General features: G+C 34.8%; 4 protein-coding genes across 7 annotated transcripts; 2 read left to right on the top strand and 2 right to left on the bottom strand.

Moving 5' to 3' along the window:
• The first annotated feature begins 19,096 nt into the window (after positions 1–19,096).
• On the top strand, positions 19,097–21,549 carry LOC140884131 (xyloglucan galactosyltransferase MUR3). Its single transcript, XM_073290805.1, has 2 exons — positions 19,097–19,452; positions 19,628–21,549. Exons 1-2 carry the CDS (start codon positions 19,403–19,405, stop codon positions 21,363–21,365), a joined length of 1,788 nt encoding a protein of 595 aa, XP_073146906.1. The 5' UTR covers positions 19,097–19,402; the 3' UTR covers positions 21,366–21,549.
• A 5,262-nt stretch (positions 21,550–26,811) lies between these two features.
• Positions 26,812–27,869, top strand: LOC140877275 (uncharacterized). The gene is made up of 3 exons (XM_073280816.1): positions 26,812–27,132; positions 27,230–27,331; positions 27,432–27,869. Exons 1-3 carry the CDS (start codon positions 26,812–26,814, stop codon positions 27,816–27,818), a joined length of 810 nt encoding a protein of 269 aa, XP_073136917.1. The 3' UTR covers positions 27,819–27,869.
• A 14,602-nt stretch (positions 27,870–42,471) lies between these two features.
• Positions 42,472–51,653, bottom strand: LOC140881092 (pre-mRNA-processing factor 39-1). 4 transcript variants are annotated; one of them, XM_073286117.1, is made up of 15 exons: positions 51,487–51,653; positions 50,523–50,635; positions 50,238–50,444; positions 48,963–49,066; positions 48,430–48,659; positions 47,780–47,947; positions 46,888–47,227; positions 46,253–46,396; positions 45,553–45,705; positions 45,353–45,469; positions 45,021–45,101; positions 44,698–44,847; positions 44,018–44,305; positions 42,956–43,060; positions 42,472–42,608 (listed from the first exon to the last, which is right to left on the bottom strand). In XM_073286117.1, the coding sequence occupies exons 2-15, from the start codon at positions 50,617–50,619 to the stop codon at positions 42,516–42,518; spliced, it is 2,277 nt and encodes a 758-aa protein (XP_073142218.1). In that variant the 5' UTR covers positions 50,620–50,635; positions 51,487–51,653; the 3' UTR covers positions 42,472–42,515. The 4 variants fall into 4 exon arrangements, with proteins under 4 accessions (XP_073142218.1, XP_073142219.1, XP_073142217.1 ...); XM_073286118.1 differs by having other exon boundaries at positions 50,530–50,635; XM_073286116.1 differs by having other exon boundaries at positions 50,238–50,635.
• Positions 51,654–60,343: 8,690 nt separating this feature from the next.
• Positions 60,344–62,617, bottom strand: LOC140883893 (plasmodesmata-located protein 2-like). The gene is made up of 3 exons (XM_073290510.1): positions 61,716–62,617; positions 60,892–61,030; positions 60,344–60,649 (listed from the first exon to the last, which is right to left on the bottom strand). The coding sequence occupies exons 1-2, from the start codon at positions 62,452–62,454 to the stop codon at positions 60,894–60,896; spliced, it is 876 nt and encodes a 291-aa protein (XP_073146611.1). The 5' UTR covers positions 62,455–62,617; the 3' UTR covers positions 60,344–60,649; positions 60,892–60,893.
• Between the last annotated feature and the right edge of the window lie 9,472 nt (positions 62,618–72,089).

Genomic DNA, 72,089 nt, shown 5'->3' with positions numbered 1-72,089 from the left:
GAGATAATTTGTTTGAGAGGATGATTGGTGAGTACAATTATTGGATGAGAGTGAAAGTAAGGACGTAATTTTCTCGCTGCAATTACCAAAGCCAGTGCCAGTTTCTCGATCTTTGTATATCTTAATTCTGCTCCGTGTAAAGTTAGACTGATATAATAAACTGGTTTGTGCTCACGTCCTACTTCAGAAACCAATACTGCACTTACCGCCTCCGCAGATATTGCCAGATAAATTAACAGGGTGTCACCTTCGTTTGGTTTTACCAACAACGGCGGAGAGGTCAGATGTACTTTCAACTCGTCAAATGCTTGCTGACACTCTTCTGTCCATTGAAAACCTTTCCCACTCCTTAACATTTTGAAAAATGGTAAACCCTTGTCTGCAGATCTTGAGATAAATCGGTTGAGGGCGGCCAAACGTCCTGTCAACTCTTGGATGCCTTTTACACTCTTCGGAGGATTCATGTTTAAAATTGCTTTGATTTTTTCCGGGTTGGCCTCTATTCCTCGTTCTGACACCATATAACCGAGAAATTTGCCTCCTCGTACACCAAAAGTGCATTTATCCGGATTAAGTTTCATCCTGTATTTTCTGAGTATACTGAAACATTCCTCAAGATCTTCCAAATGATTAGATGCTTGAATACTCTTGACGAGCATGTCATCTATATAAACTTCCATGTTTCGCCCGATCAAGTGTTCGAACATGGTATTTACCAGACGCTGATAGGTAGCTCCAGCATTTTTCAAACCAAACGGCATTACATCATAACAATAAATTCCCCTATCGGTGATGAAACTTGCTTTTTCCTGGTCCTCTGTCTGGCGCTAGGCCGATCTGATTGTATCCTTGATATGCATCAAGAAAAGTGAGCAGCTCGCATCCTGCTGTCGAATCGACTAACAAGTCAATTCGAGGGAGTGGAAATGGATCTTTGGGGCATGCTTTGTTGAGATCAGTGAAATCTATACACAAACGCCACTTTCCTCCAGGTTTTGGTACTAAAACCACATTTGCAAGCCAATCTGGGTATGAAACTGGCCTGATGTACTTTGCCACTAAGAGTTTCTCCACTTCCGCGGCTATATGCCGATTTTTCTCTGGACCAAATGCTCTTTTCTTTTGCTTCACCGGTCTCATTTTCGGATCAACATGGAGGTGATGAAGCGCATATTCATGAGGTATTCCTGGCAGATGCTCATCACCCCAAGAAAACACGTCCAAATTGCGCCCAAGAAAATTTTTCAACTTCTCTTCCAGTTCAGGAGGTAATTCGGTCCCGATCTTTAGGGTTTTCTTGGGATCAGTTGGAATGATTGCCACATGTTTCAGAGTTTCGGTTGCTGTTATTCTCTCTTTGCTCTCAGCTTCTTCATCCACCAAATGTATTCCATTTTCACGCAAAAGTTTTCCGGGTTTTGATGGTTTTTCCTCACTAGAGACTTGTCTTTTCCGATTTTCTGACGAACCCCGCAGAGTCACTACATGACACTCTCTAGCTAGACGATGATCACCAAGGGCTTCTCCTACTCCTCCCGGAGTCGGAAACTTCAGCTTCATATGATATGTCGATCCGATGGCTTGGAATATATTGAGACTTGGTCGTCCCAATATCACATTGTACGCAGATGAAGCTTTTACCACAAGGAATTTCACCATTTTAGTAGACCGCTTGGGGTAAGAACCCAAGGATAGAGGAAGCGTTACCTCTCCCAAAGCTTCAACTATTTCTCCGGAAAATCCGACTAGTGGAGTGTTGACTGGAGTTAACTGTGCATTACTAATACCCAACTTTACGAATGCATTATGAAAAATTATGTCAGCCGAACTTCCAGAATCCACTAGAATTTTCTTTACCCAAAAATTGGAGATTGTGGCTGAGATGATTAAAGCATCATTATGGGTACCCCGAGGGTTCTCCAGATCTTTGTCACTGAATGATAATCCATCTTGGATGGTTTCAACTTCACATATTGACAAGGATGTGGGGCTGGATAAATTGTTGGTTCCTTTTGCTGCTCGCAGAAGAGCTTTTCTTGCATTGTTCGAGTCGCCACAAGCAGGCCCCCCAGTGATTACGGCGATTACCCCTCCCGAGGGCAAATTTTCATCCGCTCGTTCATGCTGTTTCCCAATTCCGTCATGGCGCTTTTGGTAGTCATGTTTTTGTTGTTCGTCCTGACGCCTGTCATCTCGTTTTTCACCGCGGGACTTGTCCACGAAATTTCCCAAATGTCCGCGCTTTATGAGTTTTTCAATTTCTGCTCGCAAACTGAAGCAATCTTCTGTAGTATGGCCTTTATCTTTATGAAAATGACAATACTTTTCCGAACGTAGGCGCTTTGGGTTATTCTGCATTGGGCGAGGGGGACGCAACAATCCTTATTTTTCAGCCACTACCAGTATATCGGTCAGACGTGCATTGAGGGGTGTATTCTGGAGACGGGGGCTCTGTGCTGTTCGCTTCTCGTCTCGCTTTCTAATATCTGATTTATCTTCTTCTCTCTTTCTTTTATTCAGGTAGTGTGGTTCAATAGATTCTTCAACCCGAATGTATTTCTCAGCTCTTTCCAGTAATTCCTCTAGGTTTTTGGGCGGCCTTCCCGCTATTGATTCCTTGAACTTCCGATGACGCAAGTTTTGCTGCATTATTCCGGCTAACAAATCATGGTTCACATGTGAGACTTCGTGCACCGCATGAGTAAATCGCCGAACATAGTCCCTCAGACATTCTCCTTCTTTTTGAATGACTGTGAACAAATATGCTGCTGTTTTTGGGTATTTTTTGTTAATTGAGAATTGCTGGATGAAGCAGTCAGTAAGTTGCTCCAAATTGGCAATAGATCCGGAGGGTAACTTGTTGAACCATGTGAGCGCTCTTCCTGATAATGTTGTTCGGAAAATTTTGCAGTATGCAGCATCTGTGATATCATACAAATCCGCTTTCGCGTAGAATTTGTCAATATGGTCTTGGGGGTCACTCGTTCCATCGAACTCAGGTAAGCTGGGGATTTTGACTCCCTTTGGTAATGCTTCAGATAATATGTCATCAGTGAAGGGGCTTCGGCGTGACGGCAAAATTGCGGAAATATTCTCTCCAGTTACATGTGTGCGAGATCCATCCTTCCGAGCTGGATTAGTGATCTTGTTTTCGCCAGAAATGTCATGAACTGTGTGAACACTTGCTTCGCCGTCTTTCTGAGTAGTATTTTTCTTGGTCCCCCCTTGATCTTTATCATTCACTTTAGATTTATCTTTATTTGGGTCTCCGTTATTAGGATCAAGAGATGACGAGCCTTCAGTCTGAGCCTTTTTCTTGCTGCTTTTGCGCTTGCGAGTTTCTAGGTACTGAGCAACTGCATCTTTTGCTGCGAGTGCGGCTGTGTTTTCCATTAGCGCGGTCAAGTCTTCACGGGTGAGAGTAATACTCTGCGGTGCGTTTCCATTGTTAATATTTCCTTGAGACATTTTTGAAGTAATATGTGTTCTCAATGACGTAATGAACAGTTTCCCACGGACGGCGCCAAGCTGATGTAGCCAAAAATCACTTGTATGTGACACGTTGCTTCCGCAAAGTCCGGAGTATCAGTAAGTCCTTGTATGTTCCCGATGGAGATCTTCAGTGGGTTGTTTCTACGTCACAAAACAAAGTCAGAGGAGCCGGGAGGGTTCCCGGCGAAGGCACTCCGACGCTCAAGTCAGTTATTACTCAAGGAATAATAATCGAGAGTAGAGCGATCTATTGCTTAAGAAAGTGTGTACCTTAATAATGAAGTGACTTGAGCTATTTATAGATATTCGGAGAGTTTCACGGGCTTAAGCCTCTTATGGGCCTTTGTAGAATTCAGGGCCTGCTTGAATTAAATATATATAATATTTAAATAAGCTTTGGCCTTAAAAATATTCGGAGTGGACCTTCATGATTGGGCTCAGGCCCAGTTGAATTTTTAGGTGTAACCTATCACTTACTAAATAAAATATGTACATATATGCCCATACATATATGCACAGAATAAAAAGATTTAAGAATAAATAAATAAATAAATAACTCAAATAAAAATGCATTCCTTAATAAAATAAATATCTGAGTCAAATATTGAATTCAAATACTGCATAAATAAAATGATTAAAGTTTGCATGCACTAAAAGTATTTAAATAAAATATTTCAAACCCAACCACTGAAAAATACTTAAAAATGTGTAACATGCTGACATATTCAAAAACATGCAACGTGACTCAGACATCTAACACGGTCACGGGGATCACTGCCAGTCTGCTCATACGTCCTCGCCTCCGGTGGGTACTACATCCTCCTCTACGAACTCACCTGCACCATACCAGTGTAGTGAGCCTAGAGGCCCAACATGCTAACATAACAAGGGTTCAAAATAATTTAAATCAATTTACTACTAATACATAACATATACATGAATGAGCATGCTTAAAAAAATATCATAACATATCATAACTTAAATTAACTTAAATAACATAATACATAAATATTGTTGAGCAAATTATTTTCTAACATCGCATGGTTGTATCCGTAGTGTAACCTTAAATCATACATTAAATACTGATCAACGTGGAAACCAACGTACGTGGCGGTGACGAATCACCTCTTAAATTGGCAGTAAACTGCCCTTCAATAGTTCACATATGGGGACGAATCCCCCTTAAATTGTCACACTACTTCAACTTCCAACATAAAATATTTTCTTATTGCTCAACGTTAAACATTAAATCATACATAAAATTATTTCATGAATGCATGTACTTAAATAGAATGTGTGTCCTTCATATATATTTAATTTAATTTCATACTAACATATAAATATAAAAATAATCTTCAATGCATAAAAATAATTAAATATATATTCAGGATACATGCAATTTCTCATGGATTGTACTGGACTGCTGGCCCTAACACTCAAGCCCATTTACTTAAATCTGGCCCATTGGGCCCAAAAACCCAAAGACTGGCCCAATAATTTCCATGGGCCCTAAAGCCCATAAAATTATTGGACTCACTTAATTAAATTAATTAAGCCCAAATAATAAACTTAAGTGAAGCCCATTAATTAAATTAATCTAATTAACCCAATTAAACCCTTAAATTCATTAATTAACTTAAAAATAAAATATCCGAGCCCAACTAACTTAATCCGGACCCGGACCCGGACCCTAATAACACGACCCACGACCTACTGACTTGACCCGGAAGCCCCCTGGAACCCTAGCCCGAACCCCCTATTCCCGATTCTGTTGCGGTCGTGAGCAGCAGCCGCTCCTTGGCTGCTGCCGGCCTGCTCCGGCCACCCCTGGCCGGAGCGCCGCCGCCCAGACGTAGCCCACGTCTGGGCGGTCCGAACCTGACCCTAGCCCTGACCCCATGCAGCCCACGCACAGAGCCCAGCACCCCCTTCCCGAGAACCCTAATCTGCACCTTCCTCGGCCGAACTGTTCTACCAAGGTTCTAGGCTCGTTTGGCTCGAGCCACTCGAGCCATTCCAGCCTAGACCTCTTCTACACCACCTACTGGACCTGACCAGCAGCTAGTACCGATCCAAGAGTGATAAAAACGTGAGATGAATGAACCACGAATACACAAGCTTCAACTCACAAAATCAATCATTTTTCTGAAAATTATTTGAAAGAATCTGATGCATACACACCCACACTATTACCCACTGATATAGTATGAAATTTTTGAGAAAGAAATATGCCTTGCACCGTAGTTTGAAGAGAAAGGAGTGCGTAGAACGATTCCGGGACGACGGGGCGATGACAACCGACTTGGAAGCTTCAAAATCGAGCTATGGTGTTCTTGGAGGTGTCTCGGTCGATGAGGATGATGAATAGTAGGGAGGGAGGCGGCTGATGGGAAATTAACGTGGGGTTTGGGTAGATTAGTTTTAGGTTTAAGTTTTTAATTAAAATAGGTTTTAGGATAATAAAAATATTAATAAGGATATTAAATTTAAAATATATAACTTAAAAAACTCTAAATAACAACTAAAATCTGAAAATAAATTTAAAAATCCCGAAATACATAATTAAGGGAATTTTAAAAATAATTAAAAGTCACTATTTTGGCTTATTTTGAATAAAAACGGACTCCTAAAATTATATAAAATTAAATACTAAAAATATTGGGGAAATAAAACTCAAAATAATATTTTTGGGCTCTAAAAAGACTCATAAAATAATTTGGATAAAAAGTTGTCATCTCGTCCGTCCACGGTCCCGTCTACGCGATCAAAACAATTAAATACTAAAAATCATAAAAATCACTAATTATGGGTTAAATGCTTAAAAATAAATTAAATCATGCACAAATAATTCACATAATTATTTAACCCATAAATTTAAAATTTAAATAATTAAATTCCCTAATTATGCATGCAGATTTACGTCGTCCTCGAAATTAAAGTACTTACCCGAACAACTCCGGGTAGCGAGTCCTCATGTCTGCCTCGGTCTCCCAAGTAGCTTCCTCCTCTGAGTGATTTAGTCACTGGACTCTGACCATCGGTATGACCCGCGTCCTAAGCCTCCGCTCCTCCCTAGCCAAGATCCGCACTGGCCTCTCCTCATAAACTAGATCTGGTGGCAACTGCAAGGGCTCGAAATCCAACACATGCGACGGGTTAGAGACATATCTCCGAAGCATGGATACATGGAAAACGTTGTGCACTGCCGCTAGCCCTGGTGGTAGAGCTAAACGGTAGGCCAACGTGCCAACTCTCTCCAAGATCTCGAATGACCCTATATACCTCGGATTAAGCTTGCCTCTCCGGTCAAAACGCACTACTCCCTTCATAGGTGACACCTTCAGGAATACGTGATCACCTACAGCGAACTCCAAATCTCGTCGTCTGGCATCTGCATAACTCTTCTGACGACTCTGAGCAGTCCTCATCCGATCTCGAATCTGAGTCACAATGTCAGCTGTCTGCTGCACAATCTCAGGACCCAGTAAAATCCGCTCACCAACCTCATCCCAATGCACAGGAGATCTGCATCTCCTCCCATACAATGCTGCATAAGGAGCCATACCTATAGACGACTGAAAACTGTTGTTATAGGTAAACTCCACTAATGGCAGTCTAGTCTCCCAAGAGCCCCGAAAATCAATGACACAAGCCCTCAGGAGATCCTCGAGAACCTGGATCACTCTCTCAGACTGACCATCTGTCTGGGGATGAAATGCTATGCTGAACAAAATCCTAGTCCCCAATGCTGTGTGCAGACTCTTCCAAAACGCAGATGTGAATCTCGGATCTCTGTCTGACACAATCGACACTGGTATGCCATGCAGTCTAACAATCTTCTTGATGTAAAGCTCTGCATACCGTGTCAATGAGTAGGTAGTCCTCACCGGCAAGAAATGAGCTGACTTGGTGAGTCTATCCACAATCACCCAAATCGCTGTGCAACCTCTGGCACTCCTCGGTAAGCCAACCACAAAGTCCATCGTAATATTCTCCCATTTCCATTCCGGAATAGGAAGAGGTCTAAGAAGTCCTGCTGGACGCTGATGCTCTGCCTTGACTTGCTGACAAGTCAAGCACTCTGACACCACTCTCCCGATGTCACTCTTCATCCCGGGCCACCAATACAATAGCTGCAAATCTTTGTACATCTTCGTACTTCCAGGGTGAATGGAGTACGGAGATGTGTGAGCCTCTGCTAAAATCTCAGCTCTCAACTGATCGACGTTCGGTACCCACATCCTACCACGGTACTAAACGATACCATCCACCACTGTATACAAGAGGTTACCCTAGCCTCATCTCTCTGTCTCCATCGCTGCAACTCCTCATCAGTAGACTGTCCATCCCTAATCCGATCTCGCAGAACTGGCTGCACCGTCAATACTGACAAGCTTGGTGCATGACCACTCGGATAACACTCCAAGTCAAATCTCTGAATCTCGCTCTGCAGTGGTAACTGTACGATCAAATATGAGATCACTGACGACTTTCGACTCAAAGCATCTGCTACTACATTAGCTTTACCCGGATGATAGCTAATGTCACAGTCATAATCTTTCACCAACTCCAACCATCGGCGCTGTCTCATGTTCAACTCCTTCTGTGTGAAGAAGTACTTGAGACTCTTGTGGTCTGTGAAAATCTTGCACTTCTCGCCATACAGATAGTGCCTCCAGATTTTCAAAGCGAAAACCACTGCCGCTAACTCCAAGTCATGCGTCGGGTAATTCTGCTCATGAACCTTCAGTTGCCTCGACGCATACGCAATAACCTTGCCACACTGCATAAGTACTGCGCCTAAACCCAGCTTAGACGCGTCGGTGTACACCACTAACTCCTCATGTGGTACTGTCACCTCTAACACTGGTGCAGTAGTGAGTGCTTCCTTCAGCTGATCGAAGCTCCTCTCACAGTCCGAACTCCAGATAAACTTCGCATTCTTCTTGGTTAAGGAAGTCAAGGGTACTGCAATAGAGGAAAAACCCTTGATGAACTTCCTATAATACCCTGCCAAACCCAAAAAACTGCGAATCTCCGAAGCATTCTTCGGAATACCCCAATTCTGCACTGCCTCAACCTTCGACTGATCAACTGCAATCCCATCTCTCGAAATAATGTGGCCAAGAAATGCCACCTGCTCGAGCCAAAACTCGCACTTGCTGAACTTGGCATACAAACGATGCTCCCTCAAAGTCTGCAAGGCTGTCTGAAGATGCTGTCTATGCTCCTCAATGCTCCTAGAATAGATCAAGATATCATCAATGAAGACTATGATGAACTGATCTAGATACGGCTGAAAGACTCGGTTCATGAGATCCATGAAAACCGCTGGAGCATTGGTCATCCCAAATGGCATCACTAAGAACTCGTAATGCCCATATCGTGTCCTGAAAGCAGTCTTGGACACATCTGCATCTCTAACACGCAACTGATGATAACCAGATCGCAGGTCAATCTTGGAGAACACTGAAGCTCCCTGCAACTGGTCAAATAAATCCTCTATCCTCGGCAGTGGATACTTGTTCTTCACTGTGACCCTGTTGAGCTCTCGGTAATCGATGCACAGTCTCATACTGCCATCCTTCTTCTTCACAAATAACACCAGAGCTCCCCACGGAGAAAAGCTAGGACGAACAAAGCCTTTCTCTAACAACTCCTGAATCTGCTCCTTCAACTCTTTCATCTCGGTAGGAGCAAGTCTGTACGGTGCCTTAGAGATAGGCACGGTGTCTGGCACCAAGTCGATGCTGAACTCCACATCTCTCACTGGTGGAATTCCTGCAACATCCTCCGGAAAGACATCCGGAAAATCACGAACCACCTCTATCTCTGATAATGATCTGCTAGATGGCGCTGAAGTCGTGACGATACTCGCTAGAAACCCCTGGCAACCCCGTCTCAACAACTTCCTCGCCTGAATAAGAGATATCACCTGAGGAATATCACTGCTCTGAGATGCATGAAAAGTGAACGGGTCGCCTACTGTAGGTCTCACTGACACTGATCTCCGACGAAAATCAATCGAAGCTCCATTGACTGTCAACTAGTCCATACCCAAAATCAAATCGAATCCACTCAATGGCAAAACCACCACATCTGCTCGAATGCAGTGTCCCTGCAGCTCCAACTCCAGTCCTCGAATAACCTTTGAGGTAGAAATAATCTGCCCTGACGGCATAGTAACATCATACCCACTGTCAATACTCTCAGGTGTGATGCCTACCCGCCTGATAAACTCCAGGGAGATAAACGAATGCGTAGCCCCTGAATCTAGCAACGCAAACGTGGAGTTGCCTCCAACTAGAATTCTCCCCGCACGCAGAAAATTCCCAACAATTTCATACCACTACCAAATTTTCCCCAACGAGTCACTACTAAATCTTAATTCTAATCACAAGTAAAACATGCTTCCTATTCTAACATGCAGTTAAATAACCCAAATAACAACAATTCCAAAATAAAGACGAAATTTTAACCAAAGGAAAATTATTAAAATGTTAGGGGTAAGATATACCGGTGATCAAGGAGGTGTATGGATCTACCTCCTCGGCCTGCATGACGAACACTCTACCAGCAGTGTTCTTCTTCCTCGGGCAGTTAGCTATCTGATGCCCTGGCTCCCTACAGTGATAGCAAACCCCTGCTCCCAACAAACACGGTCCCGAATGCATCTTCTGACACTTCGGGCAAGTAGGAAAACCTATGGCATTAGGGGCCCCGCCCCTCTGCTGTTGTGGCCTCTGCTGCTGCTGCCTCTGCTGCGGATTCGGGCCCTTAGCCGGCCCTGTAAACTGCTTCTTCGCAGGAGGCTGCGAAGATGGTCGCTGATACCCAGCCTGAAACTGCCTCTTCCCTGCTGCTCTCGCTGCATCTCTCTCCTACCCTCCTCTGATCTCAGTGCTCTACTAACTGCCGCCTCATATGTAGCGACATCCATCATACGTACGTCGTGCTTAATATCCGCTCTCAGTCCCTCCACAAACTGTCTCATCTTCTCCGGTGGACTGTCTGCAATCAGAGGCACAAATTGACAGCCCCGCTCGAACTGGCTCACGTACTCCACAACAGACCTGTCCCCCTGCCGGAGACTCATAAACTCCCGGATCATGCGACTCCTCACATCCTCCGTGAAATACTTGGCGTAGAAGACACGCCTGAACTCCGCCCAAGACAGTGTAGGAAGGTGAACTCCCCTGGCAACACCCTCCCACCATAGGGCTGCATCTCCTCTCAGCATGTAAGTCGCACAGTTCACCCTGTCGGCGTCTGTGATCCCCATAGAAGCAAAGATGGACTCCAGAGAGCGAATCCACCCCTCAGCCACCAAAGGATCGGTGGTACCAAGGAACTCCTTCGGTCCCTTCTTCTGGAACCTCTCAGCAACGTCCTCCTCATGGGACAGCCTAGGACGAGTAGCCTGCTGCTCTAACAGAGCAGTAATTCCTGCCATCATATTCGCATTGGCCTGCTCCAATGCTGCTAGAGGGTTCTGCGGAGGTGGAGGTGGAGGTGGAGATCCCCCACGTCTGTTCATCGGTCTGGGAGGCATTCTGCACCACCACATATTTCTTTACGTAAATCGCCATGCATAACTAAGTGGTTTAAAAGTAATGCTAACTTAAATCCAAAGAATTAAATCATACTATAAACACTTAAAACTTACAGACCGGTAGCGTGGATTTCTGAGCTCACATAGCAGTAATGACCCCTCCAAGGACCGTGCTCTGATACAAACTGTAACGACCCTAACTCTATAATTAATAAATAAATATGCGGAAATATTTTTTTTTTATACTTACTAAATAAAATATGTACATATATGCCCATACATATATGCACAGAATAAAAAGATTTAAGAATAAATAAATAAATAAATAACTCAAATAAAAATGCATTCCTTAATAAAATAAATATTTGAGTCAAATATTGAATTAAAATACTGCATAAATAAAATGATTAAAGTTTGCATGCACTGAAAGTATTTAAATAAAATATTTCAAACCCAACCACTGAAAAATACTTAAAAATGTGTAACATGCTAACATATTCAAAAACATGCAACATGACTCAGACATCTAACACGGTCACGGGGATCACTGCCAGTCTGCTCATACGTCCTCGCCTCCGGTGGGTACTACATCCTCCTCTACGAACTCACCTGCACCATACCAGTGTAGTGAGCCTAGAGGCCCAACATGCTAACATAACAAGGGTTCAAAATAATTTAAATCAATTTACTACTAATACATAACATATACATGAATGAGCATGCTTAAAAAAATATCATAACAAATCATAACTTAAATTAACTTAAATAACATAATACATAAATATTGTTGAGCAAATTATTTTCTAACATCGCATGGTTGTATCCGTAGTGTAATCTTAAATCATACATTAAATACTGATCAGCGTGGAAACCAACGTACGTGGCGGTGACGAATCACCTCTTAAATTGGCAGTAAACTGCCCTTCAATAGTTCACATATGGGGACGAATCCCCCTTAAATTGTCACACTACTTCAACTTCCAACATAAAATATTTTCTTATTACTCAACCTTAAACATTAAATCATACATAAAATTATTTCATGAATGCATGTACTTAAATAGAATGTGTGTCCTTCATATATATTTAATTTAATTTCATACTAACATATAAATATAAAAATAATCTTCAATGCATAAAAATAATTAAATATATATTCAGGACACATGCAATTTCTCATGGATTGTACTGGACTGCTGGTTCTAACACTCAAGCCCATTTACTTAAATCTGGCCCATTGGGCCCAAAAACCCAAAGACTGGCCCAATAATTTCCATGGGCCCTAAAGCCCATAAAATTATTGGACTCACTTAATTAAATTAATTAAGCCCAAATAATAAACTTAAGTGAAGCCCATTAATTAAATTAATCTAATTAACCCAATTAAACCCTTAAATTCATTAATTAACTTAAAAATAAAATACCCGAACCCAACTAACTTAACCCGGACCCGGACCCTAATAACACGACCCACGACCCACTGACTTGACCCGGACCACTGAACCCGACCCGGAAGCCCCCTGGAACCCTAGCCCGAACCCCCTATTCCCGATTCTGTTGCGGCCGTGAGCAGCAGCCGCTCCTTGGCTGCCGCCGGCCTGCTCCGGCCACCCCTGGCCGGAGCGCCGCCGCCCAGACGTAGCCCACGTCTGGGCGGTCCGAACCTGACCCTAGCCCTGACCCCATGCAGCCCACGCACAGAGCCAAGCACCCCCTTCCCGAGAACCCTAATCTGCACCTTCCTCGGCCGAACTCTTCTACCAAGGTTCTAGGCTCGTTTGGCTCGAGCCACTCGAGTCATTCTAGCCTAGACCTCTTCTACACCACCTACTGGACCTGACCAGCAGCTAGTACCGATCCAAGAGTGATAAAAACGTGAGATGAAGAAACCACGAATACACAAGCTTCAACCCACAAAATCAATCATTTTTCTGAAAATTATTTGAAAGAATCTGATGCATACACACCCACACTATTACCCACTGATATAGTATGAAATTTTTGAGAAAGAAACATGACTTGCACCGTAGTTTGAAGAGAAAGGAGTGCGTAGAACGATTTCGGGACGACGGGGCGATGACAACCGACTTGGAAGCTTCAAAATCGAGCTATGGTGTTCTTGGAGGTGTCTCGGTCGATGAGGATGATGAATAGTAGGGAGGGAGGCGGCTGATGGGAAATTAACGTGGGGTTTGGGTAGATTAGTTTTAGGTTTAAGTTTTTAATTAAAATAGGTTTTAGGATAATAAAAATATTAATAAGGATATTAAATTTAAAATATATAACTTAAAAAACTCTAACTAACAACTAAAATCTGATAATAAATTTAAAAATCCCGAAATACATAATTAAGGGAATTTTAAAAATAATTAAAAGTCACTATTTTGGCTTATTTTGAATAAAAACGGACTCCTAAAATTATATAAAATTAAATACTAAAAATATTGGGGAAATAAAACTAAAAATAATATTTTTGGGCTCTAAAAAGACTCATAAAATAATTTGGATAGAAAGTTGTCATCTCCTCCGTCCACGGTCCCGTCTACGCGATCAAAACAATTAAATACTAAAAATCATAAAAATCACTAATTATGGGTTAAATGCTTAAAAATAAATTAAATCATGCACAAATAATTCACATAATTATTTAACCCATAAATCTAAAATTTAAATAATTAAATTCCCTAATTATGCATGCAGATTTACGTATTTAAAAATACCGGATGTTACATATGTTAATCAGTGATTCAAGATATTTTTTTTTATCATGCATACATGTTCATGTACGTATATATATTAGTATGATTATCAGATTATGTGATGCATTATTTTAACCCTTGTTATAAAGATTTAGACATGTTGAGCCTCTAGGCTCATTACACTTATATGGTGCAGGTGAGCATGATGATCTTTTTGTAGCTCCTACTGGTGGTGAGGACGTATGAGCAAGCCGGCAGTGGACCCCGTGACTGTCGCCATGAGAATTTATCATGCTTAGAATTATTTTATTTTAGGATTTTAAAACACGCTTCATATTTTCAGTTTTCAGTGGTTGAGAGAAATATTTTTATTATGATTATTTCCGTATACATGATTTATGGATTTTTACTTAGATAATATTATTATTTTTGCATGAATTCAGATTTTTATTGGTTAAATGTTTATTATTTATTTAAGCTTTTGTTTAAGAATTTTATTTATTAGTATTATTTTTAATATTTATACATATATGTATGGGCATATATGTATAGTATTATTTTTTTTAAAAAAAAAATTCCGCATTTTATTAGTTCGAGTCTTTTTACCGTGTGAGTGAGGAAATAAGCACGCTGAAAAGACTCGTCTTGATACAGTGGGGCGCAAATGGTATCAAAGCCGACCTCTATTAGTACGGTATGGTTCGGGGACGAACAAAGCGGAAGCTGGTGGGCATGTGATGCCTGGGGCTGAAGAGGCAGGGAGTGATCGCCGATGCCAAGAGGTTTCACGGATAATGAGCGGCTCCTAGGCTTCTAGGCGGAGGTAGACATGAACGAACCGATCCTATCGGAATGAGAGGGATTCTGAGACTGTGTAGGTATGTGAATGCAGAGTTAGGAGAGCTTAAAAAATTTCATATGAATTACTCATATAAAAAAGGTGCATATTCTTTTCGGGAGCTCATCATATAAAAACTCCAAAGTTAAGCGTGTTTGACTTATGGAAATTTTAGGATGGGTGACCCCCTGGAAAGTTTTCCAGTGTGAGTGTGAGTGAGGACATAAGCACGCTGGAAAGACTTGTCTTGATACATTGGGATGTTACAGTCTTGATACATTGGGACGTTACAGTTACTAATACACGTGTACCTATAATTTTATCTTTTTATCATATCTAAACTATTTAGTACTCAAATATCATATATTAGTATCATATTTTCAATGTTTTGTAATGATTTTTCCTTGTAAAAAAACATGTGAGCCCTGGGAGTGCAACAACATTTTTGTGTGAATCAGAGAGTTCAAACATACTTTTTTCTTACAGGAACTGAATGCAAAAATATGTTTGGGTTGGGGATTTAAAGAAAACTTGCACTTATATTTTTTTACATAAAAAGTAATACAATATCATGAGTGACCTAATTAATTAGAAGATCCGTCTCACAAAAATTTTTGTGTTTACTCTTAATACGAATCTGGTCGATCCATATCACATGAGGCAAACTCACAAATTATTCATAAAAACTATTGTGAGACGATCACATAAGTCGATTTTGTAAGACTGTTCACTTATTTGGGTCACATATAAAAAAACCATTGTTTTTATGCCAAAAATATTACTTTTTTGTTGTAAATATGTGCAGAGTTGACCATTCTCACGGATAAAAATCAATAGACATTCTCACAGATAAAGATCTATGGGACCGTTTCACAATACTCAAAATTATTTAGCGTTTGGATGAGTTCCTAAGCTCCATATATGACTAGCCTGTCACACAGGGCTTTTCTAGTATGGTTTACCTGGCTAACGTAGGCTATTACGTTAGTTCGGGGGTTTACCCAGTGCACACCGAAAGATAGCGGCTGCGGGTTCCCACGCCATTAAAAAAAAACTTAGAAGCTCTGTAAACACAACTTATAAATATATTGTTTCGGAGCTTATAAGTCTTCAAATTTATTTGGCAACAATTTGGTCAAACATATTATAAGCGGTTAAAATAAGGTGTTTGATAGTTTATTACTTTTTAAAAAATATTTTTAATATTTTACTTTTCCAGAATGTTCTTCACCCAATAAAAATTAAATATTTTTTTTTAAAAATTCAAATCACATCGATTTTTCTAAATTAAAATAGAATAGTTTTATTTTTTAAATAAAGTTTATGAAAAATTCTAAACTATTTCAAATAATCTTCATAGTACATATCATATAATTAAGATAATAAAAAGATCTTATAATGTCTAATACATCGATCTCTTTAATTTGTTTAAAATAAATTTATTGAAATACTTTAATAGCTTATTTATAAAATAAGTCTTGAGAGCTTATAAGTTTTTAAACTAGCTTATAAGTTGTTTAATAAGTTTAACTGTAGATTTCAACCCTTTAAAAAAGAATTTCAGGGGGAAAACAGTTAAATATATATATCTAAAGTTTAGTTTCTATTTTATTTTTTTTAAAGACAGATTTGTATTACAATTATTTATATTAGTTATGTAATTTATTGAATCATGTCTCGAGTACGTTTTAGTCAAATATCGAAAGTCCTACGCTTTTATGTTTGCGTGATTTGACACAAACATTTAAGTTTACTAATTACGGATTGGATTTACGTCGGGGTTTCTCATAATTCACGAATTTCAAATAACGTTTCAATATGATTTTATCTATTTTCGATAAGAGTATCTCATATGAGACGATCATTTGTTACAGACATTTAAGTTTACTAATTAGTAATTACGGATTGGATTTACGTCGGGGTTTTTCATAATTCACGGATTTTAAATAACGTTTCAATATGATTTTATCTATTTCGATAAAGTATCTCATATGAGACGATCATTTGTTAGGGGTCAACTATGTCCATATTTTTTAATAAAATGTAATATTTTTGACATAAAAAATTAACGTTGATAACACAAATAAGATATTCGTTTTATATAATTAACCAGTGATCCCGTTTCAGGAGTTTTTGTGTTTCGATAAAAATAATGTAACAATATGGGAAAACTCCCTTTTTAAATAAATAATATTTTTTTTTTTCAAAAACAAAACTCTTGTGAGACGATTTCACGAGTCGATTTTGTGAGAGAGGTCTTCTATTTGGCCCGGCCCATTAAAAATATTATTTTTATATCAAAAATATTACTTTTCATTGTAAATATAGGATCGGGTCGACCCGTCTCCTATGATATCTCTTTGTTAAAAGAAAATTGTGTAGCATATATATTTGCCACTAAACTTAAACTAGTATAATTTTTTTGAGAACGATATATGTTCTTTTTTTATAATTTCAAACACAATTTTATGTTTTATTTTTGGAGTGAGAGGATAGTTTTTATTATAATTAGATCTTGAACCTTATATTTTGTTCCAAATTTTTGATTTTGATGTCAGAGTTTATATATATGTTTCAAAAATTTTGAAGACTTTTTGAAAATATTTTTTCAAAAGCTCATATAAGACGTACGGTCTCAAGAGTCAATTTTAAAATAGAGATTATAATATACAATCTGATTTGATTCATGAAAAAATACTACCTTTTATGATACGAGTATTACTTTTCATTGTTACATAGGACTCGGATCGACATATCTCACAAATATAAATCTTTGAAACCGTCTCATAAAATATTTACTCTCGTTAAAATATATAGTTGTAAAGTAATATACAAAATATTCTTTTTATATATAAAATGATCAACAGAAAAAACTCTTTCGAGTCATGGTCTCAAAAGTTCAGATATCTTATTTGATCCGATCTATGAAAAGTATTACATTTTATTACAAAATTATTATTATTTACTTTATATATAGATCAAATTGATATGTATTATGAATATAAATCAATGAGACTGTCTCACCCTAAAATTATTTTTTCGCGAGTTACTTCACAACTTGTTTAGTTATTCATTGTATCTATGTTATTGCCTTGATTATTTATTCCCGATTAAATATTTTTGATATTAGTTTTAAATATTCAATCTTTGAAATAGTCTTTTATATACTCATTTTAATTTGAAAGATGATGAGTAAATCTCTTATGATACGGTTTCACATATATATATATATATATATGACGGATCGATCTCATGATTTTATATATATAATGAAAAATAGTACTTTTTACATAAATAATAATAATATTTTTCATCCGTATAACAAATTGACATGTATGTGAAACTGCTTCATAGAAATTTTTTGTGTGTAACTGAAATTACATTCATTGAAATGAGAAACATGTATATAATTTGATAGCTTAATTAAAGTTTAGAGGCAAAATAAATGTTACTAACTAAAACGTCCATATATAGTATGAAATATACAAAGTATTAATAAATATGTGGATAATATTTTTTAGTTTTATGGTGTAATATATGCGTGTGTCACTACAATAACTTGTGATAAATATATAATTAGCAAAAAAGTTACTCGATTTTGAGAGGAAAAAATAATGATAAATGTACAACTAATATATCGTACAACGATATTTACAATAATTATGTCGTGATATTTTGTTATTATATCATGAGATTTTTTGATATTATATCGTGATATTTGCATTCAATTTATTATGAGATTTGACAAATTAAATTTTTGTATTGAATTTTATATGGTAAATCGTTATATATATAACATTACTCCAAAAAAAAAAAAACATCAGAATTCAAAGTAATTTAATAATTGATTGCCATTAGGCGCATTACTCACACTGTTAATTCAAGTCTGACCATCAGAAAAATGAGAGGTGAGATTATGCATTAGGGATAATACTCAAATCATAAATATGATTATTTATATCTTAACACATGTGTGTCACTAATGTTATAATTGGAGGTAAGAATGAGATCATGCATTAAGGATAATATTCAAATCATGAATTTGATTATTTATATGTGTATAACTAATGTTATAAGACTGATGTGACAAATTATTGAGCAACTAAATCTACCATAAGGGAAATATCCTTAGAGTATGTTGATTTTAAAAACAGGCGTTTATCCCAAAGAACATCTAAAGATAAAAATTTATCAATATATGTGGGGTTCAGTACTATTTTTTTCGATAGATATCACATATATTGATAAATTTTCACCTATAGATGCACTATTAAAACAATAACTGTATAAATAGGATGAAATTTTTCGCAATAACCTCACGGTAGGATCTCATTGAGTGACAAATACACGACAAATACAAGATGTATCCTCCTGTCTCCACATGGTCGCTTCTTATTTGTTAATACCAAATGGCCAATACACCAAGTCCCGGTGCACGTACACCAAAACCAACTATATTACGCTGATTATGTTTCCATTTTTACTCAAACAATGATAATAAATACGGAGGAAGATCTTGAACGACAGTTTAGTTTTGTAGAAAATTTTCATTATCGTCAAATTCCTCTGTGTATTTTCTTCTCACAAGTTTAGTCACTGACTATGAGTTTCAAAGTTCTAATCTTTTCAATTATTGTTCAGTTTCTTGTTTCTGTTAAATGACATCGAGTTTCCGGTTCTTTTTTCTTTATCATAATAACAATTTTCCGTTTCTCAAAATCAGCATGATATCAAGCTATTTCGGGGTTTCGCTCGATCGAAATTTTCGCGTGACGATTTCATCATTCGTGGAGCCGTTTTCTTGGATATTCGATTCTTGAAATGAATTTCCTTGTATCGTTGAAATTTGTCTCAGAATCTGGATTTCTGAGGTATGGTTAGTGTTTTGTGGGTGATTGATGATGAATGAACGTAAAAGTTCTGGGTTTTTCTTGATACTTTTTTTTCTTTATCGATGAGTTGTTTCAGTAATATAATCGAGTGAAAAGTTGGTATTGTAGTTCTATGAATTGATGATTTTGTTTGCTTTTGTTGTCTGATACGAAGTTGTCTTGAGGCTTCATTATACCAAATGGAGAAGGGGCAAGCCAAGAATCAACGCTCACGCCTTCGTTTATTGGCTTTGGTCTCATGTCTCTGTTGGCTATGTTTGTTTTATGTTCATTTTATAGTTCTTGGAGGTACAAGTGTTGATGATACTAAGTTTGATTCCAACTCTGCTCCCCTTAATGCCATATCGATCAAGAATCACCCTAGTCGCCCCGTCTCCGTGAAACAAGTTATTCGGACTGAGAAGGAAGGAATTGTTGATGATGTACCGAAAAGTGTGATCCCAAATGAGGTGAGATTTGGCAATACTCGATGGTTCACTTCAAAGAAAGGACCGGTGAAAACGAAAGATAGGACTCATTCTAAGACGGTGGATTATCCGTTTTTGAGCGCATTGAGGACGGTGGAGAACAAGAGTGACCCTTGTGGAGGAAAGTATATTTATGTTCATGATCTTCCTTCAATGTTCAATGAGAACATGGTCAAAGAATGCAAGAGTCTTAGTCTCTGGACCGACATGTGCAAGTTCATTACAAATTTCGGTCTCGGACCGCCATTAGAGAATGTTGAAGGGGTTTTCTCGGATACCGGATGGTATGCAACGAATCAGTTTGCTCTAGATTTGATCTTTAGTAACCGGATGAAGCGATACAAGTGCTTGACGAACGACTCGTCTCTAGCTGCTGCAATTTTCGTGCCTTTCTATGCAGGATTCGATGTTTCAAGATACCTTTGGGGGCCTAACGTAACGACTCGTGATGCCGCATCATTAGCTCTGTTTGAGTGGCTGGTGAAGAGGCCAGAGTGGCAGATCATGGGAGGAAGGGATCATTTTCTTGTCGCGGGTAGGATAACATGGGATTTTAGGAGGTTAACCGATCAACATTCGGATTGGGGTAACAAGCTTCTGCACTTACCGCCAGCCAAGAACATGTCGATTCTTGTGGTGGAATCGAGCCCCTGGCATATGAATGATTATGGAATCCCATATCCCACATATTTCCATCCTGAAAAAGATTCTGATCTGTCCATTTGGCTGGATAGAATGAGGAAACAAGAAAGGAAACACCTCTTCTGCTTCGCGGGCGCTCCTCGGCCAGGAAACCAGAAATCTATCCGTGGCCAGATCATACAACAATGCAAAAACTCGAATTTGTGCGAACTTTTGGAATGTGGACTTGGGGAGAGCAAGTGCCATTCGCCTAGTCGAGTTATGCAAATGTTTCAGAGCTCTCATTTCTGCCTCCAGCCTCAAGGTGATTCTTTCACAAGAAGATCAGCATTTGATTCCATGTTGGCTGGTTGTATACCTGTCTTTTTCCATCCAGCGTCTGCATATACTCAATATACATGGCATTTGCCGAAGAACTATACAAAATACTCGGTTTTTATACCCGAGGACGATTTCCGGATCAAGAATATTAGCTTAGAGGAGAGGTTGAGTCAAATTTCTGCCGAGCAAGTGAAGGAAATGAGGGATATGGTCATTAATCTAATCCCTCAGCTGATATATGCAGATCCTCGATCAGATTCAAATGCATTCAAAGACGCGTTTGATGTCGCGGTTGAAGCTATCATCAAGAAAGTTACAAAGTTGAGGAGGGACATAGTTGAGGGGCAGGATTATGGTCATTTTATTGAGGAACTTAGCTGGAAGTATGCTTTGTTGGACAAAGATCAAGCTGAGAAGCCTCATGAATGGGATCCTTTTTTCTCAAACACCAAAGAAATATAGTGAAGTTCCCTTCGAACAAGCGCGAATTCGACTATGGAAGAGCAGAGAATGTAGTTCTTGTTGCTTTGCTCAAGATGTTGTGGATGCTGTTAATGTATGAAAACTAGTATATGTCAATCTATAGGTATTCTTGAATCCCATTATTATTACATCATGGACTGTTAATATGATGATAGAGGTTGTGAATTTAAAATATTACCTGTCAACTCACTTTTGAGTATTTTCTAAAATTTGTTTTTAATGCCTATTATATAATACCATGGTGCGATATTGAGAAGAATCTTAGATTCGGGTTGGGTTTGTCGGATCGATCTGCCGTAACACATAATTTAAGTGTCTATTAATTGGTGTTTATCATTTCCAACGTTATAAAGATTAAAATTATTCTTAATCTACTTTTAAAATGATACTATAGTTATCTGTTTTAACAAAATTGAACAAGGGTTCACATTATTTATCAATAGAGATTTATCACATCTGATATTATAACAAGAAATTTTTTAAGCGCTAATAGTTCAATTTTAATAAATTAGTCCATTACTAAAGTCCACAAAAATTAGAAGTCAAGCTCGTTAGGGTCCAAGCGCAGAAAAAGAGCTCATTTGCTTCATATTCATCAAGAGGTCTATAAATCTCATTTCGATAGGCAGGCTCTAATTTTGTGCGAATTATTCTATGCTACATCTATAATACTTTTCCTCGTATGATGTGGTCAAATATCAACCATTGGATTATCAAGACATATGTCAATTTTCATAAAAATATATGGGTCTCACGTGATCTAATAGTATTGAAATAGGGGGAGAAACACTCCCGATGCAGCATAGACTAACCCATTTTGGGCTTACAAGTATTTTTTATTCGGTTGGTAGCGCGGACTTGAGTGTTGCAGGTTTTTGCAGAGCACTCTGCACTTCAATGGGTCGAGAGTCTATAAAGTTCGTTCATGACATAGGTAACAATTCACTACTTTACTTTTGAGTTCATGGGAGCGACGACTACAGACTTAGTATCAATACTCTGTCAATCCCTTGAATTTTTATAATTTAGGTAAATGTTTTGTTGCATCAACTACATTAAAAAAATCAGATATGATTTTTTTTTTATTTAAAAAAGATATAACATAACTTAAGTAATAGATTCAATATTTTGTGTTTATTTTTCGGAAAATGTACAATGACTAATAATATTGAAAGATAAAATTTATATATTTAGTATTATTTTAAGACGAGATGGATATTACTTTCCGGCTAAATCATGTAAGATTTTATTAAGAGGGTGTTTGACAGAGCTTTTAAGCTCTTGAAAACAACTTATAAGTTGTTTCAGAACTTATGAACTCTTTAAATTTGTTTGGTAATTATTTTTTAAATTTTGACAGCTTATACGTTGTTTTTAAAACAGTAGGATCATTCTTAATTTTTTCAAAAAATATTTTATTTTGATATTTTTTTACTTATTCATATTATTCGTATATATTTTATTAAATACTCACAATGTCATCTGCCCATTTTTTTGTATATAATTCATCATTTTCTTCTTATTTTTTTAATAAATTACTTTTATTTTTAACATTATTTAACATTTATAATAAATTTTAAAATATTTTTGTATATATATTACTATTTACATTACTTTCATAGTATTATACCTTTTTTTGATAATTATCTTATAATATCAAACACATAAATATATTTAAGTTGTTTAAAATAAGTTCGTTCAAACAATTTTAACAACTTATTTTTAAAATAAGATCTGACAAATTATAAACTTCTAAAGAGGTTATAAGTTTTTAGAGCTTCTAAGATGTTTTTAATAAGTTTAGTCAAATGCCTTTTTACGATAAATTGTTTTTGAATGTATTAAAAAATACTCATCACTCTCACGGATCAATTTGAGATGAATTTTCGATCCGACTCGTAAGTGGTATTAATTTTTATATTTAAAGTATTATTTTTTCAAGTGAAAATATGATTTTTTCGGAGTTTTGTTATTAAGAAATATTATTTAATATGTGTTGCTTTTAGTTAAAGATATTTGGTCTAATGAAAAGTATTATTTTTATGTTAAAATATTATTTTCATTGTATAGTATAATTTTTTTTTACTTACGTAATGAAAAATATTGTGTGATATATACTGATTTGAGTTAAAATGATTATTTTTTTATGGCAAAAGTATATGTAATTTGAGTTGATTTGATTAAAAAATATTAATTTTTATTTAATAGTATTACTTTTCATTGCGAATATGAAGCGGATCAATCCATCTCACGAATATATATATATACACACACGCACACACGAGATTGTTGCACACAAGACCTGCACATTTTTAGTAATGTGGATGGTAATCAAAGCCAGGTAGTATAAAATTTTAAAAATGGTAATAATATAATATGTTTTAGAAGATAATGATCATTTGAATAAAACTGTAATGATTACAATACGATTTGTGGAGATATATATACATTAAAGAAAATGATTGAAAAAGTGGCGATTATTGCATTCATATTGCTGATTTATTGTGAATGATATATAAAATAAGACCAGAAATCTCTCGTAAGAGAAATAAAACCTTTTTTTAAAAAAAAAATTGGGTGTGATGTTTGTATTTTATTTTAAAATACATAAATAAATAAAAACTGAAATGATTGTATAACTTTAATAAAATACAACATTAATGTAGTTTGAATGTATCACATTATCTCACACAACATTCATAAAAAAATTTCAAGCAAATCTTAAACAGATTTTAAATATATTACATAAGAATAAGTCAAGATCTTGATTGCTAAATAGCAAATTTTTGTTCTTTTGCTCTAGTCTAGATTTACTCTAGTAATATTATAGTGTACCAACACTACAAAACAACAGGAGGTATTGCTACCGTTTTGAAAAAAACCGTCGCAAAATGGGTTGATTAAATATATATTTAAATAATACGACGGTTTTTTATAAACCGTAACAATAAATTACAACGGTTTATATAAAATCGTTGCAAAGAGTGACGGTTATTAAAACGGTCGCATTATTGTGCTTTGTGTTGCATGTTTCAATAATTGTGCGTTGCGTGATCCAATAATTGAGATATATTTTATGTTGCAACGGTTTATAAAAAACCGTCATAAAATCCTCTATATTACGACCTCCAACCTTCCTTCTTCTTTGCCCCAGATTGAGAAATTTCTTCGTTTTATATATATAATCCCGCTCCAACCTTCCTTCTTCTCTGCCACAGATTGAGAAGTTTGTTTTCGCGAGGTATCAGGTACGTAATTCCCACCCGAATATATTAGCTTCCTTCGTCTTTTATGATTCCTGTAATTAAATTGTCATTAAATAACATTTTATCTTATGTGTAAGTAAGAAAATAAATTTACTACACCAACTAAGTTGTTGCCCATAATCTGAATTACTAATTTTTTGTATTTTGTAAACTTTACGAAAATTATGTAAGCATTATTGTGTACTGTGTGCGTGTGTGTAGTGACTTTGAGTATTTAAAATATTCAGTTTACGTGTACTTACCTGCGTTATTTAAGCATATTTATTGTGTAGTTACGGCGTTATTTTGTGAAATGGAGTAACTAAAAACTGTTATTCTACTAGTATTATTTAATACATGGATACCAACGTTGGTTCGAGCTCCGGTTATGTTCCTCCCACACTGCCGGATCATCGTATACTTATTTAGTTATTTGGCCTGAATATGGAGAATAAGTTTATATTAATTATTTCACTACACACAATATTAATGTATATAAAGTTGATTGTCTGAATCTGAAAAATTTTCTACATAATTAAATGTTACGACATTAAATGCAGTTTTATTCCAAACAAAAACGGTGTTACCTTCATTAAGAAAACATTCAAGGAGCAAATATGTGAATCTGGCCACTCGTGGAAGTACGTGAGCATCGCGCAGCGCAGGGGCGGATCTACCATAGGACCCGTGGGGCCACGGTCCCCCCGAAAAGTTAAAAAATTTTTAGTACTATATATTTAATATTTATGAGTTTAGTATATATAATATAGGCCCTATAAAAATAAAAGAAAGTTCATGCAGCTTAGCGGCCGAAGCTTTCTCCTGTTTATTTTCTAGCCGAAGCTGTCTCCTGTTCATTTTCTAACAGGGTTCGATTCTACATGCTCTCATCTGAATTTTATTTTTTCCCGGGTCATTCTCTCTTCTGTTTCCTTTTTTCTTTTTTTATTTTTTCTTGTCTTTCTTTTCATTCTTCATCTCTCATTTTCTCTCTTTAAAAAAAAAACTATTTTTCTCCTCTCTCACGTCACACAGATATAATTTTTTCTTTTTATCCCCCTTCTTAATTTGTTCTTATTATTCCCCCTTCTTCTTTAACTAAATTATTATTATTTTTTGATTAATAATAAATTATTTATTTCCTAAAAATTTTAAAATTTATTTTCTAAAATTATATAAAATAAAATGACATTATAATAACAAATAAAATGAAAGAAGATACCATGTTAATCGAAAAAACAACTCCAAATATCTAAAATATTTGTATATTTATTGATTATTGATATATTTAAAATTTATCATCTAAAATTACACACACACACTCTCTATCTCTTTGTTTCATAGATAATCACTTTTTTTTGTTTTTTTTTTCCTAAAACATATAAACTTGTACAATAATTAATTATATTTTTCCACTTTTTATTTAAAATTAATATGCTCATATTTAATTGAGATTTTTATTAAATATATATTATTTTCAATAATTGTTTTTACACCATATAAGTATCCATTAAATAAGATAATATTGGAAAGTTATTTACCAGTTAAAATTTTCAAAAAAAACAATTGTTAATATGTGTGAAAAAGAAGTATATATATGAGACGAATTGAGTATAAAATAAAATGATATATAAATATATATATATATATATATTTAAAATAATTAAATAACATATTTGAAATAAATAAAAGAGAATGAGAAACAATAGAGATCGATATAGGAGTTTGTTTTGAGAGTGATTGTTTTTGTGATTACAGTTTCAAGTTCTACAGCAATTATAGAAAAAAAGTCATTATCAATCATGGATATTAACAAATTTAGGTTTCATAGCAAAATGAAGGATAATTTTCTCTTGGATGCATTGATGATATGTATTGAAATTGATTGCTAATTAAAAATATTTGTATTGATACTATCATAAAAAAATTTCAAAAATTCTAATGAACGTCGAATTCTTTTAATCTACAAATATTTTGTTCAAAACATACATTTGATGTAACTGATACGTTAATTTTTTTTTTTGAATCTTGTGTTTAGTTTGAGACGGCCCCCCAAGACCGAAATCCTGGATCCACCCCTGGCGCATCGTACGTGATATTGGGAGCAATTTGTAGCATGTTGTTTTACGGATACTATAATATTTTATTGTTTGTTATTTTTTCTATACTATGCATTGTTAATGTGTTTCTTATCTACTCTAAATAAGTGCAGAGGCAGTACATATGGGAAGAGCAGTACGATACACAGGTACGAGACATTTGGTATAGCAAATGTGGAGACATCTACCGCTGCGCATTGCATGAGTGGAGAACTCATGGGAATGTGCCGCATACTATCGATCCGTCCGTTTGGGCGACATTGCTCGCACATTGGGAGACTACTAAGTGGAAGAATTCTGCAGCGAGTTACAAATAGGAATAGCGAGTCTGCTGGACCCGAGACTGGTACGACCAAGCACGTTGGTGGATCGAAGTCCTATGCCGTGCACACTGCAAATCTGGTAAAAAATTATTTCAATAAGTAATATAACATTTAATTTTCGTCATTCCAATTCACTGTCTGTATAATACAATTATGAATACATACATACAATGTAGCGTCAGTCACTGAACAGAGAACCTAGCAGTTGGAAGATTTTCCTGAAGACGCACAAACGACAGGACGAGACATTTGCTTATGACAAATCAAAAATGATAAATGTAAAACGTTTTCATTTATATAATGGTTATAATAATTTGTTTAAATATCCATTTTTAATATCATGACCGATTTTTATCATCGTAAATGTGGGAGAAATAGGAAGAGGTGGAACATCGCATCGTAGAGCAGTACACAATTAGGCAGAGTGGAGATCTGCAGAGTGGAGATGTTCATGACTATCTATCGGCCGACGAGGTAAATGCCATTTTTATGGATGCTGTCGGTGGTGTAAATCATCAACGGGTATATGATATCGGCGCTGTCGCGAAGACCATATACCCGAATGAGATGATGTCTCGTCCTCGCTTTCGTACTCAGCTGAAGTCATCACTTGTGGCACATGATGAGGCGATTCGTGTCGCCAGAGATGAGGCACAAGCAGCAAGGGCAGAGGCCGATGTTGCCAAAATGCAGTCGCAGCAAAATGCATTAGCGTTGCAGGCTTCCAACGACACACAAGCAAGGATGTTGGGCCGTATTTCATAATTGGAGAGAATGATGACTTCCTTCTTTTCTACCCTTCATAAGGGTAAGAAGAAGTCCACCGATGACACACATGCTCCTAAAAGCAGGGGCAAGACACTGAGGATTGAGGAACCAACACATTACCGCGACGAAGACGATGGCGACGGTGACGATGACAACGATGAGACACGGTCACCTCACAATTATGCAAAGTATTTTCGGTAGTATAGTGGATGAAACATGAATGTGTGTATTATATTATATTGTTATTACTGTGGTTCGTAGCTATAAATTTTGGTATTATAAATTGTATTAATTAAATATTGTAATGTTAGTAATAAACAAATGATATTTAAATTAAAAAATATAAATTAATATTAATCTAGCAAGGTTTAATTAGAAAAGGTCAATTGAAATTATTGTAACGGTTTTTTTAAAAACCGCTGCAAACTGTTGCTACGGTTCTTAAAAAACTGTTGCAAACATTTGCAGCGGTTTTTTAAAAACCAAGCAATGTTTTGCAACGGTTTTTCAAAATCCGTTGCAAAGATTGCAACGGTTAAACCATTGTAAAACCGTTGTAATTTTTCGACGGTTATCAAAAAGCCATCGCAACGCCTTTTCGACGAATTATTTTGTCTTATATTTATTATTTTTATCATTTCATCAAATTTCAACTTTAATCTTGCATCTTTAGATTTTTTTTTTCACAAAAACTTGTAACCTTTATTAATCACCAATAGTGTTTCTAGTTACAAGAACAATAAGCCAAGAAAGAAAACTCCAAACACCTAAAAAAAGGTGCAGGAGAGGAACAAACAAATTTTGACGCATAGTGGGCCACTTTATTAGCAGTCTTCCGGGTACGAGATAAAGAAATAATATTCAAAGAGGCCATTGATACCTTGATCTATGCAACACATAATCCAACATAGCTCAAATCTCTCAGAGGCTTCGTGACTGCTAGCCAAGAGTGAATCGGAAAAAAAAACAGAGACTTGTTGGAGATCATTATCTTGGATGACTTTGAGTCCTTATCGGATAGCTAATAATTCTCTCATATCCACTGATTCAGGTTTCGAGAACGAACGGCCAAATGCAGCTAATAACCTTCCTTTATGATTACGGAGCACACCTCCTACACCACAACGATTTGCCACCTCATGAAAACTGGCATCTACATCCAAACGAAGTTGACCATAAATATTTGGATACACAAATAAATATATATACTTTATATTTTATTTGTCTACATAAATATATATATATATACACACACATATATATACATATACTATTGTCTCTTGCACGCGATGTGTGCATATAATCATAATTTTATCTCAAGTTTTACCAATTAATTGAAAGTTTGTTAATTAAATATTCTCTACTATAATAATATAGTAAGATGTTTAGAACAAAATAACACAAAATTTGTGTATATCTTCAGTCAAAAATACAACACCCCCTACCATTTAACGGTATTTTTTCTATCCTATATCGAGATGCTAAGATAGAATTTACCTTTTTAATTTCGTCATTCATCGAACAACACAAATTTACAACAACAATCGATGTAGCTTTTTAAATTAAACCTGGCCAAAGCATGATACAAATGCACGTACGTATATTTCAAATTTCAATGGACCAACATAAAATATAAAAGAAGATCACAATTTCAAGAATGCCAACTTTTATAGAAGATATTCATCGATGTTGAAATCTTGAGGCATGAAGACTTTCTGTCGTTCCCAACGCGATTTATCTCCACGATACAAGAGGGGGTGATTGTCGATGCTCCAGAAGCACTTGGTGCATCTCGCCCTCACCGTGTAGGCCCAAAAGAACCCGTGGTTATTCTTATTGATGTACAAATAGCACCATCGCATGGGGAAAGCCACCTGCGTGAACTCAAACCGATAGGTTTTCTTAGGTTCGAGTGGCTGCAAGGAATCACTTGAATTAGTCATCTGGCACATAAACCAAACCGTATGATTTTCTTCGTTGGATAGCGTCACCTCGATCCTTGGGAAGATCGCGCTTAGCGCTTTCCACGTGGAATCGGCTTCGGCCCCGGGGACCATGAAAGATGTGATCAAGAAAGTTAATGTGATTGCAATGATGATCACATTGTTTACCTTGAAAGAATGAGGATTCATGGTTTCCTGTAACTTCTTGAAGATTTTCCTCGTGTTTTTTGGGATGGGATTTTGGTGAAGGGATTATGGTTTAGAAGAATGGAATGTGTTTTTGAAACGGTGAATGGGGAAAAATAATGAGATTGTATACTGTTTTTGCGGGGAATCATTCTTTTTTATTAAAAAAAAATAACAAAAAATTTTCTATGGAGAAGAGATGAATTCTAGCAATGAACGTGAAAGCAAAAAATTTTAAAAACCGCTACTTTGACATATTCTAGTTAACCTTTGAAACAAAAATACTAGCCTATAACTTAATGCATAATTTTAATTAATAATATTTTAAGATTAAACAAGTTTATCTTATTATGACATGTTTAATTTTTATACATATATACATATTATTTTCCTTTTGTTATTAGTTGAATATTAATTAATAGATTTTAACTTAGTGATAATATTTTTTTCTATCCTTAAATATTACTGATATAAAGTTGAAAATAAATTCATTGATATATTTTTTTTAATTGTATTGAATAAAATTTAAAATTTTCAGTGGGTTCAATGCGAGTTAAACACGCAGAGTTATGAATACAAGACATGATTGTCCTGAGTTTGGTCAGATTGTATCCCTACTGTTAAGTAATGAAACAAGAAACAAAGCAATCACAATCGACTCTAATCCAATTGAGAACTCACGAGCAACTCAATAAACCAGCAAGCAATCACTCTTCTCGAAGAACCAGACCAAGGAAGAATCATGCAACGTAATCAACTCAAGAACACAATGAAATTACGTGGTTTGATCCCTTAGAGAGATCTACATCCACGGAAAACCAGCCATCACTTTATTAACAAGGTTTCAAAGATAATCCGATTACAATCTACAACAAGAAAGAAGAATTACATATTACAGCTCAAGTTTCTGCCCTTGAGTTCTATACAATCTCCTTTTGCTTTTGATCCTCTTCTCTCTTCTTGACTGCTCTGGGTAATCACCTCTGATTCCAATGTTCTTTCTGTGCTTGTTGATTTGAGCTCACTTGCCTCTATTGTGATCTTGTATCTCTCAGAATCAGTTGTATCTCTCATGTGTTGCAACTGATTCTCTTGAGCTGATATATGACTTCCTCAAAATCGTTTTACCAACTAACTACCGAGTTGGACATTAGACCAAGAGTTTTCAAGTCCATTGGCTTAACAGAGGCCCAAACAATTAGTAAGCCCAAAGAAGTTAGCACAAGTATGATAGACACACTATTTTACACCTATGATTAACCATGCATTTAAAATGGAGATATTAAAATCATTTTTTGTCCTTATATTTATTATTTTTATCATTTCATCAAATATCAAACTCAAACGCCGATACTTAGTTGACCTTCACCGAAAGATAATAATTAAGCCTCTAAAACAAGAACATAAGAACAAGAGATTTTTTCTACTCGTGTTACTTGAAAAATTGAAACTTGGATGGATACAAATGAAATGAAACTCCTATTTATATTAGTCAATCTATGAATCAACAGCTAAAATCGATCAAATCATATTGTAGATATTAAGTTTCTAGAATCATCAACAAATTATTCCTTGAATATTCTACAGATATGAACAAAAATTCATTTTAGAGAAAGATTACTCTATCCAATTCTATAATTTTCTACAAAGTCAAGACTAATATAAAAAAATTATATATATATATATATATATATATATATATATAATTGGTTTATAGAGAATTCTGTAAGTTAAAAAGATCTCTAAAATATTTGGAAGCCTCCCAATGTTGCCTTTATATCACAGTCTGTAAATAAGCTATAAATGTTAGTCATTTTTTTCATGATTAATAAATGAAATTTTCAAATATTATTTAAAATTTTGGAATTCAAATCTTCTGTATTTAATTAATATGACATTTACCTCCATTGAATATTATCATGTTAGGAACAAAACAAAGAATTGATAAATCAAGATATTGGTCCTAGATATACATCAGTTTCAGGTCACAAAGATCAAGCGATCCAGAACTGATGAACAAATGCAATGTTAAATCATACGGCTCATTGACACAAAAGATAAAAACATTCAATGTAGCTATAGTTAGTGACAAAGTACAACATGATTTTCAGACAACTGTATATATGAATAGAAATATCAAATATGATCGTTGAAGAAATTTTTATATGAAAAAAGAAATTTCAAAGAATCCAAAGAGAGTGACCGAGAACACGAATATGGCCAATCAACTTTATCTACTAATGAATTCTCACATGTCTAGGAGCATTTAAAGAGAATCATAGATCAACTTCAATATTTCATATCAGATCATTTAAGGATCACATATGCTTATTGTGCAGCCATCATATGCTAAATCCTTCCTCAACCGTAACCTCAGTTGAACTTAGTAGATGAAGTAGAATGGTTGCAGAAGTTAGAGGGGATCCTTGATGATCGAGTGTAAATTACTTGGAGTTTATCGTCTTTATTATCTGAATATGCTAGGAGTTCTAATTAAGAGTGTGTCATCAATTGGATCGGGTTTGTACAAAATGATTGTTTTAAAAAAAGTTTTCTAGTGAAATTATTCCGACAGCGGCAGCAAGAAAAACGTAAAGAGATTTGACCCCCAAACACTACAAAAAAACCTCGCAAGTTGCGATAGTTTTATTAAAACCGTTGCAAAATTTGACACTTTTTATAAAATTGTCGCTAGTCAAAAACTGTCTTAATTGCGACGGTTTATATAAAATCATTGCAAATATTTTGCCACAGTTTTATTTGCGATGGACCGATGGTTTAAAAAACCGTTGAAAAATATTTGCTACGGTGTTTAAAAACCGTAGCAATTGAGACGGTTATATAAAATCGTCACAAAAATATTTGCAACGATTTTTCAAAACAATTGCGACGGTTTACTAAAACCGTTGCAAATATCTTGCGGAAGTTTTAGATAAACCGTTGCATTTGCGACGCTTTGTGAATAACCGTCGCAATTCATGGATGTCTGCATCAACACGCCTTCTACGTGAAGGTGCCTCAATAATTGTACGCGTTGAAAAGATACCTTTATTTTGCGACGATTTTCCAAAAACCATCGCAAAATTTCAGCTACAAATACTCAATAATTGTACGCGTTGAAAAGATACCTTTATGTTGCGACGTTTTTTTAATCAAAGTTAAGTGTGTTATTTTCTTGTGTAACGGTTGTTTTATATTGCACCGTCACAAGTCACAACCATTCTTCTCTGCCGCATATTCCACAAATTAAAAGTGTAGGTACGTAATTTCCATATAAAATATTTGTTTATTATAAAGTGTGGTATACATATATACTTTGTTAATGTAATGTTTTATTATGTTTTATTTTGTTTGCCTACTAGATTTTCAGTTAAACCTATTAATGTTGTCTAGTTCGATGATAATTCAACTATATCATTGAGTTTTTGTAGATATAAGTAAATAAATTCCGTTGTATTTGTATTAATTATCTCATATATATTATATATGATCTGCGTTTAAGTGTTTGTTTGTTTGCGTGTGTGTGTGTGTCACAGTGCGTGTAGATTAAGTTTGATAATATTTGGGTGTGTGTCGCGGCGGTCAGTGTACTTGTAGATAATTAAGTAAATAAATTTCATTGAATTTTGTGATTATGTTTTATACGGACATTATATATATTATTTTATATATGTGTCTGTGTAAGTAAACAAATATATATGTGTCTGTGTAAGTGGTATATATAAAAAATTATTACACTACCAAAGTTTTGCTCATAGTTCGAAAATAATAACACATCCAAGTATTATATATATTGTAGGATTGAATGACTTACGATCGGAGTTGGATGGATCGACGAGTAGTTAATGAATTTTTAACTAATGATTTTATTAATGGGATGTATGTATTTGTTGCTTTTGCAAGGAGTAATCCTACATGTTTACCCGATGGTCGAATAAGGTATCCTAGCAACCGAAAAAAAATGTCAAAATCTAACTTACTTAGACGAGGACACGGTGAAGGTACACTTGTGCATATATGGGTTCGTTCATAATTACTACAATTGGTTCTTTCATGAAGAGGATTACATCCGTCCGTCGTTTCCAAGAGTTAATATGGATGCACCATCTTCATCCCGTAGTAGACGACATACGACCAAAGACTTTGAAACACCGAACTTTTCAACGCCAATGGATCCAAGCACACATACTTACAGTCAATATAAATTCGAATTCGAACAACCTCCTTATGATTACCAAAATGTTAATGAGGTGGAAGATATCAACGAGGATCCTTACATCAATGTCGTCGACGATCCCAACGTCAACGTAATCGAGGATCCTAACATGATAAAATCGACGGAGAAGGAGATTTGGGAAGGGAATCCACACGGACATACCTTGTTGTCTGTTCTTGCAAGGTTGTTGAAGATGAAACATGAGCATAACATGTCTGAAATAAATTTCAATGACACGTGTCAATTAATGACTGCGTAATGTCCTCCTGATCACAGTTTTCTTGATAGTTTTTATGCAACCAAGAAACTCATCAAGGATTTAGGACTGCCGGTGGAGATGATTGATTCTTGCAACAACAACTGCATGATATATTGGGGTGCAGATAGTGAGTTGACTGAATGCAAATTTTGTGAGCATCCACGTTACAAACAAAGTCGATCACGTGGATCGCGGAAGAGTAAGAAGCAAACTCAGTACAAGAGGATGTATTACTTCCCAATCACCCCTCGTTTCCAATGGTTGTATGCTTCAGATGCAACGACGTCACACATGCATTGGTACCACGAACATTTGTATGATGGGGAAACAATTATGCACCCGTCGGAATCACCTGATTGACATAATTTCAATGAAACACACTCAACTTTTGCAGATGAAATAAGGAACGTGAGATTAGCACTTTCTGCCGATGGCTTCCAATCTTTTGGTCAGACGGGCCAACTATAGTAACTCGTACCCAAAATTAAGTTAATCAAGTGCATAATTATGATTATTTGGCTAAAACATAATTATGACATCTTCAAATGAGTTTAAGGAGTTGAAAAATGGATTCAGAACGATCAAAATGGTCCGGTAAGAGCTTTGAGCTTTGGGTAGATCGGAAGCTCCAAACATATCGGAGCCATAGTTCCAGTTCGGAAGCTCAGGGTATGTTTGGAAGCTCCAAACGTCCCAATACCAGTTGTCTGTAATATTATGTAAGCAGTGATGTCCATGAAATCGGAATCTATTGTCGGCAGCCAGCTTCAAGAATAAAGACACGTGGTTGGCGGAGGGAGTTTTGATGTAAGGGATCGAATGTTTCGAATGGATCGGAAGCTCCGATCGTGCGTTCGGAGGTTCCAAACTTTGTCTATATATAGGGGTGTCGAGCTCATTTCCAAGTGCACCATTTTCCTTCTTTTCTTCATTCTAGCTAGTCTTTTGGGCTTTTAGGGATTTCTAGGCATCCTACTGGAAGGCCGGGAGTGGCGGAGCGCTACATGGATAGTAGCAGAGTTGTGCCCAAATTTTGGGGCTATCGCCATCAATTGGCTGACGACGGACGCAGGTATGGTACGAGTTTCCTAAAAATATTAGGGAGTATTTAATAACTTAGTTAAGGCTTTTAGAGCATGATTAATGATACATAGTACTTTTGCATTGTAATGTTAGACTGTAGATACGGGAACATCTAGGAGTATATTAAGGTACGAACGTATTATCCGAGATACCAGGTTGAATATACATGTATTATGTTTGCATGTCTTCTGTGTCATTTTATATGCATTGATATTATGTTGAATGCATGAACATGTTGAGCTATTAAGCCTTGAATTGCATAGTCGTATTAGGGGTCGCTCAGCCCCGTATTTTTAGTTGATGGATTATCATGGACTTGGATCTGGTTATATCCACAATTTTATGGTATGGGAGCCACCTCCTTATGCGACGGCCCAGCATGCTACATACCATGGCGCCTTGACTAAGCAGTCTTCTGGATAGGTTTTCCAGTACCCTTCATATTGCATGTGCATTCATGATATATGTATATTTGTACTTTTGTAGTGAGATTTTGTGCTCACGCCCAGTATTTTCTGTGTTTTCTGAATATCCCATTCGACGGGGCAGTTGGTGTTCCACTAGGATTTGGGATTAGGTGGTGACCAAGCAAGAGCTGATGGATTAGTAGCTAGGTTATTGAATTATTTTAATTGGGTTGTATTATTGAATTCGTTTTACCGGTTGTATTCTGCCGGTCTAGCATATATTTAAGTTTCCGCAATTTATTTATGATTATTGTTTATTGTCTGCTTAATTAAGCAATAATCTCTGATTAGTAGTGGATCCGGATTGAGTCTCTACATTTATTGATATCAGAGCATACAATAAGATTTATAACATATTATTGGTATTTTGGGTTTGACTTGGGTTATTATTGTAGAAAGATTATCAAAATTGACCGTAGGAACTATGATGGATGCTGGAATGACGATGATAGGTTACACCTAAAAATTCAACTGGGCCTGAGCCCAATCATGAAGGTTCACTCCGAATATTTTAAAGGCCCAAGCTTAATTAAATATAATATATATTTAATTCAAGCAGACCCCAATTTTTACAAAAGCCCATAAGAGGCTCAAGCCCATAAAGCTCTCCAAACATCTATAAATAGCTCAAGTCACCTCATTATTAAGGTACACTCTTTCTTTAGCACTATATTGCTCTACTCTTGATTATTATTCCTTGAGTAATAACTGACTTGAGCGTCGGAGTGCCTTCGCCGGGAACCCTCCCGGCTCCTCTGATTTTGTTTTGTGACGTAGGAACAACCCACTGAAGATCTCCACCGGGAACATACAAGGATCCGTTGATACTCCAGACTTTGCGGAAGCAACGTGTCGTATACAAGTGATTTTTGGCTATATCAGCTTGGCGCCGTCTGTGGGAACCAACACCGAAAATACTTTATCCCGTGGAGGATGCCCTGCAATGATTTTTTAGAAAAAATATATATATAAAATAAAAATATATATTTTACCAAAAAATAATATCATGTAAATCAACTCAAGAATATTAACAAATATTAACACCCGCAGCTTTATTTCAATTATTGAGTATATTGCAGAATATGTATATCCTATGTATATGCGTGTGTATCCATAGGCCATCATCTTCCATCATCTCGGCACAAATGCCCCACCATCAACCGCATCTCCGACGACATTTCATCAGCTGCAGGTCTCATCGGTGCGCTTTCGATGATCGATCCTTGCCACGCATCATCATCTTCGATCAGCCAACAACCGTGCCTCGCAAACTCATTTCCTTTTGAGTCCAGATTTGGACAGCTTATACGCTAGTCCATGGCAGGAACGTCGACGGTAATCCTTCGCCGGGACATCACCCACCACCACGACCTCACACAATCAGGTTATCACCACCTTCGAATCCAGATAAGGAATTATCCACGACCAGTGGACAGACCATGACTGGAAATCGAACACGCCGGTATAACTTTCCCGATGCCACCGCCCCTCGCCACCCCATAGCCGCCCTCCTTCACGTAGTAACACCGCTGTGAACCCCCTCCTCGGTCTGCACAACCACGCCGCCCCCTCCTTCATTCACGTTACCATGGCTGAAATTTGAGGATCACCTTCGCCGGCAACAATACACCAGCGCCGTCACACCTCGTCGTCTCCTCACCGAGAACTGCCTTCAGCTTGGCCGTGAATTGGGGAGACGATGATGAAACATGGAGAGGATGAAGATAACGTACGATACACATATAGACATACGCACAGAAACTCCTTTCAAAAAAAAAAAAAAAGAGGAAAAAACGCATAAAACAAAAAAAAGGGGGGAGAGAGGAGACGTAATTAAAAGTTGACCATAATTAGGGGAATATGATACAAAATTTATTTGTACCTGCCATATAAATCCGATTACTTCTGCCTCTAAAGATTTTTGACACGTCGTTCATGCAAATTCTGCAATTAAAAAAAATCAAAAACTTTGAGTTAGTAAGTTGTGATGAAAAGACTATGACGTTGAATTTATAATGACATTAGCCAACAGAGTTCTACTGGGATTCTATAATTAATATTCTGGCAGGATTTTGATTCCTATCAATTACGCTCTAATTATTATTTTGCTGGGATTTTAATTCTATTGCATCACAGTCCTACTACGATTTCTCCATCATGGTATATTCCGTATACAAGTGATTTTTGGCTACATCAGACGAAGACTATCATCATCGGCACGATTGATAGTGACTTGATTTGGTAGAGAAGGATCGTGTCCTTATCAGCATTGGATGCTGAGTTTGCAAGATACTTAGAGGGTCTCGAGATCGTCATCGCCAGTATTAGCGTCAGGATTTCGACTCATGCGGATCTTAGTTTTGGATCAAGTACCAGATGTCAGAAGTAGTAGTAGAGGATTGGTTGGGGCACGTGTGATGCTTGCGTTCATTTCTTTTGACCAGGACAGCACTCCTCTAAAGATTCTCCACAAGCAGTTGGAGAGATTTTCATGAAGATCTTATCTAATCCACCGGGGAATATACCATATAACAGTGACGTACCCGATAGACTAGTAAGAATCTTTTGGAGATCATGGGAAAATATGTCTGTCAAAGTATGCTTGTATTGATGCTTTCGGGTGATGGCAGACGGAAAACCTCACGTTCAAGATCAGTAGATGGAATGAAAGATTTTCCCACGTACTTGGGTTTTAAATATTGTATTAAGATTTATTGTAAATAGTATTTCCTTTGTAAGCAATTGAATAATTGTATTATTGATTTCAGGCTGTTGGGATTTCTTAGTGGTTGTAACTGAGGATTTGTAATAAGAATTATATTAAACCCGGTTCAGTGGTTTAATGATTTTTCAGTATTGGGTTATACAGATAATTTCAATGATTGTCTTAGTTGCTTAATGTTCAACTATTGTAACTCATAAGCTTTTGAGTAACCGGATTATAGGTATTGTGATTAGTTCTAAGTGTTCTCCTAGAAAGGTTGGGTAAGTATGTGATTATGAGATTGATGCCAGGAATGATGTGTTTCATCCGGGGCATGATTCATACTAAGCTATTTAATGATTTGATCTGGGTAGTTTCCTAGACCAGCTGATAGGAATTGACCTTTTTGGGTTGTTGCCATGTGATGATGGATTTTCATCAGGGGCAAGGTGATGGTTTATTCAATGGGTTGTGGACTGTGTTGGTTGATCGAGACGGGTGAGGAAGCGCGACCTTATGCCAATGTTTTTTGGGAGGGTTTATTCCAGATAGGCTTTCAGGAAAGGCTACCTCAGTCTTGATATGCTACGCAGTTGTAGCCAAGGGTATAACTATCGGGATGATTTTCAGCGATAGCTGAATTCATTGGATTTAGTTTCGGTACTGGGTTAGTGCCAAGGAAATTCGATTGATTATAGAGTTTGATCTTCATGTGGTCAGAATAAGTTTGAAATGGATATTCCTCAATGGGTGAACATTATACACATGGTGATTCTATTTATTGGGAATTTCTAGATGAATAGATCTAGTAAGTAGATTGACAATTACCCTTGATCAGTTAGAATATCGCCTATTTTTGCCAGTAATTGGAATTGAAACAAGTGAGGATGTGCGACCTTATATCGTTATGTCTGGGAGGATATTCCAGCAGGGATGGTTGGGGAAAAGTTCTTGGTCCACTGCCGGTGGTCCATTTAATGGATGATGGTAAGTGGTTGTCACCCGAGTGTTCAACATAGAAAATGGGCGAGCATACGGTTCATCATAAAAACCAGGTTGTGCTCCAGGGTTGGTAACTGCAAAACTCTAAATAACAGGTGTCTTACCACTGACTTTCTAGTTTGGTGGAACTCTCTCCCAAAGTCCATCCTCTATTTTGGAATGAGGGGTGTACCTGTCATTCTGATGACCCGATCCAGAGTTTCCAAGGCGACGATGATCACAAGCCGAGGAACCTCCATTAGATCTACCACTTCGTTGGATTTGTGACTCTCATCAGCAGTTTTCCTTGGATTAACTGTCTGCTCCTGAGATTTCTCTATGATCTTTGGCACATTTTCTCCACTAGATTTGATTTTGCTCATCTCACCTTGCATAAAGCTCATGGTCGAGATTATAAGCCTGTGTGCTTCTTCCATGCGTTCCATGGTGCTAGCGACCATCATATTCATGTCCTCAAACTTCTTTGAGACCATAGAATCAAAGTGTTAAGAAGAAACCGTCTCTAGAATTTCACCGGATCCTCCTTCTTTAGTTTGCATGTTCGTCTCAACATGCTCAACCTCTGGCTGAACAATATTTTCAATAGCATCTACATGAGGAACAGACTCTCCTATTGCACCATCTTGCGACAGTTTCCCTTCGCCTTTCTTGGAATCTCTGCGGTTCTTTGGCGGCATCTGGTCTCACCGAGCATGCCAAAATTATGTTTGTGCATAAAAATTGGTGAGTGTGGAGTGTTGCTGGCATGTCAGGCATGACCGTGCCAAAATATAAAAATGAAAATGAAAAGATAATCTAACTTCTAAAATCAAGCGAAATGTGATTACCGGTTTCGTCATCGATCTCAATTTCACCAGTTATATGCCTAAGAACACAAGAATTTATGGAGAAAAAGTCCTAATAACAATCGAAAATTGAACATTGTTATTACAAACTTGAAAACGTCACATGTTTGCCATTAAAAACAGAAAATATTCTACCAGACACTTCGAGCAACTAGCAAAAAGTGCTGGAAATGTGTGCTGGAATTTCTGGACATAAGCATGAAAATATGAATATCGAAAATTTGCATAAAATATGTTTAAGAATTCAGAGCTTTTGGTTGGAGCTTGGAATTTTGTTGTGAATGTTGATTGTGTGTTGAATCCATGCTTCTGCCGATGGTTTTGGCTTAAAAAAAAATGAATAATTTCCCACTACTCCACGTAGCCCACAATTGGTCCACTCCTCCACCTTTTTCTCAACTTATTTTAAGTTAGTCTTGAATTGTTGAATTCAATTTCTTTCTAATCTGCCGCCCACCTTCAAAGGCTTGGATTTCATTCTTCCACATGGGCTTCCGATTGGGCTATAGAAGCTTCAGAAATTGAACCGATGAGAAATGTTCTACTTTGGGCTGATAAAATAACTTCCAATTTTATGGGCTAAACAATTTTTAACATAAATTTAATTGATATAAAATAATTAAAAGAAGGGAAACTATCTAAATAAACTACTTCATGTAATTTATATTATTTCATTGAAGTGACAAACGTATTTATTAATTTAAATGAAATTGGTTGTCGTTATTATGTACCAGTGACTAATACGTATACTACTGACTGATACGTGCAGTATACACCATTGAAACTAGCATAATCGCACACGCAATTACATGTATTGCGTGTGTATAAAACCATATAATATATTTAATATTGTATATGACATATAAATGTTATTTTTCAATAATATTTAAATCTATTATTTTGTTCATTTCTAAAATAATATAAAAATTTATTAATCAATTTATCATATCTATAATGGTTAGGTGAGAAAAATATAAAAATATGCATAAATAAAATCTTTACTTATAAATAAATTTAAAAAATTATTTATCCTATCTATAATTGTTAGTCGAAAAAAATATGAAAAAAATATATACAAATAAACTCAAATTTACATATATGAATTATAAGGGTAATTTCGGATAAAAAGTTGGCATCGCCCCTCTAAAAAGCTCAACTTTTATATATAATATTAGATAATTGTCACTGATTTTTACGTTTTTCAGTGATATAAATACATAAAAATAAGTTAACACTTTTATAAATTTTTAAAAAAAAATTGAAAATGGTTAAGATATGTTAAAGGAAAGAAACTAAATAAGAAAGAACTGGAAATATGTGAATAAATTATAAAATTGTTTTATTTTTTATGCAGAAATCATATTTTTTTTATGCAAAAACTGCACAAAAATAATGTAACATATTGAAATAGCCTAAAGAACACTATAATATTAACAACTAAACAATTCCCGCCAACCAAATTAATCAAAATTATTGCATTCAAAATACTAAACAAGATACTTTTCACAAGTATCCTCGACTTTTTTAACATGCAAAAAATATAAAAATTTAGACATATTAGTGAAAAATCATTTAAATTTTGAAAAGAAACTAACGATAGAAGCTTAAATATCATACTTTAGAGTTTAGACATCTAATTCCTTTTTTCTTTTTTTGTGAGTAACATTTCTTTTTTCCATTAAAAAAATAAAAAAATTCTCGCAAAAACTACTCCATCACAATGCACTCAAATCGGTAAGTCTGAAACTGATGCATACAAATTGAAAATCCTCAGCTATTATCTCCCGTTAAGTCTATCCTGATCCTAAATCTTAATCCTAAGTATATAAATCTCCGAAGGGACGCAACAACAAATAAATACTGATTAACATAGGGATCGTCAACATGTAAACGGGTTGCCACGCTAGCTACCATTCCTTAAAATGACAGTCGATTTCAAGATTGGAAAAAAAAAAAGCCGTAAAACTGACAGGGATGACCTTTGCTTCTTCAGTAGTAACTGCTGTAATATGTGGCCGGTGGAACAGCTGCGGACGGCTGCGCTGGAGTCATAGTTGCACCTGCTGCTGGCTGTGCATAAGTCTGTTGGGGGAATTTGGAAATCACATGAAGTAAATAATCACGACTTTTTGTGAAAAGGACAGCAAGCAAATTACACTCGGGCTGGGCTAAAGCTATGAACACGAGTTTTGTGCTTGTGCTGCTTCTGTGAGTCAAAAAATTCCTAAATCCAAACAAAATAGACAAATGACATCTAGAACATGGGAGTAGTAGGCTTCGGGGGCTATGGGTTGCCCAGATGTGAAGTTTAGACAGAAGTGAAAAACATTAATATAGAATCTTTAAACCATATTAAAAAAATCCAACAAGTAACAAAAACAAATGGTGGAAAAGAAGTCGGTTATCTAGATATTTAACTTTTGAGTTACCTGAGGAGGGTAAGTTGAAGGATACGTTCCATAGGCCGCACTTTGGGGCACAGATGTAGGTATCTGTGGGTGTGGATAGCTTGCTCCATAACTACCATACATAGCCTATAAAGACCAAAATACACTGTATGACCTTCCTCCAATGTGATGCAAAAAATAATATTGGTTAGTGAGATTGTACTGAGTAATCCGTTTTAAATCCTGGGATGTGGAGAATTGCGTGTTACACAGAACTACACAAGAGATATTAATTTCGTTGACCGAACTTACATTTCAAGACATAAACATCATGATCAAACAATAATCTTTCGTTTAGACAAATACTTTAAAAATGATTTTAGTATTTTATAAGTGAAAAATACTTAAAATACGTGTTTGGATAAGATTTTTGTATAACGTTTTTCAAAAATATTTTTTTAAAAAGTGTTCACCAAATAATGCAATAAAAAAATTTGAGAGGTGTTTTTTTATGTTATTAGAATAATCAAACATCTCATTAACTCTACAAATATTTTTATAGAATAGTTCTCCATAAAAATAATTTATTTTTAAAACAGACCTTAAAACATTTTTGCAAAAAATTTGTAAAAAACACTTTTATAAATATATTTTATAACTACTTGTGCTAACGGAACCTTAATTCCCATTTGTCATGATTTAGGCAGACATAATAAGATTTGAAAAACAATCTCAACAGCATAACAATATCTCCAATTGTTTTCGTCAAATTGCTAGGTAGCACTAAAAGCCAACCCTTGCTAACTACGAGTGTATTTGGTTACGAAAGCCAACCAAAGAAAAGCACTTATTTTTAAAAAAAAAGTGTTTTTCTTAAAAACTTAGGCGTTCGGTTACAATAGTCATTTTTAAAAAAACACTTATTTAAGCCCAAATAAGTGCTTTTTTAAAAGCCAGAAATTTCGTCTATTTATCCAAACGCTAAAACCGCTTCTGTTTTTTTTTAATAAAAGCACTTTAAAAAGCTGAACTTATTTAAGTGCTTTTTTAAGCCAATGACTTTTATATCCAAACTGACCCTATAAATAAAATTAGTGCAAGTACCTGTTGCGCGTAGCCAGGGGTCCACTGTTGAGCTTGAGCTTGTGAGGCTTGGGACCAAGTTTGAGCATGTAAACCATAACCAGCCCCCCACTGATTTTGTGTGCTGGGGTATTCAGAAGGGATAGAGTGTGAAGTAACTGATTTTGCGAATTTTGATTTCTCTGAAACTAAATAATCCTCTGAGTGGCGTTTCTTTGACTCTGCAGCGCTCTTGTAATGTAAGAACAGTTTAGCATGCCGATCACCAGCCTTCTTTATAGACGGTGCATCTCCAAAAAGATCCAAGAACTGAAAAAACAAGTAGTCCCATTAAAACTCTAACCATTTGTCAACCAGAATAATGAGAAACAAAATCCACAAAAATAAAGCACATCAATATTTCAAAATAAAATATATACATGATAAGTCCATGTAAAACTCAAAAGCTAGAGGCTCACATGACATACTGCATAACGCTCATAAGTTGAAGCACGGGTGAAAAGAGATCACAGAAAACTAAACAGCAAATCCATTACAAGCTCTTGCATTGACCGAACGTATAAGAGCAAATAATTATGCAAAGGCCAAGACAACCACCATAGAAACAATTTAGAAATCATGTACAAAAGGGTGTCAACCTGGATATTCTACCTAGAGCTCCAAGCACTTATAGGCAAGTAAATGTAAATGGCATAAACTACCTCCAAAAAAATGCTTGATATCTCCTCTCTTTCTGCAACATTTGCAACAACTACGTTTCCATTATTTGGGACTATGAATTTTTCAACTAAAGAATCCAAGTAATCTATCCGCTTCGGGAGAGGCTGAATTGATTCTAAGTGGATCATTGCCTGAAATCATAGAAATTGCAGGGATAAATAAACTTAAAAGAGAAAATGCCCAAAAAATGAACAAACAGGTGTTTTACATTTTCCAGCACTTTCTATTGCTTCGTTTAGAAAGAGAGAGAAGAAAGACATTAAAGAGGAAGATAGATTGGTGCAGATAGAAAGAGAGAGGAAACCTCCAAAAAAGGTTTTGATAACTGCTCGTTCTCCACCCCTCTTTCAAGAATCTCCCTCGCCTTATCCACATTGCCAGAAGCCTATATTTTAAATACATGTGAGATGTCAAAGTCAATAAGCAACAATTGACTCATCTGTGTTACAGCACAAAACATTTTAGCAATTGATGTGGCTTCCACCAGGAGATAAATTAAACAACACTTAGTCAAGCAGCAAGATAAGTTCACCATGTCCGGAAACTGATTCCTGCAACTAGTCCTAGACATTAATTGAAAGTGTCACATAAACAGAAGTTAGCAGCAAAATATATTTTTTTAAACATAAAACCTACCAAGAGTAGAAAACGAGAGTACTGAGCGAACAACAAAGGCAGAGTCTGTGAATTTTCCTTTCCTTTCTCAATTGCAATGGCCTGCTCATATATAGAATAAGCTGCTTCCAGATTTCCCTGTGAAATATAAAAAATAACCAGAACGATTCAACCAATCCTCCCCATATCCAAATCTTAATAGCTTAATCCAGCAATCTTACAAGCCGGTGTTCCATGTTGGCATGCTTAATTATTGCTTCTAGAAGTCCAGGCGAAATTCCGGCGTGCACAAGCTGATAGGCAGCTTCGGCTCTAGAAATGTCACCATGAGACTCCCTAAATCTAGCCTCAAAAAGATGGATCTCTGGTTGCCTCTGTTCCGAGATACAATAATAAAGAACAGCAACGTAAGTTACAATCCCCCAACAAAAACTGAATCCCCATTGAAGCAAATACAAGTTGATTAATAGTCATCACTAGATTCACAAGCACTTACATCCAGCCCCAAGCTACTAGACTCTGGAGAAGACACATAAACGACGGAGGAAAACTACTTGATATATCTTGTTAGGAAGTTTTAAAATGCCGAAAACTATTATATTCACTAATTGTGTAGGATGCCTTTCCAATCTGCTTCGTTTGGACAGATTCAAACATGCAAATTTCTTAAATGTATTGTAGTTCTAAATAAGTAATAAATAGCGAGATAATTTTCGAAAAATAAGGCGGCATATACAAAATACATATGTACAGCTGATCAATATAAGAAAGGAATGCAGCACATACGAGGCAAAGTCGTGCAAAATACAATCATAAAACATGTAGGTTATAAAAGATTTCAGTCGGTAAGCTGTTGGACATACCATGATTAATTAGAAAATAGCTAGCCAGCGTAGTTCCAAGTAAAAGAGGAATTCATACCTTAACAAAGACTTGGGTAGCACGAGCAAGTGCATTATCGGCAAGCTCCATGTTGCCCCTAGCTTCCATGCACAAAACATATCTTATCCAGTACTCAGGATATAGGGCGCAAGCAATCAAACATCTTTCATAAAGCTTGAAAACCTGAGCAGGTCGTTAGAATTACATGTTACCATATTTAAATTCAAATAATGAATTTTTAAGAAACAATAGAAAAAATTACGAAGGAGAAATGCACAAGGAATACTCCGTTGGTGGAATAGGAGGCCCCTCAAATACGAAAGGAGGGACCCTCCTTGACTGACAGATAGATGGTTAGGAAGATAATATAGACCTGCATTCATAACATTGGAACTTTAAAACAAATATTGAGTTGGACAACACATCATGAACCCAGAATTTCGACTCACAAATGAGAGTTTGAAGTACTTAGCCTTATAGAAAGCAAATGGATGTCCCATGCTTTAGTCCAAGTTCAATACCCCGTTTTAAATGATGCTTCTCCAACGGTTAGCCAATAAAGCATATGAGGCGGCACATATTACTTAACTGTAAGTCAATGCATAACAAGGACAACTAAAACTACATGCAAAGATTAAATAAAAAATGTCCAACACAAACACAAACGTGGATACCTTATTGAAGTCATCTTCGACTTCAATAAAATCAAGATAGGCGTGCCAATTTTCAAGCTCTGCTGTGTTCAGGGGCCGCACATGGAAATAAGGCCTCCTGATAGAAGTTTCAAAACTAATGATCTTTGCATCGAACTCTTTAGCTTTCTTATATATCTCTTCTCTAATGGCAATATACTTCTCCAACTCCTCTGCATCGTTTAAGCTGGCACTGACAGGATTATAAGATTGTTCGGTAGCATTAGAAGGGACGTCTCCGTTTACTTCACCAAAAGCTGCCGTGGATTCCTCGGATGTTCGCAACTCCAATAGAGGTCGACTTGCAACCAACTCTTTAAATCTGGACAACAGGTACAAGAGTTAAAAATCATCTATCATGAGAATTTCATTCGATCTGTAAACTATTGACGAAGAAATCATACTGAATAAGAAACTCGCAACTTCTATCCCAAAGAGTTGTGGACCAGAAATCAGGCAGGAAACATTAGCATGAATATGTTGATTTGTCACAAGGAAAGTTAACATGAGATTTCATTTGTACGAATAAGAATCCGTTTGGTTGGAGAAGGCAATGGATTAAAAAAAATTATAAAAATAACACTTCTCTTAGTTTGGTTACAAAAGTTGTTTAAAAACACTCAAAAAAATGCTTTTTTAGAAGCTAGAATTTATGGCTTTTGGATTTTTACTTCTACTTATATTTAAAATAAAAACACAAACACTTTTCAACATTTATCCAAACGTCAAAACCTATTCTGCTTTTTTTAATAAATTTACTTTAAAATTTTGAATATATTTAAGAGTTTTTTTAAGGTACAGCTTCTAAATCTAAACCGGTTCTAATGCCAGTTATATTCCATTGATAATAACGAACAGGAAGGTAGAGAATTACCCTTCGAGGTAGCGATCCATTTGCTGATTTGGAATTTCCAGAACCCGTGTGTAAATATTGGCAACACGAGCCCAATCTTGTTGTAAAATTTCATACTCAATATATTTGTCCCAAAGTGGAAAGCACAAGTAATCAGTTCCGACATATTCTAATGCTCTGTCAAATAGCCTGAAACACCAGAAGAGGAAAAGAATATTGGATCATTTAATACAGATACGTGTAAGCCAAAGATATTACCCAAAAGTGAACAAGACACTGGTGTTAATTCACCCAAAAAAACATACTGCACTAAGTGAAAATTTTACCTTACTCGAAAGAATTTTACAATACTTCCCCGAAAGAAGTGATGTACCCTTTTAGAACTTTGAAGTGGTAAAGTTCAGTACAGCACAGAAATATCGATAATTATAGCCTTGGGAAAATGATAGTGTGCGACAATTTTTTATTATTGCAAAATATAGAAGCCACACATCGAGAGTTTGCACACCATGGGACGTTCAATAAGAGTACATTGCCTACAAACCTTAACACAAAATACTCAATTAAATGCTGTTGCAGACAAATGAAGTGGAATATCAATAAAAGCATTTCAACAGCAATCATGGATGACCAGATGGGCTGAACCAAAATGAATAAAATAAACAAAAGACCTTCTGATGGTATCAGGATCTCCGTAAGTGGAAATGGCAAATACACAATAATGCAACCACATGTCAACAGAATAGGTAACTCCTTGGACAGCTCGTTCATAAACCTCTGCAACTTTGTCCACTGAGCTGAGGCGTCCCACATGATCAGCAAACTTCTTCCAGTAGCCGTAACATAAAGGAAATTCAGCTAAAAATGTATCATAAACTTTTTGAATCTTATTTATGTTACCCTGTAAAAAAATTGAGTTTCAATTAATGACCATGAAAGTAAAATAATCCGTCATTCGAACATCCTTAGCAACATAACAAAGAAGAAACGATGTGAGAGTCAAGTAATATGCTTTAGTAGTTTGAGAACCTCGTGTTATAACTCTATTGGTAGGGAATTGAAAACCATTTTCAACCAGTATGGCTGGGGAATAAGAATTAAGAAAATAATACCCACTCCCCCACACAAAGCACGCATGTTGACTAATCGTGGGGGAAAAGATAAACAAGTGAGGACCCACAAAGCTTTGATCCATCAGGCATACCTCAGACATTCTCTCTGTTTCCTCGACTAGAGAAGTCCATGCATTAAAGTCCATGGAATTAGTAGTCACTATGCTCCATAATCTGTCTTCTTCTTCACTCCGTTCTGCCATTAAATGTTTATCAAATGAATTAAGCCTTTCATGAGGGAAAAAGAGTCAGATATCTTCAACATAAACTCCATTATTGGCCAGCATTGGAGGAAACAATAGTAGATTTGTATGAAAACTATCCAAAAATAGTAAAAAAGGGTGTTTCATATGCATGAATGCTATGATCCCTTTCCCATTTTCATTATCATGTGAAAGAAATGATCAATGACCAGCCACATTTTCATTTCTGAGAGTTCATGATTAAGTTTTGATTGATGCAGTGATGACTAAAAAAAAATTGTGTAACTATGATCTATGTTATAAAATGATTATACAACGTTAGTAAACTGTAGACAATGGTCCTCAAGGCATCTACTCTTAGGCCATACACCTTCAGCTATACTTTGAGAAGGTTTGAAGCACAAGGATCCTACTTTAGATGCATGCTTAGGATAATGAGATAAAACATCTTCATTTATCAGTGACAAAGGAAACAATAGCAACTATGAATTGTCATTTATTGTTTACATGAAAATGCATTGATAATTATTAGTAACGACACATTAAGATACTAAGTGCTTTTCTTACTGGTGTGAGCTGTTCTGATGGAGGTCAATAAAATGAACGAATTATTCATTCAAAAGTAGCCATTGCCATAATACATATTGTGGAAATCACTTGTATACACTCACCAGAGCTCGCGCTCTTCGAGTCCTTGGAAGACACTACAACCAATTGCCGCAAATGTTTGCGTGAGACTGAGTACTATATAAAATTCATATTCAAGTCGTATTCGTGCAACTGGTTGGATACTAGGCAGCAAAAGCCACTAGGGACCAATTTAGAAATATATTGGGTTTTTTGTGCACCGAGAATTTCAACTCGTGATCTGCTCGCTCTAACACCATGTTGAAACCACTAATCCCAAACGCTTAAGCATGAAAGGCGCCACAATCAATAATTTTATTTTCTACACGATTTAAATAGAGAGTAGAAACTATGCCTTTTTTTTTATTCACTATTAACATGTCCAAGACCAAGAGTCAAAAAGGCTAGAAAACCACATTGACCACATTTTCAAGTGTTTATTAAAATGAAAATCCAGTTCATGAGCAAACCAAATGCTTGAAACTGACAAATATATGCATAAGCAGCAAATTTAGTTGGTACATCAAGAGTAAATACCAGAACGATCCACGGGATGATGTTGCGTAGCAGTTGCTACATTAGCTTCTGAATCAATCCCATTTTCAGAAATAGCTGTTGCTACTTCCATTGCCTTGCTAACACTATTACCATTACCAGTAACTTGGGTTGAATCCATGGACGCATTCACATCTGTAGAGTTTGAATTTCCAAGATCTATGTTGGATCCATGTGCTGCTGAAACGCCTGCAATCATAAAGCTAGATGAAGCAACCAAGCCTGCTGTATCAGATGCAATAGCATTAGCGTGAACTACAGAAGCACCAGTCACCAGAGCTGCATTTTTTGCATTATTGTGATCTACCGAAGAATAACCAGAAATAGTGGTTGTCTGTGCCAACATAGACTCACTATCTTCCATAATAAGAATGGTGTGCCTGGCATAATTTTGAGAGGAGAAATTAGTTACTTTTGGGCAATACTTCTAACTCCGAATTGATGTGCAATATATATTAAGTCTTACAGAACAAGTAGGTACGGGGAAGATCAGTTCATTGATTTTAGATTGTCAAATGTTAAAAATCAAACCTATAAAATTATCCATGGGCCTGGCTTTGATTCTGAAAAAACATACTGGTTAACATGCACTAAATTCACAATCCGATTGTTACATGGGCACATAAATCCATTTTAAGAAGAGATGGTCAATTGTATGATTAACGTTGTTTTCTTTCCATACACAGGTTCTTGTGATGTTTTTGCGACATTAATCCAAATGAAAAAATGTAGACCAGTTTAAGAAGCAGCTAAGCGGTGTTTATAAACTACACAAAACACGCTATTGTTTTTCCCTGTAGAGATGTATTTCCCTAGATATGGAAAGATCAATTTGCAGCATCCAATTAAAAACAAACACTCCCCAGCTCACAAACCAAAGCTAAAAACACTACATAGGCTTGGGAGTAATTAATTGTGTTAAAAAAACAATATCTGTAAACATGGCAACCGTATCGACCGAATTTTCTCATGCAACAAACTATCACGAATAAGAAATTTAGGGTTTCATTATAAAACCCTAGGCCACATGACTGCCACACAAACAAACAAACAAACAAATAAAGAAGACACGGCACAGGAACAGGCAAAAAAACTAAGCGAAAACGAAAAGTACATCGAATGGAATTCAGTGATTCATATGCTATGTTAACCACCACCAACTAGTAAAAAAAAACTACACACAATTCATTGAAATACACCACCCTTACGACATTGAGAAAGTTTATTATACCTGGAAATCAAAATGAAGACGGTTGAGGAAATTTGGATGATTTTGGTGTCCGAAACAAATTGGGGAAGGGGATAGAATTTGAAAATTAGGTCACCAGTTTTTAATTGAATTCTACTAATGTTTAGCGCGAACCTCCTCTCCCGGTGGGTTGGCTGAATAGAGCCGCGTGTGAATCTGCTGGGTTTCGTTTATTTTTTTTCATTTTATTTTTATTTTTATTTTTATTTTATTTTAAGGGAAGCCATTCCCTGTTCTCTTTTTCTTTGTTTTTTTTTTTTTTTCCGCTGTTCTCTTTTTCTTTGTTTTCTTTTCATTTGTTTGGTGAATTGGTTCCCATTTTTAGCATTAATAAATAAATTATTCTTTTTTCTTTCTTTTTCTTAGTTGTAAGACTTGTTTTACTTTTTTTTTTTTACTTGTTTTATTTTCTTTTTTTTTAAAAAAAAAAAAAAGGACTTGTTTTACTTTATAAGTGTCGTAGTTTTTTTTTTTTTTTTTGCTTTTGTCCATGGATTAATGAGATAATTAATCCGGTAACATGAGTGCAATCAAGATTTTACACATCAACAACTTGTCAAATTTCATAATTTTGTTGGGTTTTTTCGTACACGATCAAATACTATATGTCAAAATAGCTTTTAGTCATCGTAATCAAAATGCAGGTAAACTCCTAAAGACTTTTTATCATACTCAAGATCATCTAGTATGTAAAATTAAGGTAGTGTTTGTAAAGGATTATGCTTTTGTAGAATTAATTAAATTTATAGATTATAAAAAAATTAAGAAAAATCAAAAGTAGATAGTGCTTGGAAACAAATGTGAAAATTTAAAAAATAAGTTGGGTAGTGTTTGATAAATAAGTGATTAGATTGATTTTAACATTGACATTTTTATTAGAATCATTTTTTTGAGAATCATAGTCACCATATGACTAACTTTTGGATTTCAATTAACTTAAGTATAAGCTAACACATAATTTGAGTTTAAGAAACACACAAAACTGATTTTTTTAAGCCAAAATCTAACAATCATTTTTTTAGTGATTGCAAAAACTCTCTAAGAGTTCCCAAAATATTACCAATTTGGGTATTTAGTAAAATCGTTGATGTAGTCCAACGTGGATTGAGTTAAGCAAAGCCAACGAGCTCGAGTGTGCTAAAGATAAGAGCATCTGCAATGCTCTTGTGTTAATAATATCAATAACACTCTCCACATCATCAAAAGTCATGAGTCTCACTGTTAATAATATATACCATTTTCACCCACAGTCATTTTAACATTAACACTCATTATTTATGGGTCTCACATTCTACTCAATAATATAAAATTATTTTATATTAAATAAATACATTATATATATATTTTAAAATATTTAAATTTATAAGTATTTTTTAAAATAATAATCTTAATTTTTTGTTTTAATTATATTGAATTAAAAAATAATAATAAAATTAGTTTAATATATTTATTAAATACAACGAAATTATGAAATTGAAATGCAACAATAACTTAGAAAAAAACCACATTGCGATGAAATTAAAAATAATATATGAAATACTAATTCACGGATTGTTGTTGTAATTATCCCAGATATGCTCCACTCAGTCCGCGCGAACTTGGTGATGAACTTGAATGTCACGTAGCTCGAAATTTGTTCGAATATAATCCTGAAAGCCTCGGTTTGAGCCATTGATAGGTTGTGCGGGTTCGTCACCTTCATCGTTTTAACAATTTGTCACGTGACCTCCTCATACTCAACAATCATGTTATGCAAAATAATGCATGCTAACATGATTTGTTTTAACTTTTTCCTATACAAATAACGAGTTAGGGATCTGACAATCGCCCATCTAGATTGGAGCATCTCAAATGCCCGCTCGACATCTTTTTTTGCAGACTCCTGTCTTTCCTTAAACAATTTTCTCTTGGGATCCTCCTGGCAAGGAAAAGCCTTAACGAAAGTAGCTCACTCGGGATATATTCCATATGTTAGATAATAACCTTTCATATATATGTATATATAGTGCAGTTCACCGTGAAATTAATCTCCGGCGTATTTCCTTGCAAGACGTTGTTGAAGATGAGAGATTCATATAACACGTTAATATCGTTACATGAACTGACGACCTCGAAGAAGGCATGCCATATCCACGAGTCATGAGACGCGACCGCCTCAAGCACAATTGTTGGTGACCCATGTCCCCTTGTAAATTGACCTTTCCAAGCAATTGAGCAATTTTTTTCATTTTCAGTGCATACAATCAAGGCTATCCAACATGTCGGGAAAGTCATTTCTCTCATCATGCATTTGAAGAAGACGTTGAACATCATCAGCATTTGGTCTTCTTAAGTACCCATTACCAAATATTTCAACCACGTATTCGCAGAACTTGAAAAGACACCTGATGGCAGTTGATTCACTCATACGTAGGTACTCGTCAAGATAGTTGGCGGGGACTCCGTAAGCCAGTTGACAAATCGCAGCGGTGCATTTTTGTAGTGGTGTCAACCCTTTTCTTCACACAGCATCGTCCCTCTGTTGAAAAAACGCATAATGATTCTCTAAAGCAGTCACTATACGGATGAATAACTCTCTTTGCATTCGAAATTGTCTTCTAAATATTTCACCGTGATACACCGGATTTGTGGAAAAATAATCATCGACAAGTCTGTCATGCCCGACTTCATGATTTCTTTGGACGAACCTTCTTCTTCTGCGTGTTTCCCTCCTCTTATATGCTTCCATAACTTGTTGGTATTGCTGAAGTACCATTAACATGAGATCTTGTGCCGGATCATCTTTGCTCGTCGATTTCAACATGTACTTCATCTTCACTTGTCGAGCTGGAACTTGAGATAGAGCTGCCTGTAGAATGAGACATGTTTGGAGAAAACTTGTTGTTGTATACGTGTTTGCGAAATGTATCCTAGTGGAATGCAAATCTCGTAGCACAATCTGGTTATATATATAGTTATTCTCATTTAACGGCTAGTTTGCAACATCTAGTTTATAACGACTCGTTTGCAACGGCTATTTTTTAACGGCTAGTTTGCAACGGTTAGTTTGCAAAGTTGATAAAAATTTAAAATCACATTAATCGAAAATACAATAATTAAACATTGCAATCACTCGAAAATAGAATAATTAAAAATTACAATCACTCGGAACCACAATAACTAATAATTACAATCTCTCGGAAATACAATTATTAAACAATAAAATCACTCCGAAATACAACAATTAAACAATACAATCAATCGAAAATACAATCGAAATGCGCAAACAGTTTTCATATCCCACCTCGTCCTGATATCCTTGCACAAACATTCATGTATGATAAGTTGCTCTGTAGTCATCTGCGAGGTGTCTTTGTTCAATATCTCGTACTCATTCAACTTCAATCGATGATTCTTAGCTTCAGCATTGGACAAGGAAGTTTTTACCTTAATCTCCTCAACTTCGAGTTGTCTTTGTTTCAGATCGACTTCAGACTTCTTTACGCTTGCGTACTCATTGAACTTTGCAAAAAGACTGTCGTAGTTTACTGTCATATCCTCCATGGTCGATTTTAATTTGTCTTTTTCCTTCTTTTTTTTTGTTGTCTTCTGACCCATTGGACGAGTATCTTCTTTATCTAGGTCTATACTCACATTTTGATTGGAGGATGTATTGCTTGCTCCTGACTCCAAAGTCATCGTCTTCTTTGTGGCCACAAAGTGATCATCGGATTGTGGAGTAAACATTGGACGATCTTTGACAATTCTCCACACATGCTCGAGATTGAATGCAACGCCATTGTTTTCGTCGCGATATTTTTCACATGCAAATCTCAATATATCTTTGTCACTGTGACCACTGCGATATGTACTATAAATAATATTGTAACTTGCGTTGAATCGATTTACCTTTTTTTGGATTGTGTTGTGCCAATGTGACCGTATAACATTTGTCCTTCTGTTGTTTGAAGCTGCAGGACGATTCTCATTGTAGTAGCTGGCATCTCCAAAAAGCATACGTCTTCTAATCATTGTCGATTATTGGATCATCGCTGATTGTGACAAAACTTCTCGTCAAGACCTCGTCTTCAACCTTTGTCCAAATTGAACGATTTCTCGAAACCCTCAGCATTTGAAACCAATTTTTTTTTTCTAAATTGACCACCTCAATTGGGGATTCACTATCGAAAAGTTGAGTCTTCGGAACAAAAGTCGGAGTTGCAGGTTCATTCGGTATCGGAGATGAAAAATACATACCATTTGTGTGTGGGGTACCATGGTCTTGAACAACCAGCGGCGTGAAATGTGGATGAATGATGTTTTGTCAATATTCGGCTGGAAGCGGATGATGTGGACCTCTGGAGGCATAATTCGGATGATTCATAAAATTTCCAAAACCTTTGAAATTTTGAGCGTTTTGTGGAGGAAACTGCATATTTAGAAATCGATGTGGATATTGATGATTTTTGGTGGAATTTGTGGATTTTGGGAAGATGAATTTTATCGCGGGTTTTGTGTAGAACTCAACAAATGTGTAAGATATGCCCTCATATTTTCATCCATTTCGGATAGAAATTAAGATTGTAGAAACTATTTAAAAAGAGATGTGAGAAAACGAAGAGTAGAATTGGATAGTGTATGGAGGTGAAATGAATTTTTGTGTTAATATTGGTGAGTATTTATAGATGAGAATTCAAACTAGCCGTTAACTAGTTGTTATACTTTTTTTAAAAAAATTCAATAAAATTAAAATTATAAAAAAAATTGCAGTTGAAAAATTATAACGTTGGACCCAATTTGGCCAAATTGTACAAATATTACCGTTTATTATTATTTAAAATTAAAAATAAAAAATAAAATAACGCAGATGTAGACGTGAGCCCCACGTGTCTGCGCCTACCCACTCTCATTATGGCGTGTGCTAAAAAAAATGAAGATTGTGAACGTCCATCTTTTCTTTCTTGTGGGTGGAACACCCACCCATTATGGCAATAACACCCAAATGGTGTTATTTGGGTGTGTTAACCATTGTGGGTGTCCTATGGTTTTAGAGGAGTTTTCGTTAAATTTTCTGGTGGAGTCTCTCCTAGAAATAATGATAATTAAGATCACTGATTAATTATCAAGTTGAAATGGGTTATGTTAATATAATTATCTGAAATTTTCGAACTTTACTGATTTAATGGATTTGCCTATGCTTTCTTGTAGGTAGGAGATTTTTTCTATATAAATGTTTGTGTAACTTATCCAAAATTTTAGAATTCTTATCTCACCTTGCATACTCAACAGGTAGCTCCCTAAATTCCGTCCGTATTGGTCATTTATGAGTCATTACACTATATTGGTGTAACACTAACTTCAAAATAATGTAATTTTTACATCAAACACAAAAATCATCTACAACTCATTAACTCAAAATTCTACACTAAAAATAATATTCTCGTGTTATTCTCTATTATTTTATCACAACAACTGATAATTTATTCCACAAAATATTTTTAGACACAATAATTAAATTATCAATAATGTCTAAAATAATTTATATAATATAGATATTCATTACAAATATTAATGAATAATTTTTTTAAATTAAATCTGTTTTAAGAATTCTTTTAAAATATTTACTATTATTATTATTTTATTAAAATGATCATATAATTCAAAACATATATTTAGTTGATTATTGAATAAATAAAATTTTTAAAATAAATAGTTAAAATTTAAATAATAATATTATTAAATTATTAATATATAATCTTGATATATTTTATAATACATAATTAGAAAACACTAAAAAAATAAAAGAAAAAAAATGGATAGTGTAGCTACAGTGCTCATTACACCATCCCAGCGCCAAAAATAACTTAGCTTTTATACTGATTAGATCACACCGGTGTTCAAAATGGAACCAAAATGTAAAACTAAAGCAAACGGAGTATATGATTTAGATTGATTTGTAGTAATATTATTTTGGATTAGCTTTAAAATCAACTGAGCCGAGAAAATTTGGTTCGGATTGAGTTTTGGATAATAATAAAGCAAATCAATTACATCAATTCGAAATAAATTTTGTTAATTTAGTATGATTTTTCTTCGATATAGAAAAGTTTTATTTGATTTTTAGTTTGTGTTATATTAATATTAAACTCTGCAAACCGATCAATTACATTAATTTTAGCTGAAAAAACATAATTGCAACCCTAAAGATTTGTTTTTTTAAAAGTTTCGAAATTTGTAATTTGCATAAGTATTATAATTAGTGTCATTTTACTTACAGTCATTATAATACACTATCGAATAGAGTTATTTGCACCAAACATTCATGTGAAATATTGAAAATGCACACTTCTCCCCTGTGAAATTTTAATAAGCACATTCAACTCTAACATTTTAAAAAATTAGCACACTCGCTCATTCAGATGAGTAACTGTTGCGCACGCGCCCCTCATGCGATTGGACAAAGATTTTGATATTTATTTTGCACCAAATACCCCTATAAAATATTAAAAATTCATATTTGACCCCTGTAAAAATAATTTTTAAATATATTCAACCCATAATACACAATTTTTGTTAAATTAAATATAATTATAAAATATTTAGTAAACACTTTTTGTTTTATTAATTTTATTTTTAATTTTAAATTTATTATGATTATATAATTATTTTCTAAAAAATATTATTATTTTATCTTGTTATCATTATTTTATTAAACTTTCTTCTTGTTTCCAACTCTTCCATTAAACATGCATCTATAAAGAAGTATTTAAATAATTTCAAGTACCAAAATATTGAACTAAACCGATAAGTTTAAACATATTGCTTTTTCGATTTAGAACTATATATTATTGAACCAAAATGTAAATTTTTCGAGAATATGCATTACACAATTTCTAATAAATAAATAAAAATAACATGCTTATATAATTTTAAATCGAAAAATTAACATTTATGAACTTAACATTTGGTTCAATATTTTGGTATTTTTAGATATTTAAATCCTTATTTATGAATCATGTTTAATGGAAAAGTAGAAAACACGAAGTGATTTGATAAAATAATGATAACGAGATAAAGTAAAAAATTTTTAGAAATAAATTAATTATAAATTATAAATTAAAATTAAAAATTAAAAATAAATAAAATTAAAAATGTGTGAAAAATATTTTATAATTAGATATTAATAAATATTGTGTATTATTATTTAATGCAAATTCTGCAATGCATTTTAAAAAATTTAGATTTTGGTTCAAAAATCTATAATCCTAAATTGAAATGTAATATGCATGAAATTATCATTTTGATTTAATATTTTGGTACTTTTAGGTATTTAAATCTCGTTTATGAATGCATTTTTAATTGATAAGTTGGAAACAAGAAGAAAGTTTAATAAAATAATGATAACAAGATAAAATAATAATATTTTTTAAAAAATAATTATATAATCATAATAAATTTACATTTAAAATTAAAAATAAAATTAATAAAACTAAAAGTGTTTGCTAAATATTTTATAATTAGATTTTAATAAAAATTGTGTATTATGGATTGAATAGATTTAAAAATTATTTTCGCATGGGTCAAATATGCATTTTTAATATTTCACAGGGGTATTTGGTGCAAAAAAATATCAAAATATTTGCTCAGTCGCATGAGGGGCGCGTGCGCAACAATCACTCATCTGAAGGGGTAAGCGTGCTAATTTTTTAAAAGGTCGGGTTGAAGATGCTTATTAAAATTTCACAGGAGAGAAGTGTGCATTTTCAATATTTCACAGAGTTATTTGGTGCAAATAACTCCTATCGAATAAAATGTTCATCAACTTCTATCAATTATCAATTGCTACTTTTATGCAATAATAATTCGCTATATCGCTTCACATTAATAATCTAAACCATACCGAACCGAAACTCATGGTTATGTACTTATGTTTGGTTTGATTTAAATTTTTGTGAAAGCGATAAATATCTACATCTATACTATATATCAAGAAATATCACTTTAATTGATCTTTTAGTATGCTCAACCTCAAATTGTCAAAAAAAATCTTATAAAAGTGTCAAATTATGAAAAATGAATATCATATTAAAATTAAACACTTAAAAAAAATAAATATTATATTATATACACACAACACATTATATTTATATATTACATACGCAAAATGTGTGAGTTATGTGCTAGTATAAATGAACCAACCAACCAAATTTGGTTTGGTTCCGTTTGTTGTCATGAGTACATAATTTTAAAATAATAATAATAATATTACAACCAGAAACATTACACCCTTGACCCCATTTGACTTCGTCAAAACATCTAATGGTCCCCTAATTTTGAAATACGGGTTTATTTAATTTAATGATTTAATTTTCTTTTATAAAACTATCAACTCACCTGATTCAAAGATAATTATTCAAAAAAATTCTTTTACAACTAGTATTTATTTTTAATATGCTTTGAAAAGCAACAATTAAATTTTGCCCCCGCAATTGAAATCTTTTTGAGGTCCTTACTCCTCTAACTACCATTTCGTATACATTCTCATTTTACCAAAAGGTTTCAAAATTAACATTGAAGTTATGACTAATTAAAATTGTAGTCGATTATGAATGAGTTTTCGCATAATAATGACAGATAGATCATCGTCTCTGAAAAAATAACAAAGCTAAAAAAGGTCACAATATGATCAATCAACTTATTGGACCCCATAACCTTGGGAAAGCTAGGATTTACTTTCTGGGTTTTGTAACTACCTACATAAAGAGACAGCCATTACTTGCTTTTCATAGTGTAAAAGTGAACCCATCAACTTTGATATAAAGCAAATGAACACTAATTCATTCATCTATCAATTGTTAAATCGTGGATATACACTAACGTCACTAGCACAAAATGAGTAATTTAACAATAATCTCACTATCCTTCTTTCAAGTAGGCACCTCTTAATTAACTTTTGAGGAGATATATATAAAGTTAAAAAAGGAGCAGGAACAAAACTTGGAGAGGAAGATATACTATAAAGCTAAATCACAAAGTGAAAGGCAAATCTTCCCTCTTTACAAGCACCCAATGAAATAGTAATCCAATTTTACCCCGAACTTTCCAAAATCCCATCTCGTAATTTCTCGAATTTCTGCCTTCTTCTCAAGAACCTTACCGACGTCTCCTGCCAAAAATTCAGTACATTATATGTTAAAAATCAGCCCTGTTTCTCCAACAATCTCTATTGGGTTCGATAGTGTTCTATCAACATTTTTCAAGATATCTCTCATTGATTCTCTCGTGTCTAATCTCTAATGTCAAAGTGTTGACTTACTACTATAAACTTGATCAAGTTGCATAAGATGACTACTAAAAAAGGTGTGAAATCCAAGAAAATAAGGCTCAAGTTGCAACAAAAACACTAACCTTTATCCACCATACTTGTATGTATGAGTCTTTTTCTTGAAAGCAGATTTTGCAAACAACAAACAAGCCATTACCAGCCCCACACCCACAAGTCCTCCAAGCACAATAGCAACTGTCTTCTGTGTATTCCTTCCCGTCCCTACATCCAAGTTCCAACCAAATTATGTTGTCATCACTAAAAGAGAAATACACGATATCGCGAGCGAGAGTGACCGTATTTCATCACAACCCATTTCTTTATCCAATATAAAGTCGAATACAACACAATATATACAAAAAAAATTTTAATAAAAAAATAACCGAGGGGTTTGGTGGACCCCTACATATATTTATAATCCTACATCATTAAGAAATTAATGCTAAGCCGGCTATCTTGAATTTTTTTTTTTAAAGAAGATCCTTTTCCTTTACATATACATATTATAATAGATTCATAAATACCATATTTTCATCTTCTCTTCTAGCCTCTCATTCCTATGTCTAATAACTTCTTCCCAATTGAACTTTTTTCTAACACGTTTTCTCTCAACACTTGACTTTTGTATATTTGCCAATTTACATCTCAGAAAACCAAGATTCTCGCTTTGGCCACCGATTTGCATCTATAACCCCAATGACCGGCGTGGTCAACTAGTCGAAAAACTCGAATCGCCACCGGCGCGTGCAATATTCGAAAACCATAGAAAGAGACATATAACACTCCCTTATCACATCTAGTACACTATCATACGATTAAATCTTGACTTGAATTCTCAACCAAGAAATGTATAGCGAAGACCAGCGATGATGTATGGTGAAAACTCCACAAACATATTTTATATTACCTGATGATGAAAGCGATGATTGGCCACTGTTCACCCCATTTGGGTAATAAGTATAGCTAATATAGCATTCTTGAAGATATATTTGAGCTGAAATCGAGCTGCCACACTCGGATTTAGCTCTGTCCACGGCACTTTTCACACAACTCACACAGTCCCCACCGCTCAAATCACCTTCACACTGACCCAGAACATACACAGACTGATACTGACCAGCGTAAAAACCACTGTTCCCATTCGTCAAACCCTTCACTATCTCCCCTAAAGCCAAGTCCAATCTATCCCCAAACCCGGACCCGCTGGCCCGGTTCGACCCGCAAATCTTGTACAACAACTCAGTCCCACTCACCTGTCTGAACCCAGAAATCTCGTACCTCAAATAGCACCCATTCAGCTGGACTCTCGCGGCAATAGCTTGCCCGCAAAGCTTTTCAGCCAAATCAGGGGCTTTCGAGACGCAGCCGTTGCAGTCCCCGTTTGAGAGATCCCCTCTGCATTGAAAGGCGCCATTGATGGCCGATAGTCCATCACCGGAAGTGGTTTTGTAGAACTTGGTAGCTGAGGACTGGGATTTCAAAGACTGGAACAGATTCTCCAGCGTTTGCCTGTAAACCCCATTGAAGTCTTGGAATTTCTGGTCCGCGCAGCCTTTGAAAACGAGGTTTGTGTTATCAGTGGCAGAGACGAAAATGAAGAAGAGAGGCAGTATTAGGAAGCAGAGGAGAGATGGACATGGACCCATTTCCAGTTAATAATCAATCTACCATATGAGACCAAAGTAGAGATATTGTAATAATTTTTCCTGCGAATTTTCTCGGATTAATACACTGTTATTGAGGCAGGGAACAAAGAAAAAAGCAAAAAAAAAAAATAATAATAATAATTTAAAAAAAAGTCTGGGACTGGGAGCGTGGAGGGTGTGAGTGTGTGAAAGTATGTGTGGCTGCCCACCACTTTAAGCAGGCACACCCCTGCATGCTCTGCAAACTTAACAGTTGGCAGCATTTACAGTGGTACAAATCCATTGACCATTAGTTACTATTATAATGCACGAAACTAAATACTTATTTTTCCCAACTTATTTTAATATTTACCGTTTGGTACTAGTACTCATAGTTCATATATAATTTATCATATTTAATCGCACATTTGTTTATTTATTAATTATTTATTTTATATTAATTAAATTATTAATTATTTATTATTATATTATTCCTATAAATAATATTATTCATATTTTATTTATTTTTAAAAGGACAAAATGGTAATTTATCACTCTTATATAAAATTTAATCAATCAAATAAATATCAAATCAAATAAACTATAATCTATCAATTAAATCAAATTATTTATTAACTATCATTTTTATTTATTTTTTATTACATTTTATTAGTTATCCATGTATTATTTATTCTATCGCATGAACTAAACAACACCTTAACGGTCTAGGACGAATTTAGTTTAGATCGAACTTTCGATTATAACTCATCCCAAAATTATTTTCTACGTAAGTTTAAATGCACTAAGCATTCGGCTCAGAGCATCTCCAATGGTGTTGCATTCTTTGCTTCAACCCAGCGCTATTTTCAGCACCAGATTGGAGCAAAGCTACAGTTTGGTGCAACACTGTAGCTTTGCACTATCTTTTTCTTTTCTTTTTTTTGGTTTTTTTGTCTTGTTTTTTTTTTTGTTTCTAATTTATTCTTTAATTATTTAAATAAATAAAAATAAAATTCATAAATTAAATAATGAGTTTAAATATTTAAATAAATAAAATAAAATTTTAAAAATGCTTAAAATTATTCTGAAAATATATGTAATTAAAATTTTTAATTCATTAATATTTCTACATAGAAAATATTATTTTAGATATAATTGATATTTTAATTATTGTGTTTAAAAATATTGTGTGAAATAATTAGTTGTTGAGAATAAAATAATAGATAATATTTCGAGAATATTTTTTTTAGTGTAAAATTTAGAGTTAATGGGTTGGAAATAAGTTTTGAGTTTAATGCAAGAATTACACTATTTTAAAGTTACTGTGACACCAAAATGGCGTAATGGGTTGGAGATGGCCTCACGGCACAATTTCTTTTAACAATTTAATGATTTTTTTGGTTATATATATCATTTGTCTTATGCTGAGACGAGCATGTTAGACTAACTGATTTGACAAGGTGACCGGAAAAATTTCTCTCATTTTACGTACCCATTACTAGTTTCTGTTTTCAAGGGTAAAAATAAACCCATAAATCATCAAGGAAAGAAAGTGGATAAAACCAAAAAATATATAGAAACAAAATGTCCTTAATGTTTTTGGTAGAGAATTACGCAAGAGCCGTGAAGGTGAATCTTACGTTTTCACTTTTTTTCTTTTTTGAAACTCCTTTCACTAATTCACTCACTTTGTCATCAATTGGTACATGTTTGTATTTTTAATATCATTGCAAAACAACGTGTATGCTTGTTTTATGTGGATTTTATAACAAAAGGAAAAAAGAAAACCATGATTGTATTGCAAGTAATTAAAGATCACAAATCTTCTAAGATTTATAATTTCTATAATCGATTTTGTAATGCCACATTTTTTTTCAAGGATTTGTTGCTAAATTAACGTATAATATTAACACGTATACTTCGATTACCAGTATATTACGATATAGATTATAGATTGTATATGATAGTTTTTATTTTTGTAAGAAGAAAGTACTGCACTGTTCGTTAACATCATCTGGCATTTATGAATCCTTTACCATATATACCTTGTATATAGATCGATCAATAATGCATTGAGCCTAAATAAACGAGTAACAGGGTACCTAATTAATAATGTTTATATCAAGTGCAAATAATTTATCACGACAGTTACTCGACATGATCTCATGAGTTAATTTTATATGATTCACCCGTCATAAACAAATATTATATTTATGTAAAAATTATAACTTTTCAATGTAAAATATAAATATAGATTGGTGATCCGTCTCACGGATAGAGATCCATAAGATCCTCACACAGTTACATATTTTTATTTATGTGACTATGCAAAAAATGCTAATATTTAAATATAATTTTAAACTATTTATACCAAAAAAAATAAAATAAATAAACTGTACAGTCTTAGAAGGCAATAATTGTGTATGGATTTTTAGATGAACTTAAACTTGTTTTATTGTTTTAAAAACTTTTTTTCTAAACCATTGGATTCAAATATATGTAATTATATATATGATCTACGTACTTCAAAAAACCAGATCAAGAAAAAAATTTCTACTTAATAATTGATTTCACATTATATCTAACCTGGAGGGAAACTTCCAAATTTATAATTATAATGATGTAGAATATAATAATTAAAAAATAATTGGATTTTACAATCGATTTTATGGAGGGCAATAAGTCGTAATTACTTTATATAAATTCGGATGTATTGCATTTATTTTTAAAATGTTGGTCATATATGCAACATGTCACATCAATTCGCTGTTGTTGTTCATGTATATATAAGATATCACATCGATTGGTGTACACAATATATGCTCAAGAAATCAAACTATGTATATAAGCTATAAAATTACAGTTTTGAACGTTGGTAATTACATGATTCAAGTCTTATAAAATACGCATCACATTGAAAAAAATTATCATTATTTAGTTTTCCTTCCCTTCTTCTTTTGAATGGAGTTTTCTTTGCGAAATTTTAAAAACTTAGTAAAGAGAAATTCATAATCATTTTTTTGTTATATTTTTTTAAAGAAAAAATATTCAATTTAATTTAATTATATATATATTTTTTGAAAATCCCAATATTTTCCTATTGTTCTTACTTAGAAATTGTAGCGTCTCAAGTTCCGCTCATGTATTTAATTAAATGTTGAAATATTATTAAAAAGTCATTAATTAATTAAGCAAATCGAGCAATTAAGCATCAACTAATTCGTAACCTTCGAAGTGAGTTCGGACTATTTAAAGACCTTGGACCGTCCGAAGTTGCATGGCTAGCTGGCTAGATAACTTTGAGAGTCAAAAGTGCACAAACAGGTAGTAATTCGGACATTCCGAGTGTACATCAAGATAAAAACACGAACATGACAAGAAGCACATGCAAAATTCGGTTGTTCGAGACTCCGCCTATAAATAAGTCATACAAAAATCATAAAATTGTGAATTTGATATGTTTTCTCTCAGTTTTTGTAGTGACCTGCATCGTGAATCGTGATCATCTACTAAACAGAAGTTTAAGCATGCATTTAACTTAATAAATTAAATAATCAAAAATTAACAACGAAAACCATAAATAAATTTTTGAGAAACATAATTATTATACAACTATATCGAATTTAAATATATTATCCCAAATATATTAAAATAGTAAACTTAGACATCACCGCTGGCCTTTCATAGCCTAAGTCCTCCTGGAACTACCCGCCTCATCCAAACGCAAACCTGCCCAATGAAATAGGGCAGGGGCTGGGGTGGGCTCCTGCCCTGGTTAGTTTTTTTTTTAAGTTATTAGAAAATGTTTTTTTTTATTTTTTTATTGGATTTGATGCGTTTTTTTTATTTTTTATTGGGTCAGCTCTAGTTAATTTTTTTTTGGATCTTTAGCCCGTTGAATTTACGTGGCCCATTAAATTTCTTTATCCCATTAAATTTAATTATCCCATTAAAAATAACATTCATGAGAATACATGACTCATTAATCAATTTCTCTATTTCTCCCTCACCTCAAAATCGGTTAATAGCTATGATAGTCAAAGTTAAATATCTACTTAATGACCAAGTTTATTGTTGAAATTTTTTTAATTCTTAAGTTTATTTGTTTGGATAAGTCAATTTTATTTAAGGTGATACATTTTGTTGAATTCTTAGACTATTATTGAGATTATGTTTGTGTTTTTTATTTATTTATGTTGTCATCGATTTATAGCTTGTATATTAATTTTATCTCATTACTTGTATTGTTCGAGGCTAGGAAATGGTTTCCATAATTTTTTTTTCATCTTGCATTTTTTTTTCTTTTTCATTGTGCTTTTGGGGACTTTATTGTTACATGTTGGAGATATAAAACCAGTTAGTTTTCTAAAAAGTTAATTGTATATTTATTTCATAATAAGCTGATTTTTCTAATGGAAGTACAATGACGACGAACAACCAGTTAAAAGACAGTCAACCAAGGGTCGATAAAATTTTTAGCTACGTCCCTGGAATATGGTATCCAGAAACAAAGTACGGGACGTGAACATAAAACGCTTAGTACGATGTATGCGTATACAATGTTATATGTGCATGTATGCAAGTGTACAGGTATCAAAACACGAGGTAAAAAATATCTGATCAAGAACTGACTTGGGCCTTGGGTATGTAGCACGCTGAGCCGTCACTACAGGAGGTGACCTACATACCCAGATGATGACCTGACATAAGTCTACGTGTCCAACCAAATATCGATGACCTGACACGAGCTCATGTGTCCAACTAATATTGGTGACCTGACACGAATCTATATATGTGTCCAACCATCTACTGACATGATAAGGTAAATACCCTAATACAGGAAATCACAAGGATACAAGCTCAAGATTATCATGCATGCAACATAATAAGATGACAGGTATATGCAGATACAATCATGTCATATAATCAAATAAACAATGCAACACATAATATATGCATACTCAGTCAGGGTATCTCGAACAGTACCTTCGTACCTTAATTCTACTAGGCAAGCTACACCAGCTCTATGTCCAAGCCTATAGTCATCACTAAAATGCAAAATACTCATGCATCAAAATATTATTCTAAATGTCTTAACTAAGCTATATCATACTCCCTAATTACTATAAGGAGCCAGAGCTATACCTTCGTCCGTCGTCAGCCCGCTGTTGACGACTGCTCCAGAACTTGGGCACCCCTCCGCTGCAACTCCGGAGCACCTCGCTAACTCCCGGACCAAGCTTAGGAAGGCTGGAAACACCTGGAATGCCTAAAAAACCGAGAGAGAAGCTAAGGATTTGGTGTGAAAAAAGAAGAGCTCGGATGGCCTATTTATAGGCGAAGATCGGACGCTCCGATCTAGATTTCGAAGGCTCCGAATTGCTGTGTGCCCGATCAGCCGTGACACCTCACCAGCTGCAATGCCTAACTGAGATCGGATGCTCTGATCCTAGTTCGGACGGACCTATCGTTCCGTAGCCTCTGATCCTTGATTCATGCCTTCGAAGGGTTCGGACCATTCGATCCTGAGTTCGGATCCTCCAAACTTCATTTCGCCAAAATTACATAATTTTTGTGATTAAGTCCCTAATCCATGCTTAGCCATTCATATACAATTAATCTTGTAAAATAGAACCGGGATACTACAGTTTCATTCTATATTTTAGTATTTTATAAGGCTTATATTTAGACTAGTGGCAATACACTTATAGGTAGGGATGCAAACGAACCGAATCGAGCCGAATAATGATAAAATTTTAAGGCTCGAATTCGGTTCGATAAGAGTATATTCGAGTTCGAGCTCGATTCGAAGTTCGATAATTTCAAATATTTTGGCTCGAGCTCGGCTCGAAATGAAGTTCGAGTTCGAGTTTGGTTCGGTTCGAAATATTCGAACCTATTCGTGAACTATTCGGATATTATGGTTCGAAAAGCTCGAAAAGTTCGAAAAAGTTCGAAATGTATATATATTTATTATATAATTATATTATATTAATTAAATATTAAGGTTCGCAAACTATTCGCGAACTATCGAACAAAGTAATTTCGGCTCGAGCTCGGCTCAAAAAAAAAGTTCGAACATGTTCGAATTCGGCTCGAGTTCGATAAGCTCGAATACGAATCAAATATTTATCGAGCGGGTTCGTAAAGCTCACGAACATGTTCGGTTCGTTTGCACACCTACTTTTAGGTAGAGTTTTCAGACGGGACGTCCCGCCCCTCCCCGTCCCGCGACCCGTTTGGGCCCGCCTCCAAACGGGCCAAAAAACCCAACCCACCTCGCCCCAAATCAAGTTGCGGGCTCGGCGGGCCAACCCGCCAATATTTTTAAAAAATTAAAAACAAATTAAAAACAACATTAGTATTTGAGATTAAAAAAAATATATCAAAAATGTTACATAATAACAAATAATAAATGTCACAATCAAACAAATCATATAAAATTTTGATGTTAACTATTATATCACACAGTGTTTTCAAAACCGGACCGGTCGGTTCGACCGGGAACCGATCACTGGTCCGATCTGGAACACTCTAAAAAACTATTTGAACGGTTGAACTAGGGGTGCAAACGAGTCAAGCTACTCGTGAGCAGCTCGTGAATAGCTCGGACAACGAGCTTCAAATATATGTGTTCGAGTAGCTCGATAACACACACATATATAATATAAATATATATATATAATGTATATAATATTTTATTTATTTATTTATTCATATATTATGTATTTATATATATATAATTTTAGAGCTCGAGCTCGAGTAGTATACTACTCGGGCTCGGCTCGATTGCACCTCTAGGTTGAACCAGTAAAAACCGATTGAACCGGTTGTATTTCGATTTTTTTTTTGAAAAATTAGTTTTTTTTTTTAATTTTAAAACCTTAATTTAATATTTTATTATATATACATCATTATTTTGAATATGTACATAGTTAAAAATATTATTTTAGTATTATTAGAGTTTTTTTAATTATTTCATTTATTTTTAAAAATATATAACTATAATTAATATTTTGAATATTTTTATATCGTTATTTATTTTTCAAACTATGATAAATATATTTTTTTGTCTATTTATATATATCTTGTAGGTTTTTAAAATTTAAAATATATTATTAATTATATTATATTATATACACGATTTTTCGATCCGACCGTCCGGTTAAAACGGTCCGATCGATTGGACCATTTTTTCAATGTAGACCGGTTCGATCACCGATTCGATTATCAAAATATTGATATCACATTTCTAAATAATATGAATAATATAAATAGATATTTAACCATAAAAAATAATAATGCGAGATATTAAAAGAACATGAAAACTAGTTTTAAAACTTTTAAAAAATAAGTTTTTTTATACCCATAATTCAAAAAAATATTTAATTAAAAAAACTGGCGAGCTGGCCCGCCCGTTCCGCCTTAACTCGTGGCCCGTTTAGGCCCGCCTCCAGATGATCCAATAAAACCATAACCCAACCCGTCAATTTTTCATGGCGGAAAGGGCTAGCTTGACGGACCTGACCCATTTTGACGGTTTTACTTCTAGGAGTGGTAGTGGCACATGAACAGTTGGCAAGGAACCGAAATCTTCCTCGAAGGGTTGACGACAGATGAAGGATCTGAGCTCATGATTTCCATAAAAATAATTAAATGTATGTAAGTGCTGACTAAAATATCCATCTGAATATGTATGTCTGAGTATTGAATTATCATATGTCATAGGATGCATGTTATATATGTGACATCTGTATATCATTTTGAGTATGTTATTCTTTAAGATAACATGTTGGCGAGGGTCGCCCATCCCTCTGTTTCTTGGATTATCGGACACTAAGAGCCGATTTCGTCAACTAGGTGGATAGGGACATCATTTGTCCACAATCTTGGTTGGTGTGAACCCACCCATGAGTGCGATTACGCATGATGCTACACACCACGACACATTTATATTGAGCATGGTGATGAGTATGTCTTGATCCACGATATCTCGTATATTTACATTCATGCATCATATAACTCTATATACTCATACTCTTATATTGAAGCGATCTCACCCGCATCCTCGACTTCACGAACACCTCATTCCCCGGGACAAGTTTTAGAATGGGCAGACCCGATGAGAGCAGGGTGAGCCAACAGTGACAGTGTACGCAAAGAAGGTTACCCGACACTACAAAAAACGTTTTTTTGCGATGGTAAAAAGCGTTGTCGGTAACGTATTGCGACGATTTAAAAAACTGTCGCAATATTGCAACAGTTTATTCGTTGAAACTTGTGCAACGGTTTTTCAATAGTTGCTACGTTTATTAAAAACTGTTGCAAAAATTTATCATACAAATTTGCGAAGATTTTTACAAAACCGTTAAACATTTTGCTACGATTTTATAAAAACCGTAGCAACATTTTGCAAGTAGTAAAATGTCCAATATACTTTTTTTCACCTACAACATTACGACTACAAACTAGCAAAGAAGGCATTGCTAAATATGAAATAATTTATTAACTAGCAATCTATATCAGTCAAAACCATTTTTAAATCATCTAAGATACCGTTTGGTTGGTATGATGGGATAAATAATATATATATATATATATATATATATATATATATATAAAAGTAATTTATAATGTAATAAAAAATAAATAAAAAAAGGATAGTTAATATAATATTTGATTTGATTGATATATTGTAGTTTATTTGATTTGATTGATTAAATTTTATGGTAAACATGATAAATTACCATTTTGTTCTTTTAATAATAAATAAAATTATAAATAATATTATTTATAAGGGGTAATATAGTAATTTAAATTCAAGATGTAAGATAAATAATTAATGATTTGATTGATGTAGAATAAATAATTAATAAATGAATAAATAATATGACGAAAAAAACAATAGATTAGATAATATAAATTATACATAGAGCTACCAAATGATACTTAATTTGTTTCAAGTAAACTATTTACCAGTACTCTATGTCATTCTTTTCAGGCGGTCTTCAAGCTTTTGAACATCTGGGAGTTTTCTCAAAATCTTGTTTCTTGTGAATGGCCTCAATAAAGTTAGTTTCTAGAACTCTAGGTTATAACATTCAAAAATATAATCACAAAAATCGTACAAAATCAAATAAAGATGATTAAAGCCGAACGGAAGACGTGGAAAAATGATCAAATGAAGAGAAAATTACCAACGTGGTGGAATTTGAGCTTCAGAAAATTAGGGGAATTTCTGCTACTCTAGGCGGCGATCGGCGGCGGCTATGACGGTGATCGACGGAGGCTGGGAAAACGGGTTCAACGAAAAGAGCTCAAAAATTAGGAAAATAGGTATCACATGAAAGCTTACGTCGTGGCTTTTCGAAATCTATCCACGGACGGAGGAGTTATGGCGACTTTAAGAATCGAAAATAAATTCAAAAGAAAAGAAAGAGAGGAAGAAGAAGTGTCAGCCGAGAGAAAGGGAAGGGAACTATTGCGACGGTTTACGGTTTTCTTTGAAACTGTCGCAAATTAAATATTATACGTATTGAGTATATATATATAAAATTACGACGCTTTTATAAAAACCGTCGTATGCGTATATATATGTTATATGTTATTTTAGAACGGTTTTTAAATGATCGTTACAATATATTTGCAACGATTTT

The sequence above is a fragment of the Henckelia pumila genome, chromosome 2 (genome assembly GCF_033568475.1).
Source record: "Henckelia pumila isolate YLH828 chromosome 2, ASM3356847v2, whole genome shotgun sequence".
Taxonomy (NCBI): domain Eukaryota; kingdom Viridiplantae; phylum Streptophyta; class Magnoliopsida; order Lamiales; family Gesneriaceae; genus Henckelia; species Henckelia pumila.
This window is presented reverse-complemented; position numbering and strand designations above follow the sequence as displayed.

What these genes read in the sequence shown, in the direction of transcription:
- LOC140883893 (XM_073290510.1), bottom strand. Translation starts at nt 62,454, where the DNA reads ATGGGTCCATGTCCATCTCTCCTCTGCTTCCTAATACTGCCTCTCTTC. An exon ending in ATCATCGCTTTCATCATCAG is followed by an intron (nt 61,031 to 61,715) that starts GTAATATAAAAT and finishes ACTTGGATGTAG; the next exon opens with GGACGGGAAGGAATACACAG.
- LOC140881092 (XM_073286116.1), bottom strand. Translation starts at nt 50,619, where the DNA reads ATGGAAGATAGTGAGTCTATGTTGGCACAGACAACCACTATTTCTGGT. An exon ending in TCGAAGATGACTTCAATAAG is followed by an intron (nt 46,397 to 46,887) that starts GTATCCACGTTT and finishes CGACCTGCTCAG; the next exon opens with GTTTTCAAGCTTTATGAAAG. An exon ending in TATCAAAACCTTTTTTGGAG is followed by an intron (nt 44,848 to 45,020) that starts GTTTCCTCTCTC and finishes CTATGATTTCAG; the next exon opens with GCAATGATCCACTTAGAATC.
- LOC140884131 (XM_073290805.1), top strand. Translation starts at nt 19,403, where the DNA reads ATGAATTTCCTTGTATCGTTGAAATTTGTCTCAGAATCTGGATTTCTG. An exon ending in TCAGAATCTGGATTTCTGAG is followed by an intron (nt 19,453 to 19,627) that starts GTATGGTTAGTG and finishes TCTGATACGAAG; the next exon opens with TTGTCTTGAGGCTTCATTAT.
- LOC140877275 (XM_073280816.1), top strand. Translation starts at nt 26,812, where the DNA reads ATGTGTTTCTTATCTACTCTAAATAAGTGCAGAGGCAGTACATATGGG. An exon ending in CCGTGCACACTGCAAATCTG is followed by an intron (nt 27,133 to 27,229) that starts GTAAAAAATTAT and finishes CATACAATGTAG; the next exon opens with CGTCAGTCACTGAACAGAGA. An exon ending in ACAAATCAAAAATGATAAAT is followed by an intron (nt 27,332 to 27,431) that starts GTAAAACGTTTT and finishes TGGGAGAAATAG; the next exon opens with GAAGAGGTGGAACATCGCAT.